We start from the raw sequence: 72,089 nt of genomic DNA on the forward strand, positions 1-72,089 counted from the left end.
ATGTTATATAGTTGTCATGACTCATTTCACAAAAACACTTAAATTATGTGTTTTAAGACAAAATGGTTTGATTAACTATGTATTAAAATGTTGTTTAGAAGATATATAATATGTTCAAACTTAAATTAGTCGAATATAACATCATAAATTTCAAAAATTTCATACAATAATAACACACGATTGTGTACCCGATCGTGGACGCGATGGTGTGATCGTTGCCATCGTGAACCACGATCGTGCCCTCCGTTTCTCTCGCCTGAACCCATCGCGGGCACGATGGGTGCCTCCCATCGTGATCACGATGGGAGGTTTCCATCGTGATCTCGGTAAATAGCATGGAATAAATCTCAATAAGTTTCAAAGTTGGGTAATGACGGGGAAGATACGACGCGAGGGCACGATCGTGCCCACGATGAGCTCCATCGTGAGGTGCCATTGTGGGCACGATCGTGTCCTTCGGTCGTGTCCACGATGGTAGACTCACGACCATGGGCACGATGGCTCTCACGAGTCATCGTGTGGTTATTAAAATTATTTAATTTCGAATTTAAATATAATTATTGACTTGTTTAATGTATTATATTATGTTTAAAACCATAATTTAGCAATCAAGTTTGATTTGTAATCAATATTAAACGAGTTGGAGTTATATACATCGAGATCTATGAATCTCTACTTGGAAAATACTTATAACATTTTATGGAATGTTATATAGTTGTCATGACTCATTTTACAAAATACTTAAATTATGTGTTTTAAGACTAAACGGTTTGATTAACTATGTATTAAAATGTTGTTTATAAGATATATAACATGTTCAAACTTAAATTGGTAGAACATAACATCATAAATTAAAAAAAAATTCAAACAATAATTACACACGATTGTGTACCTGGTCGTGGACACGATGGTGTGATCGTGGTCACAATTATGGCCATCGTGAACCACGATCGCGCCCTCCGTTTCACCCGCCCGAACCCATCGCGGGCACGATGGGTGCCTCCCATCGCGATCACGATGGGAGGTTTCCATCTTGATCTCGGCAAATAACATGGAATAAATCGAATATAATATCATAAATTTCAAAAAGTTCAAACAATAAGAAAAACATCCATTATTTATAACAAATCCTACCAAAAAATCAATTGCTAAAACAAAAATAGGATACGATGGTGTGATCGTGGCCATCGTGAACCACGAAAGTGCCTCCCATCGTCGTGTCCTCCGTCCCCTGTTCCCCCTCCCCCCACCCCCCGTCATGACCCCCGTTCCCCCCCTCGGCCCCATCGTGCCTTTGGCCCATCGATGGCCGCGATCGTGGAATGACCGTGCCCACGATGGACATCGACGATCGTGGCCACGACCGTGGCCCCCCTGTCCATCGTGCCTACGATGGACACGACGGTCGGGGGACGGTCTTATCGGCCGAGACATTGCCATCGTGGGCACGATCGTGCCCTCGCGTCGTGGCCTTCGCCCTCTTCCCCATCGTCCCCTCGCTTCTCGCCCCCCTTCCCCCGTCGTGTCCTCCCCTTCCCCCATCGTGGCCTTCGCCCCCTTCCCACCTCCCTTGCCCCTCGCCGGTCGCCCCCCCTCCCCCCGGCTTGTGCCATCGCCCTCTTCCCTATCGTGCGATCGTGGGCACGACGTGGGCGACGGTCGTTCCGTCGTCGTGCCCCCTTCACCTCGGTCGTGCCATTGTCGTTGCCCATCGTGGATGCGATGGGGGGCTCCCATCATGGACACGATGGCGCCGTCGTGGCCACGACTGTGGCCCACAATGGCTGCCATCGTGATCATGATGGCGTCGTCGTGTCCACGACCGTGGCCATCGTGTCGTCGATCGTGGACACGGGTTTGACTTTGTCTTTAAGTGGTGGGGACCGTAAGGGCTATTTTAGTCTTTTCGCAGATTTTGGTATACAAAAGAGTTAGTTTTAAAGAGAAGCTAAAAAACATATGACTTTTAAAAGTTGGTATTTTTTTTTAACTTTCCTCTTGAATAAATTGCATTTCTTTCTAAAATATGAATGCATGCGTGTTGATTAAATTATGTACATATAACATTTTGGAGGATATTTTATTAATTGTGTGATAGAGTTGTGATAATGCGAAACTCTAATTGCTTTTTACTTGAATTGATAAACAAATTCTCATTCTAAAATTTGCATCTAATTCCATAATAGGAAATAAATAAGATAAAAAAAAAATCTTGTAGTTATAATTTGTAACAAAAAATTTAAACTAACATATATATATGCTCTTTTTTTAAAACAGATGTTTTAGGGGTGTATTAGTAAATTTGCACTTAGCACTATATAATTAATGTTGCAAACCAAACATGTGTTCAATTATATGAGAGTTAATCATCCAACCAATTCCAAACATCTTTTTTTGGCCAAGATTCAAGCATGACTTATCCCATATTATATCTCCCTATTATTTTGTTTAAGTAACCGAACACCACCTATATTGAAAATGGTGAAAAAGTGTTTTAATTTGTATTGAGAGTTGTGAAAAAATAAAAAATAAAAATAAATGAGATATTTATAAGTGGCGTGATATAGTCCAAAAATAAGTAGGAATTTCTTTTGTGGATGTCCCTAAAAGGAAAAATAGGAGGTTCTTTCGTGGATGGAGGGAGTATATCTCAATTTTCTTTTGTATTATCATCTCTTTAGCAAAATACAATCGAAAACTTAATTGATATATTTGAGTAGGACTAGGACTCGGTCATGTAGATGTCATAGATAAAACTTAGTTTTGCGTTGTGGCAGATAATTAGTATTAGGTAAATATCACTTTATATCCCAACGTATTAGTGTTTTAACGAATAAGTCTCATCGTTTGGATAAGTGTAAAAAAGTACCCAACGTATGAAAATTTTATCATTTTTGTCCCGTAAAAATTTTCCGTCGACGGATGAGTAACGTGGATAGACGGAACAATGACATGGCTTTTATGACCCGAAAAATTTAAAAATAAAATAAAAATAAAATTTGGGTAAATATCACTTTATATCCCAACGTATTAGCGTTTTAACGAATATGTCCCATCGTTTGGATAAGTGCAAAAAAGTACCCGACATATGAAAATTTATGGATTTTAAGTTAAGAACTTGAATCATCATTTTTTTTGGCATTTAACATGGAACAGTTCTAAAACAAGGATAAGTGGAATTTACAATTCAAATTTCTAAGTAAAAACAACTACAATCCAATTACTCATAAATTCACCATAATATGCATCATAAATCATAAGTCCATTGTCTGGCCAAAGGTACTGGTTAGCTGTTGCCGAATTTATGAGTAATTGGATTGTATTGTTTTTTACTTATAAATTTGAATTGTAAATTTCACTTATCCATGTTTTAGAATTGTTCAATGTTAAATGACGAAAATTTGATGATTCAAGTCCTTAACTTAAAATCCATAAATTTTCATACGTTAGGTACTTTTTTACACTTATCCAAACGATGTGACATATTCGTTAAAAAGCTAATACGTTGGAATATAAAGTGATAATTACCCAAATTTTATTTTTATTTTATTTTTTAATTTTTTGGGCCATAAAAGCCATGTCACTGTTCCGTCTATCCACGTCACTCATCCGTCGATGGAAAATTTTTACAAGACAAAAATAATAAAATTTTTATACGTTGGGTACTTTTTTTGCGTTTATCCAAACGATGAGACATATTCGTTAAAATGCTAATACGTTGGGATATAAAATGATATTTACCCTTAGTATTACGCTCAATATATCAATCACGATCACGAGTGGAATTGTGAATATTTGTGAAGAACACTTCTTTGGTTTCCGCTCGAGTGGGCGGCGCTCTTGTACGCAGCCTACGCCCTACTATTATTGCTCCTCCATATGCATATACACACTGCAATCATGTCTTGTGTTGCCGCCGCCCCTCCCACGCCCACTGTCGATGCCGCCCCCACCTCCTGATCAACCATCCCTAGTATAATTCCATCAAATTATAATTTTATATATATATATATATTTCATGAACATGGAATTTGAATTGAAGTGATGCATTCAACCAGTGAAATGATGTATTTAGCATAAATCTTAATGATTGAATGGCCGAAAATAGTTCTCCATCTTCATAATAATTAAAGATTGTCGTCTAAACCCGTTCCTTTGTATATAAAATCAAGTCGAACATGTTTCATAAGACACGCCTCTCATCATCACAAAATCACAAAACATATAACTCTTCTATCACTTTCCCCTGAAAATCAACTTATCTAATTTTCCTCACATAATTGATTGATAGAAAAGGTATGTGTATTGCCAAAAGGGCCCTAACATACTCATCTTTTACCAAGGATGTGAGTACCACTTTATGATCATGATCCATTACATCTTATAAAGAATTGGGCCCTCTCTTATCTTTTAGTATTTGATTGGAAATGAGACTCTTGTTTTTAATTTAATTTCTAGATGTACCCATCTCACCTAACGTCTCAGACTCACAAATGTGGGGTAGTTTACATTACATACATATATTGCATTTGGAAATTTAATTTTTAAATTGTTCAAAAAATAACGCACGAATGTAGAACTTGAATCACAAAAAGCTAGCACTATACAAGAGATATGTAAAAGCCAACAACCAGACATTATTAGTCAACACAAAACTCATTGTCTTTGCCACTCAAAAGCAAAATATCAACACATTCCTCGTATATTATGGAATCGACTAGCAATTAAAGTGATGAAAATTGAAATACATAGTAAAAAAAAAAAAAAAAAAAAGGTTGTCTTGCACATGTATAATACATTATACGCTTACTATTTTACATAATTTTTCACAAAAAGAACACTAAAAACATGTGCCAACATATTTTCCAATTATTTGGAAATATTACTCTTCCATTTTGTGACCAACTCGTTCAAGAATTTTGTGGATGCACCATTTTCACAAAGTGCTTTGGCAGCGGCATCCTTGAGGTCCCTCATTCGACTCCTAATTCCTTTCCCTTCTTCTCCCTCCATCAAACCCTTGACGAGGTTCGCGATTTGAACCCTATCGACGATGCCGTTCTCCCCCGGGCGCGCCCGTAGGGCCACCTTCGCGTCCTCCTCCACGATCACGGCATTCATCTTCTGTTCCGCGTACAACGGCCAAGCGATCATCGGCACCCCGTTGGTGACGCTCTCGAGAACGGAGTTCCATCCGCAGTGCGTCAGGAACGCCCCCGTCGACCCGTGGGCCAGGATCTGGGCCTGTGGGGCCCAAAAGGGGACCACGAGGCCCCGACCCTTGGTCCGCTCTAGGAAGCCTTCTGGCAAATAAGCCAGAGGGTCGCCATTATTGGAAACATTAAAATACGTGGCATTGGACATTGCGTGGTTAGGCAGTCTAAGCACCCATAAAAATCTTTGTTCGCTCATTTCTAGCCCTGATGCCAATTCAACGTTCTGGTCATGGGAGAGCGTCCCGCCGCTCCCGAACGAGACGAACAACACCGAGCCGCTCGGCTGGTCGTCGAGCCAGTTCGAGCAAGGGCACGGGCCGTCGTCTTCGGGCTTCGAGTCCATGTTGATGACCGGCCCGATCGGGTAGACGCGGGGTTTCCCTTCTTCCTCCCGGAGCAAATACTCGATCGGGCCGGGCTCCAATTCTTTGAAGCTATTGAGCACGATTCCGTCGGCCAATCTATACCTCTTCATGTGATGAATCGCCCATTTGTAGGCCTCGTTGTTCCTATCCTGGGCCGGGTCGAACAGGTCGCCGCCGTGAAGCGGCGTGCAGCCGGGAAACTTGATCTTCTCCGGCAGGTCGCGGTACTCGCCGGAGAAGGCGTTGTGGAGGTCCGGGAGGTTGAGGAACATGGAGAGGGCCATGGAGGTGGAGGGGTAGAAGATGTAGGAGGGGATGTGGAGGTCACGCGCGGCGTCGAAGGCGTCGGTGCCGAAGAGGTCGACGACGAGGGCGGCGAGGCGGCGGGAGCCGTGCAGGGCGGCGAGGGAGCGGCGGATTTCGGGGAGGGAGCGGGTGATGGTGAGGGAGATGCGGGTCTCGATCTTGACGTCGGGGGGGAGGTCGTGGAAGGAGACGGGGGGGAGGAGGAGGTGGTCGACGGCGGGGGGGAGGGCGGCGAAGAAGGCGGACTGGGCGGAGGAGAGGGGGCCGTCGGTGGGGAGGATGAAGGTGGCGGTGAGGCCGTGGAGGCGGTGGAGCTTCTTGGCGAACTCGCCGAGGGGGATGAGGTGGCCCATGCCGGGGGTGGGGAGGATGGCGATGTGGGAAGGGGTGGTGGAATCCATGGATGGATGGAGGTGAGAGAGAGAGAGAGAAGATTGGGTAATTATGGAGGGATAACTTTTTGATGACCAGTTGAGGGGTGTGTGTATTGTAATTGTGTATATATAGAGATAGATACGTGGGGATGGGCTGTTTTTCTTCAACTGCTCGAATAAATCGTACTACTTCTCACTCATTAAACTAATCATCTCTTAATTGATCCAATCTAATTCTTTCTTTTTTCAAATAATAAATACATGATTATATGTAAGAATATAGTAAGCTTCTTTATTTTTTCGGAGAAAGAAAATAAAAATCAATGATGGTTCTTAATTAGTTTCCTATTGGGTGAGCCAAATTCTCAACCTATTATGGTAACTTTTGTCTGAAATTTTACTAAATTACTCATTTTGTTCGATTAGAATAGACTCGTTTTTCATTTTGACATGCCCCAGTGAAATATGCTCGTTTTTCATTTTGAGTAAAATAATATACTTAACGCCAATTATTGGGTGCGACCGTCGCACAGGTGTGCGACGGGTCGACCCGGCTCCAAACCCGCCCTCCTGACCCGGAACCCTGACCCGCGTGGGTTAATTTGACCCATACTCCTAATTATTACATTTGTTTATAATAATTGTTACTTTTAATAAATATAATATATACATTTGTTCATATAAATGTATATTGATATGTATAATGTTTTATATTGAATGAAGGTAAATATTTATATTAATATAAGTATATATTTGTGCGACCAAATGTATATCTTATGCTTATTAAAAGTAAATACTCCTATTAGGGTTTAGTGTTCAGGCTTAGGGTTTAGTTTACAGGGTTTAGGGTTTAGTGTTCAAGCTTAGGGTTTAGTTTACAGGGTTTAGGGTTTAGTGTTCAAGCTTAGGGTTTAGTTTACAGGGTTTAGGGTTTAGTTTATAGAATTTAGGGTTTACAAAATATAATACTTTATATTAAATGAAGGTAAATACCTATATTTATATAAGTATACATTTGTGCGAACAAATGTATATTTCATGCTTATTAAAAGTAATAATTATTATAAACAAATGTAATAATTTAGGATTCAGGATTTCGGGTCTGGGCACGAGTCGGGTCGGGCGCGGGTCGGGGCGGACCCGTCGCACTGGAGTGCGACCGCCGCATGCAAGACCGACCCTATACTTAATTGGCGTGGATTACACCACTTTTCCCTTCAAAAGTAAGTTTCTTAATCACCTTGCCCAAAAAAATTAAATCTACTCTAGTGGGACGTAGAAAGTACTACAGGAAATTTGAGTTCAACGAAAGACTTAGTTTACCGTTGAGAATATAAGGTAACATAAGAATACTTTTTGGTAATGTTTACTTTGCATGATCGAATATTTTGATTCTTAAAATTAAGATTTGTTTAGTCACACTCTTTCAGTGGGATATGAATCAAATAATACTAACTCAAATAATTTGAATTATTAAAGGTTTTTATATATTCTAAAGTTGCAATTAATCTTAATAAACAAAAAATTAGATTTATTATTATTTTTATCTATCAAAATCAATCTTTAAAATTAAACACTACTTGAAAGACGTGTGCATTAGAAAACTTTGTTAAAGTTGGATATTTTGATGTATACTCCCTCCATCCCACAATTTAGTATCTATATTTCTATTTTAGTATGTCCCTCTATTTAGCATTTATTTCTATTTTAAATAAAAGTACTTCATATAATCCTATAAAATATGAGCCATTTACTCCACTTTAACACTCTCATGAAGGTGAGACCATTAGTTCACTCACAACACACTCAATCACTTTATAACAATTCGTGTCATTCTCAAATGAATACTAAATTAGGGGACGGAGTGAGTATCTTGTATGCCTAAATTTTGTGAAATATAGATGTATTTTCTTAAAGGGGATCTATTATACAGGATACCACACATGTGTGGATCGAAGCTCCACAAGCCAATCGGGTTCGGCTAGTCGTGATTCAGTTGTCCTGCCTATCCAATTATATCAAGTAAATATTTTCTTCGTCTTAATTTAATAGGCAATATTTTTTATTTGGACGTCCTATTTTAATAGGTCACTTCATAAAATGAAAAATCAATAAATAATAAATATTCTCACATAACTCATTATTTATATCATACTATGTTATTGTGGTTCACACATAATTATCTCTCTTACTTTTTGGATAAATATATCCTCAAAAAAAGTTAATTTCTCTCTATTTTTTTTTATTATAAACGATTTGTTTCTTAATATATGTGCTCAACCCTTGTGGCCTATTAAATTGAGACGGAGATAGTGATATTTTAACTAATAAAAATGATACTTTTATCAATAATAAATGATAATTTTATTGATAACAAATGAAATTATGTTCATATGCACATAAAGCATGATATACTTTAAAATAATATTTATCTTAATAACAAATTATATTTTTTTCAAATGCAAATAAAACATGACAAATGATAGTTTCTATAAAAGCAAATGATATATTGTTATACTTTTAATACATAGATATCATATAATAATAGTATGATACTTTTAATTTGTAATGCGATTTTACCGTCAGATTATCTGTCTTGATATTCTCTTATTCCACTAAACTTATTGTTTTAATTACATTTATTATAAAAATAAAAATTTATCATACATAATACTCCCACCGTCTCATTAGTAATGTCTCAATTATATTGGGACATCTCACATAATATCTCATACTCTTTTTAGTAAAAAAATTAACCATTTAAAATATTCATGATATCACTTTATACACAAACTCACTTAAAATAATCATCAAATATCTTCCATCAACTCACTTTCACTAACTATGCTTTTCTTAATCTATGTGCCCAAAAATAATGAGACGTTATTAACGAGAGCGAGGGAGTATTAGAGGTACGTGCATTCGATTTTTGATTTGGTTTAATTTTTTTTTAAAACTAAAAAACAAATTGGTTTGATTTGAATTTAGCTAAAAATCAAACCGAATTAATCAAAAAAATTAGAATTAAAATCGAACCAAATCGAAAAACTGAAATAATTAAAAAAAAAATCGAAAAAACTAAAACCCCCAAAAAATTAAAAAACAATAAAAAAGTAAAATTTGTATTTAATATCAATATATATAATATGTATATATATATATTAATATATTACTATTATATAAATTTAATTCTATTTTTCAATTTTGTTTGGTTTTTACAGAATGAAACCGAATCAAAACGAAAAATCAAATTCTTTTAAAAAATAAATTCGAACTAAATCCATAAATCGAAAAAATCGAACTATATTATAATATTTCGGTTTAGATCGGTTCGATTATCAAGTTTCAGTTATTTTGCTCACCCGAGTGTATTATTATTAAACATTATTGAGATTAGTTATTCTATAATTTGAAATTTTTACACAATTAAGTATGCTAAATTGTTAATTGATGGTGGCACTACATTTAACGACTTAACTACACTTTATATAATAGCAAAAGTCCTATTTTTGTGTGCGTGTGTTGGCCAAGCGGTAAAGGATTAATGCATAAGACTAAAGGTCTTGATTTCGAGTCCCATGTGGTGCGGTCTTTTAATTTCTTTATTTAATGTTGTAAATTTATCAAAAAAAAAAGTCATATTCTTCTTAAAACGTATTGTGTTGTATGAAATACAAAATTAAATGCCCATTAAATATTGAATTAAATGATAGTACTAAAAAAACGTAAACAGAGATGACTTTTCCCCCTCAATATTGCCTGGTTATGGTTTGTACATTTACGACTACATATACCCACATCCACATGCTATGATATCAATAAATCTCAATGACGTTTATGCATTGAAAGTATCGAAAATAGACGAGAAAAATTTGGTCTTTTATAGTTATATTTTATTTGATGGGATGATGAAATTATTTACCTTGTACAATTATCTTTGTCGATCGAGAGTGGTTGGTGCTTATTTGGAGTGGTTATGGAAATTAACGAAAGGAATATTATAGGGATTAATGATGATTACGTAAGTATTGCATCATTATTTCGTATGCTATGTTAATATGTTACACTTATCGTACGGGAAGAGGACTATTATTGACTATAGGTAGTAGAAATTTCAATTTTTGAAATCAATCACATCAACACATTTAAAGCTTTCAATATGTTTTGCAAAATGTATAATATTAACAAAAAAACATAAAGTTGAACGTAAAATTGTAAAAATTGCCATGATATGTGAAAAATATATCATCGTTATTGTACATTGAATAGAAGTAGTTGGTAAGATATAAATGTGAGGTATTTAAAAACGGGGTTAACTGCATATAAATTATTGAACTTTCAAACAAATTTTTATTTTACATATAAATTTTAAAATTTTTATTAAAATTACTCAATTATTAATTTTTTTTCTCATTTTGCATATTTGACATGGCATAAATATACTCGCTTTACATGAATATACTTGTGTAGCATAAATATGACTGTGTGAAAAAATAGAACTGACATTATAATGTATAGTTGGATGAAAACAACGTCATTTCAGGTCCAAAGTTTGGTCGGAAAATGGACAAATATGCAAAATGAGAAGAAATTATTAATTGAGTAATGTTAATAAAGATTTTAAAGTTCATGTGCAAAATGAGAATTTGTTGAAAATTCGGTAATTTATATGTAATTAACCCTTAAATTTTTTAGCGTGACACCCTGAAATTTTACCTAACCAATATTCATATGTCTCCCACCACACAGAAAGTTAGAACTTGTGGAGACACTGAAACAAAAACTCGTGCAGAAAAATAAAGAACACTAGAACATCAAAGATGGTTACTCAATTCGGTGATAACACACCTACCTTTGGGGGGCCACGCCCAGGGTAAATTATTCACTAGTGATGATAAGATATACAAAGGACTTGCACGCGAAGACTCGTTCTTCCTTAGGGGTGTGCAGCGGGTTGGACCCGGACCGACCCGCCGGGTCTGCTGGACCGAAAATTTTGAGAGAACAGACCAATCCGGACCAAACCCGAGCAACGGGTTCGGTTCGGTCCGGATCCAACCCGCTGAAGCCGATTTTTTTTTCTGTTTCGTACTTAATTTTCATACATAAAACATAATAAATACGATACCAACACATATCAATATCAGAGTTCCACCATTCGCAATCCACAACTCAATCTTTAGGGTTAGAAATCTGAATTTTAAATTTTATTAATATTATTTTAAATATTACATATATAAAAAAATAATTAATTTATAAATATATGGGTCGGTCCGGGTTCGATGAGTTCGACCGGATTTCGACCCGGACCGACCCGACAAAAGTTCGGTCCAAGAAAATTGACCCGGACCGGACCGAACATAGGTCTTGGGTCGGTCTGATCCGGGTGGGTTCGACGGGTTCGGGTTGGGTCTGCACGTACACCCCTATTCTTCCTAGCCTCTATATCTTCCCAAACCGCTACCTATGTGAACAATTGAGAGCAAGCTAACAACTCACCCCCTAAGCTTGAATGCTACACATTCAACGCTCAAACCCAATCAATAATATTAGTACAATAGGCTGGAGCAATTGAAACATGCACAAAAGAACAAACTCATGACCCAAGCTTACAAAAGAAATAAGCAACAAACAAGAACACACTCAACACAAACTGTATGCTCTCTGCTCTTGTACAAAATTTCTCTCAATATGAAGTAGAGTATCAGTAAAAGCAGCAGCAAAAACGAATCCTCTTCATCTTCAATATATAGCCAAACCCTAGATAAGTCCAAGCACGAATAGGACTCTTAGAGATCAGGGTTGCACGTCTGCTGAAGGATATTTGTAAGCACCAACCGAAAGATCCCATCTCAATCTGAATATTCGGTTTAATATATATCTCTAAGAAAGATATAGTATATCTCCAACTCTATCTAAAAACCCGCAAGGAAGGCTGCTTAGATGTCTTCATACAACTTTGAACTTTGGAAGCAATTCATGGAGCGATAGTTCAAATATGCCAATTAGAATATCGGAAAACACTCATATTGGGTACACAATGACAATCATAAAGAGTACGAAAATATTCTAACACACCCTATATATAATTAATATGTGGAGACATTATATCGTTATTCAAATAATTATTTTGAACATGCATATTTTTTATATTTTGAAAAGTGGAATATAATTATATAAACAATACTTATCTATCTATATATATACGATTTTCTCTTTTCTTCTACCATGTATTTTCTTACATTTTCTGTAACACCCCGATTTTTATAAACTTTGCAATCCAAAATTTTAAGAACTAATTGATAAAATAAAATTTCTTGACTATTAAAATTTAACTAATTTAAAAATCAATTTGCCAAAACTAAAGTAGTATCATAAAAATAAAATAAAACTTAATAAGTTCAACTAAAATGTTCAATGAAAAATCCTTATCCCTAGTCATTCTCCACTTCCATGGCCACTTCGACTCTGAAACTGCAAAACTGAAAAGATAAGGGGTGAGCATATTGAAAATATACTCAGTGAGAAACATAACAAAATATTCATATAAGTCACATATATAATCAAATCACGTTATCATAATTTGAGTCGATGGCTTAAGTCCCATGACCAAACACATACATAAGATCAATGGCTTAGGTCCCATGATCAACTTATCAACATAGATCAATGGCTTAGCTCCCATGATCGCACATAACATAGATCAATGGCTTAGGTCCCATGATCGCACATAACAACATAGATCAATGGCTTAGGTCCCATGATCGCACATAACATCATAGATCAATGGCTTAGGTCCCATGATCGCACATAACAACATAGTCATAAGATGCACGTAAACAAGTAATCAACGCGATAATAAAAACATATATAACCATATGAATAAGCGTAAAATCCCTCACCTTAAAGTCGAAGGCAATTAACTAAAATCCGGAATGAAGGTCTTCATAGCGCCGCACCTGAAGAATTCAGAAGAATTCGTCAAAATCGCAGCTGAACAGACCAGTCAGCTTCAAGCCTTCGTTTGAAGCCTCAAACGTCCTCAAATCGTATTTTTCCCAGAAATACGACTTCTTCGTCTTCGAGAGAGATTTCCGTGGCCGCCTGTTTCGCTTGAATCGGAGTTCTGTGGAGGAAGTTATGGCCGTTCTCCCGAAACTGCCAGAACTTAATTTCCTGCGAAAATCTGACTCCAGCTCAGATCTTCTGAACTGTATCCCGCTCAGCTTTCACCGTTGGATGGACAACGTTCTATGAAAGTCCCAAGGGAGAAACTGCCTACACGTTTCTGGCCCTCTCTGCTCTCTCTAAATAGATCCCATATTTATACTAGTTTTTAAAGAGTTCTAGTTCTAATAGGAAACAAAAATAATACTCCCCCCGTCCGCTAAAAGTATTCCACAATTACTATATTTGGCGTCCGCAAAAAGTATTCCACTTTCCTTTTTAAGTCATGGTCCCACCATCCACCTTTATATTTTATCCTTACAAACACTCTTTATTTACAAAAAACCCACCTCAAATTCAATCTCAACCACACATCTCATAAAGTAGTGGGATCCTTTCTCCACTACATCAATATCATCACACATTTTATTAAACTCCGTGCCCGGCCAAAGTGGAATACTTTTGGCGGACGGAGGGAGTACTAATAATAATAATAATAATAATAATAATAATAATAATAATAATAATAATAATAATAATAATAATAATAGTCTAGATAAAATTAATGGTGCATATCTATATGTATCATGTAATTATTTAAAAAAATAAGCTATACAAGAAAATACTATTAATTAAACTTATAAAATAAATCTAAATTATCGGGGTGTTACATTTTCTCTCTCCTCTCCGTGTCACACGTTTTTCACAATTTTCTTATATAATTTCTCTCTCTTCTGTTCTTCTCTGTTTCGTATTTTAGTAATTTTATAAAAATAATTAAAATTGATATATGGAAAGATATTTTATATGCATCTTAAATTAAAGATAATGACAAGATTTTTAATTTGGTCTAAAAATCATAAAGTATGAATTTGAAACAAATAAGTTATTGTAATTCATTTTATGGTAGTTATTTTTCTATCTCCTCTTTCTTTTTCTCTATTCTTTTATATTTTTATCACTTCCTCTTTTACAATATTATTATTGTTGTTATTATATTTTTTTTTCTCTCTCTCTACTACAAAATTAATCACTTATCTTTCCTCTTTTGATAAAAAATTAATTTATAATGAATAAGTTATGATAATTTAAAATTTTAAAATATATTTTGTTCTTTCCCCTCTACTCTAATGAGTGTTAATTTTTCTCTTTAATAACATGTTTACTTTTTTTATTACATTATTTTTTTTTTGTATTTTTAGATAAAAAAAATAAGTAAATATCATGTGTTTGTGTATTAAATGTAGTAGAGGTGAAGGAACATATATTGGTTCATTTTATTACTCTTTTTTAAAAATAAAGTTTTTGTATTAATTTAAATATAACTTTGTAGATGAAATTAGTATATATATATATTAAAAAAATATAATTTCAAATATTATTTTTTTATTTATATTTGTGAATTATTTATTTATTTATTATGATGCATCATACTTTATAATTATAATAATGTATAATGCTAATTTTCATTATCAAATAATTTTTAATTATTTAATAACTATAATCATTACACTTTATACAAAATTGAAAATTTACGTTTTCAAATCCATGATTTTATTGAGTAATTGATACGAATTATTTTATTATTTTTAAAATATATTTTGTAATTACTTATATTTTAACTGTTTAGTAGTTATACTTATTTATTTAAATATGTCATTTAATTTCGATACTCGTCGTGCATCAGTGAAATTGTACTAGTAGTATAGGGTAATTTAGATATAAATTTAGTAAAAATTAGCACTAAATTCAAATAATATTATAAATATATATGTATGCCACGATCAATCGTTGATAATTTTCAACAATATAGATAATAGATAGATAGGTGTACACGATTGCCTAATTGATCGCTTATTGATATAATAAAGATTTAGACTATTTTAAATATTATCCATAATACATATGAGTGCGGTATCATACTAATTGATGATTGGGATAGTTCCAAATAATAGTTTCCAAGAATGCTAACTTTGACTATCAAGCCGTAATTAATTATTTGGGGACCCATTGCCATGGAAATTACTGTATTTATTATGGTACACGAAATTTATTGAGGCATCTCACGTGTGATGATTGATGATAAAGTTTGTAATTTGATAGTAGTAAAATAACATTGTACGTCGTAATAGCTTTTCCAACAATTGTTTTTTATGTTTAAACGAATATTGTACTTCGTAATATGACAATGAAATTACTCAACCAAATTAATATTCAATTGTTGCTCATTCAACTTTAATATTTATAGAGAGCGATTTCAGTATATTTATATGCTTGGCAAATTTATACTACTATTTCAACACAATGCATTTTAATTTTAAAGAAACTAAAATATACGGAGGTGTGGGACCTGTGGACTTGGACAGACCACGAGATAGTACACGTGGCGAAATCTCGTTGATTTGCAGCTAAACCTTCTAGAAGAAAAAAAAAACGCATCAAAATGCAATTAATTATTCAGCATTTAGTGATGTCAGCGATCATGCTAGCGTTACGTCATGCTCGACCCTTCGAAACTAAAATAGGTCACCTTAATTGCAGACATTGGATTTATCAATAAAATAACGCAAAATATTTTCAAGAAAATTAACTCGAAATAGATTATTCAACTTTTACATTTAACTTTTAAAGAATAAATATGTACATGGTCTCAAAAGTATCTTCAAGTATTTGATAATATCGATCAAATGTCGGAATTATTAGACCATAACAAAATTAGAGTAGTGTTATTTGGATAAAATTTGTCCGGACAAAAATAAGGTTAAATTTTTTTAAAAATCAACTTATTTATAAATTTTGATTCAAGTTTAAAAGGATTTAGTTAGTTTTATTGTTTTCTCCATATTGTAGTTTTTTTCGTAATTTTTTAACATTTTTTTTATTTTTTGTTATTTTATTTGTAGTTTGTGTACTTTAAAAATAATAATAATTAAAAATGTTATTAAAAAATTACAAAAAAATTACAAATATAAAGAAAACAATAAAACTAGTTAAATCCTATTTTATTTTGAACCAAATTTTTTAAATAAATTTATTTTATAAAATATTTAACTATATTTTGTCCGGACAAATTTTGTCCAAATAGCATTATTGACAAAATTATCATAATCTACCGATTATGTCAATAAATGGCTCAAACTATTTAGATTGTAATAAAAATGTCATGAATAACGATTTCTGCTTATACAACGCTAACATCGTTTTTAAAATAAATGAGAATGTAATAAATACAAGTCCAAAAAATTAAAAAGAGCTACTACTAAATAACGATTGCAATTTATGAACGATTGGAGAACCCTAATTTTTTTTTGATAAGAAAAGTAAATATAATAGAACGAAAAGGCACCAGTAGTACCAAGAAGATTACAAACTCAGCAGGGATTCATCATTCGACATCCACCTATGAATCTCAACTCCATCATTAACAAAACCAAAAATTCTACCCCAACTCCACACTCTAGCTTTGAATTCTCCTAGCAAGTTTGCACTCTCCCATCTTTTGTTCTCAAATCTACTCTCATTACGCATTTTCCAAATAAGCCAAGTAGTACAACACCAAAGAGCCATCAAGAGCTTCTTATTTCTTTTCCGGCCACTCAAACTAGTAAAGAACTGGAAGTGCGATGGTACGTCATGTGGCTGCGCCACACTAACTCCGAGCCATTGAAAGATTGCTTCCCATACCTTTGAGGTCTTTGGACAGTGGATCAACACGTGGTTCGTGGATTCCTGACGATGAAAACAGGCGTTACATCCCACCTCGACTTCACACAGCATCACGTTTCTTCTCAAGAGATTGTCACACGTTGGAATTCTGTTCTTCAAAATTCTCCATGCAGTAAGCTTGACTTTGTTTGGTATAGGAATCTTCCACACCTTCGTACTCGTATCAGTTTCCTCCACCGCCTCCGTAGTCTCATTTGCTTGATCTTTAATAGCTTCATAAGCGGACTTGGTTGTAAAGCCTCTCCCGGTGTCGCCACTCCAAGTCCATCCGTCCTTGTTACCTGCACACAGATTAGTACCAGAAACAAGGCTAAGCAACTCCGAAACTCCTTCCCTCTCTCTCTCAAACAACTCTCTTCTCCACCTTAAATCCCAACACCATCCTGTATCAGTCCATTTCCCAACTTCACAGATTGCAGCTTCTTTATTCGCACTCAACTGAAAAAGTCTAGGAAAAGTAAACTTCAAAGGCTTTTGACCAACCCACCACTGGCTCCAGAATTTAAAGATCTTCCCATCCCCCACCTTTGGCTTCAAATTTTGAACAAACCAAAAATTGCTCGCCCCTCCCGCCGCAGAAACGATCTTCGGCCACCACCCATCTCTAAATCTACCTTTCCCCACGTTTTCCAGACCTGTCTCTCCCCACTCAACCTCACCATAAATAGACCTAACAATTTTAGCCCAAAGAAGGTCCCTTCCAGTAAGGTACCGCCACAACCATTTAACGACTAGTGCCTGATTAAACCACTCAATATTTTTAAGCCCCAAGCCTCCTTCATCTTTTGAAGCACAAAGCACCTTCCACTTCACCCAAGCAATCGCACTTTTACTAGCACCCCCTCCCCACAGAAAATTACCAAGTAAAGCATTTAAAGAACTCACAATTGATTTTGGTAAACAGGTAAAAGAGAGCTGGTAAATCGGTATGGATTGAAGCACAGCCTTCACCAAGGTCACACGGCCCGCGAGAGAGAACTTCCCATTTTTCCACGAATCGATTTTCTTTCTCACCTTCTCAACCAAGTAATTCCAATCAGCAACCTTTTTGCCCTTGCTGCCCACTTTAATACCGAGGTAATTGAAAGGTAAGGAGCCTACATCACATCCCAAAACAGCCGCCATCCTCTCGATCTTACCATCCTCGACCCCAACTCCGAAGAGACAACATTTTTTGAAATTCACGGCAAGCCCTGACAGTAGCTGGAACACTCGGAGAATCCTTTTAACTGCCGCTGCATTTCTTTCATCATCCTCCATCAAGAAGACCGTGTCATCGGCGTATTGGAGGTGCGAAATTGAAATGTAATCGTTTCCCACCTTTACCGGCTGAATCAGCTCCTTCTCAACAGCTCTCGTGATCAAAGAGTGGAGCCCCTCCGCTGCAATAAGGAAGAGAAACGGGGAAAGCGGATCCCCCTGCCATAATCCTCTTTCTAAACACACCTCACCAGATGGAGATCCATTCACCAGAATATTCGTCGTAATCCGAGGAGACACAACCTCGGATCCATTTTCTCCACAATGGCTCAAAACCCATTCTTTCAAGCATTAAATCCAAGAAATCCCACTCGACGGAGTCGTAGGCTTTCGCGAAATCCACCTTGAAGATAATCCTCCCATTTCTCTTCTTAGAAGCCTCCGCGATTGCTTCATTTAGAATCACTACCCCATCAAGGATGTAACGCCCGCCAATGAAGGCACTCTGATTATTCGAAATAACTGAATCCATAACCTGTTTCATCCTATTCGCCAAAACCTTCGCAATGACTTTGTAGAGGCTACAAATAAGTGAAATAGGCCTAAACTCCTCAAGCGAGCAAGCTCCTTCTTTTTTAGGGATGAGAACGATGAATGAAAAGTTACATCCCCGAGGGATTTTGCCATTGGAGTGAAATTCAGTCATCACCTTTAAAAAATCTTTCTTGATAATCTCCCATGACGCTTTCCAGAACTTGAAGTTAAAGCCATCCGGTCCCAGGCTCTTGTCGCCGTCACAGCTCCAAATGGCCTCTTTAATTTCTGATTCTGAAAATGGTTTGATCAGCTCCGCATTACTTGCTGCAGAAACTTTCCGAGCAGTGAAGTCTCTCGGTATCGTAGGTAGGACGCGCGGCGTCTTCTTGAAGTGATTCTCGAAGAAAGTTTTGACCTTCTCCTTAATGGTCTTTGGATCCTCGATCCAGCAACCCCCAACAGTAAGTCCTGCAATTTCATTCTTCTTTCTTCTCCCAACAATTGCTTTGTGATAAAAACTAGTATTCAGATCGCCCTCCTTGACCCATTTGACTTTCGCCTTTTGTTGGAGAAGACTACATTTTTCTTTGGATTTAAGGATAATCTTTGCACGTAATTCATTTCTCCTGATTGTCTCACTCTCCTCAAGACCAAAGGTGTCATCAAAAATGTCCAGCTCCTGAAGTTCATCCTTAAGCTTTATCAAGTCGTGCTCAATGTTGCCATAAATCCTCAGATTCCACTCTTTCAACGCACACTTCACCAATTTCAATTTCTCTTTGAACACAAAGCAGCTCCATCCTTCAATCTTAGCTTCATCCCAAGTTTTCCTAACCAACTCACAAAAATCTGGGTGGGAGAGCCAAGAGTTGAGGAACCTAAAAGGTTTGGGTCCCCAGTTCTTACTTTTTGTAGTCAGGAAGATCGGACAATGGTCAGACACTGATCTCTGAAGCCCCCTTCCGACTGTGTCCGGCCATTCCTGCATCCATTTCTCGTTGACCAAAAATCTGTCTAGTTTGCTCTTGCATCCTCCACCAGGTTGATACCACGTAAACTTTCTCCCCTGTGTTCTGATTTCCAGCAGATTACATTGCCGAATGAAAGCATCAAAAGACCTTGCATCTGCTTGGTTAAAGACAGCACCTTTCCCCACCCTTTCTCCCGGATCACGCACTGCATTGAAGTCGCCAAGAAAACACAGGCAAGAGTCTTTGTTTTGAAGAGCAATGAGCTGTAAAGAATCCCACAAAGACTCCTTCTCGGTGGTTCCCATGGGCGCATACACATTAACAAAACAACATTGCAGGCCTCCTTGTAGCCAAATCCCATTAACAATAACAGCCCCCGCCACATTCCATTTACTAGTTGCCACAAACTTATCCTTGTTCCAAACCGATAGGATTCCACCCGATCTGCCTTCTGACTCCCTCACAGCCCAATCAATATTACTCGCCCCCCACCACTTATCACACATCGAGGAACAGAAGATTTCCATTTTGGTTTCCTGAACAAAACATAAATCTAAAGCATTTTTCCTAACCAATTCTCCGATGTCACTCTGTTTAATGGAACTCCCCAAGCCTCTAATGTTGTAGGATAAAAGATTCATTAAAAACCTGTTTCGATGTCACCCACGACCTTCGGATCTCTTGCCTTCGCTCTTTGCTCCTTCAATTGCTCTATCATGACCGCGTCTTGATAATTGCTCGACAAACCCAACTTCTTGGCAAAGAGCCACGTTCTTGTATCTTCATCTCCCTCCGAAATCTCCCTATCCGCCTCAGTAGATCTCGTTCTTGCCCATCTCACCCTCTGATTCAATATCAGCAATGAAATTGCCCCAAACTTGATAGTGATTTTCGGTGTCTTTTGATTTCTGAGTTTTCTTCCTCGAACCTCCTCCTCGTCTGTTCGCCGTTCCCTTCTTAGAAAAAACCCCAGAAATGAGAGAATCTGGTACCCTCGAGGGATCGCACTCCTCTCCCTCAAGTTCATTTTGAAAATCCTTCTCTTTCTCGTTTCTACTCCCTTCGCTGATCTCTCTACCACAAATCTCAGTCTCAATGGAAGGCGATTTATCAATCCCTTCTTCGGAGGAAACCCGCTGAACTTGACTCCCTTTATCTGGGCCAGAGAAATGAGGGAACGGGCCATTTTTTTCCACAACCTTCCTTGGGCTTTCTTTAAGTTGGAAAGACTCCTCCAAGGCGCCATCCTTAGTTAGCGGCCCAACTTGATTTAGAGCCCAATAAAGGTTATCCTCTTCTGGGCCTCTCTTTCCGCACAACCTTCCCGATCCTGACCCCACGTCACCATTTCCTTGTGTCGACACCTCTACAAAATTCGAGAAAATGGGCGGTTCCATCGGGTACTGTAGCGTCGCTTTGTCATCATATTTCCTCTCGACATCAGTGAAACCGCCGCTCTTCCTCTCGAGTTCCGAGGCGCCGTTTTTTTTAGTAACCGAATCGTTTCCATCGCCGTCCTCTGTTTTCGACTCGACGATGGAAGCCTTCGCCGGAGACAGTGAGATATCTTGTAAAGAACATTCTGAGTCAGCATCTTCGTCCACAGACCACTCCTCCTCCTCCGGGGAAACGAAATTATCGGGCATTTCTGCCACCCGGATTTGGAACGAAGCACCATCGATCTTACATTTCAAAATGTTTCCGATGGAGTTGAACCCAGTAGACATCTGTATAAAAGCCACGTCCAGCCTCTCTTTCGTTCTTGTTTTTTCTTCAATTTTCAGAAGCAACCCGAACCTCGCACTTGCCGTACAGAAGAAACGGGAATTCCATGCATGTAGCGGGACTCCGGTCCATTTGGTCCAGACAACTCTTTGATAGTTGATATCAACAGATTTCCAAGGCCTCCACCACTGCAGCCAAAAGTCTCTCCATTCGTTGAGCTTATTGAGATTTTCCTCGGTCGTCTGCTCGTTGATGCTTTGGATTAGGACCATGTTGCCACCGAGGGAGTTCAGCTTAATACATCCTGCGCATTCACTATTTATTTCCTCTCGAACTTCCTCCCAGAGAAACTCAGATTTAATGAAACCTGTAAAAGCCCCATTAAGCCAAACCAAGTCTTCTTCCGTCGTCTGAAACTGTAAGGTTTCGTCATCAAGTTCTTTATCATCTTTAGCACCTGTCAGAGCTTCCTTAAACGAGACACCTGCGTGCCTGTTATTCCCCTTCATGGTGCATGGCTGTACCTGTTCCGACTTCTTTTCTTTGACGCTATTCTGCTCATTCCTTCTCTTCTCATCATCCCTTTCGAATTTAGGCTTATAAACTCTAACCTTATAACTGCCAATCCAAAGTTTGTTCAAGTCCTCCAGTAAAGTCTCAGACCTCTCCACCTTTTCAAATCGAACAAAGCCGAACGGTCTTCCCCATAGATCTCTCTTCCTTGGGCAGTATACATCCACCGTCTTCGCAACCGTCTCGAACTTCCGTCTGAGAAAATCAAGGCTGTAATCCTCTGGGATGTTGTTAAAGAAAAAGGTTGTAGTGCCTTCACATTCCTTCGGACTCCAATCTCTCCTCCCGTTCAAACTGCTCCGGTTCCAGCTTCTTGCCTCACCATACCAAAATCCAGCTCTCTTGCTATCTGGCTTAGTGTTTCTAAGGTTAGGGTTGTTGAAATGCCTCACCGGTTTCCTCTCGGCATGTTTGGGCCCTCTCCTTCTCACCTCTCTCTACTCTCTCTCGCTCTTTCTAGGCTCCATGGTTTTCTACTAAAAAGTAAATTTTTTTAATCTCTGTTGGAGTAATAACGCAAGAATCCCAAATTAAAAAAAAAAAATCTCATAAATATACAACAATTTAAATTCTTATACAACAATCTCATAAATATTCAATACGTATTTAAAATAAATAAGAATGTAATAAATACAAGTTCAAAAAATTAAAAAGAGCTACTAACAATTGCAATTTATGAACGGTTGGAGAATCCTAATTAATAACGCAAGAATCCCAAATTAAAAAAAAAATCTCATAAATATACAACAATTTAAATTCTAGTTTTATTACAATATTAATAGTTTGAAATATTTAAATTACAACCTTAAATATTTAGACATTTAATTGATATTATCAATAATTAAGGACATTTAAAGTTAACCATATATAGATTGAGCCTTGTGCCCTTCATAAAATTACTTTGGATTTTCTTTTCGTTTGTTTGGGTTTGTATGGTTTATTTGAATTGAACATCTAATTTTCTTATTATTAGCGGCCAGTTGAGAAAAATACAATTATACTCCATTCGTCCATAAAAAATAGAATAGTGCTATTTGGACAAAATTTGTCCGGACACTTTTATACTCATAATACATACAGTTATCTATATATCTATATATTATATAAAAGAGCAGTTTAACGGCTATTTTTTCCCGTCATATTTTAAAATTATAGTTATTTTTTAAATTTCAGTTATTAAAATATATATCCACTTACTTTGACTACATAGTCGGCAATTTTTTAGTTTCCAATTCAAACTTTTGTTATTCTTTTCTTTTCTTTTATCTTATACATTTTCCTTTCTTTCTTTTTGAAAATTACTAATATGAGTAATAATAAAATATTTAATATGCATATCAAATTAAAGACCATAAAATTAGCTTTAATTTGATATATAATAACTGTAAAATAGATTTAATAATAATAATAATAATAATAATAATAATAATAATAATAATAATAATAATAATAAAGACTAGAATAATACTAATACTAATAATAATAATTAATGCTAATTTTATCAAATAATTTTCAATTGTTTAATAACTATAATTATCATAACACTTTATATAAAGTTGAAAATTTAATGTTTTCAAATTTGATTTATTGGATTATTTTATTTTATTTTATTTTATTTTTGAAATATATTTAGTATTTGTTTATATATATATCTATATATATATATATATTTATATTTATTTATTTAAACATATCGTTTAATTTCGATGTTCGTCGTGCATCGCACAGATGGACATACTAGTACTCATAAAAAGTACAGTTATACTCATATAGTGGGCCACTTTTCTCTACTCATAATACAATTAATTATCATTATTAATAGTACTATTTTTTAAATGGGACCCTTCCTCCACTTACAATATACTAAACAATTTTTATTAAAATTCGTATCGTTATCTTTTAGGACTATTTTAAGTGGAAGGAATGAGTAATATAAGGTAAGTATTTATGTCGTTCACCTCTAATTCAAGAATCTAGAATTGTAAAAACTGCAGAAACTGAAATAGATTTATATCATGGTTATCATGTTATTTATGTATAGTAACCATCAACCAATAATGCCAAAATGCATGAATCAGAGACTGGTTTATTTGATTTTTGATATTCGGTAGCCTCTGCAGAATATTAATTGAATTCAATATTCATCAAATATAATAAAATAACGTTGAATGAGATGTAAAAATTTGACTTGTATTCGATTTTTGTTCTGGACTGATCGAAAGATCAACTCTATTTTAAGCTCAATCCAATCAACGATCCAACGTGTATAATATTTAAATAATATACGAAATCAAGATGATTTTTTGACATCAATATATGATTGATTCGAATAAATTCATTAACAGTAACCATTAATTATGTACGCATCTCAATTTTCTTAAATAATTAATTATGGGCCTAGAAGAAGAAGAAAAATGGATGGATGTTTGGTTAAAAACAACTTGCAATTTGACACTATCTTTAAAATGCCGTTAAATGTCACCATCTGTTAATTTGTTGTCTCATTACTCATTAGGGTCGGACATCGTAAAAATGTAGCCTCGATGTACGTATCAACTCCCCAATACTCGAAATAAAATTTAATGGTGTTAATTTTGCAACAAATTAAAAGGTGCAATTTCGTATATTAGTTGACAATCTAATCTATATATCTATATATAATAGGGTTAACTGTAGTTTATGGCCGAAACTTTTGAGCCATTTATAAATATAGTCCAAACTTTAAAAAATATAAAAAAATAGTCTGAACTTTGAATTTATTTGTAAAAATGACTCGAAGTTTAAAAATACAGAAAAATGACATGAACTTTGTAGTCATTTGTAAAAATGGCCTGAACTTTAAAGTCATTTGTAAAAATGATATGAACTTTAAAAAATACAAAAACTGACATGAACTTTGAAGTCATTTGTAAAAATAGCCAAACTTTAAAGTCATTTGTAAAAATAACACGAATTTAAAAAAAAATACAAAAATAATTTAAATTTTAAAAATTTGTAAAAATGGTCTGAATTTTAAAAAATCTAAAATGACTCGATCTTTCATAAATACAAAATCTAAAATGACCTGAAAAGTATGTGAAAAATTTTCTATATGTTGGGAACTTAATGGAATATCATAATCCTTGTTTTGATGATACCAAAATCCATAGACATTAATTGTAATAGACTAGAACTGTTCGAACTCACGTGTTAGAGTTCTTTTTTAGTTTAGTTGCTGTTCTGAAGACTGAAGATTGAAGACTGAAGAACGGAGGACTGAAGACTGAAGACTGAAGTTGCCAACTGAAGTATCAGTTGAAGAATCAGTCATGAACTCATTACTTAATGCGTGTCATGTGGAATCAGCAGACTGATACTAAAGTCAAGTATCAGTTAAACATTCTTCCTCGGACTGAACCTCCAACGTTCAAAGGAAGCCACGTACTCCAAAAGGTACAGCCGCATTAAATGCAGAGATATCAGGATCATCCTTTCTCTGTAGAGGTCATTCCTATTTGGTGACTACTTTATCAGAGACGTCGCATCTCCTGCTATTCAACATAGCCGTTCTCACCAAACAAGGAACCTCGAAGATTGAAGCCTCAGCCCAAATTCAAAATGCTCTCCAACGGAAGAAATCTTGAAGACGTTATCCGCCAACGGATCTATTCAAGACTTCTCCTATAAATAGCGCTCGAGGATCACTTCAATCTTCACCGATTCAACGACATAAGCTGAAACTCTGCCAAAGCTTAACCTCTCCAAAGCTTGAATCGAAGAAGAGAATCTCAAAGCCAAAAATCAGTCACTGCTGATTACATACATTCTCTTAGACCTTAGGCAAACCTCTGTTTATCCAGAGCCTAGGTCAAAACTAACTCCAAAGAACTTGTTCTTTGAAGTTTAGTTGGCAAGATTTCAAACCTCCCTTCGACCGATAGAATCGAGTGTTTGAGTTGAAAAGGAGTTCAGGAAGGTACTCTGACTCCGTGAGATCCTAGTGCCAGTTCGTGCTAGGAGTGAGAAATCCAACAAAGTGTGTTGGTACTGAAGATTGGATCTTCAGTTGATTCGGTTGTGTGCACCCGGCAAGCACACAGATTCGGTTTGCTGTGCACTCATAAGCACAAGCATCAGTTTGCAGTGCACCCGTAAGCACTTGCAGAGTGAAGTTGTTGGTCTGATCAACCGACCGTGGATGTAGGAAGTGTTTTCCGAACCACGTAAAAATCTATGTGTTATTTACAGCTTTCAGTTTTACTTTCCTACTTGTGTTCTTACCTTTGATAAACTAAATACTGATTAATTGCAAAGAGAAACTTAAGACTAACAACGTGCTCAACAAAGGTTATTGCAAAACAAAAGTATTTCCGCTGCGTATGTTATCAGTCTGACTGATCTATCCTCTGATAGTCAGGAAGATTTATAACATCTCTGTTTTTATCAAACTCGACTGAAGCCTTACGTGCATCAGTTAAGCACTTGTGACTTAACTGATAACTCATTACTGAAGAGTCTTTCAGTATCAGTCGTCAACCCTGTTTTGGTCAAAACTCTTTTCAATAAACAGGTGTCTGAGTTTGTGTGTAAAGTTTCGTTTTGATCTCTATCTTGAGATCCTTCTGATTTTAGAAAAATAGCCTATAGGTGTATTCCCCCCTCCCTCATACACCTATTCGAGACCCTCCGAACTTAACAATTGGTATCAGAGTGGGTTGTTCGCAAGAACAATTCTGTTTCTGATTAGGTTCTAATTGAACTAGATCCTTTTTATTAAAGGTCTCGAAAAACTTTCCTCTTTCTAAAAGTGCTTGCTATTTGCCCTATCTGTTGTTATATGTTCTCTCTTTTTGATGGAGACTACCACAGCAGATTATCCTCTCTACCTATGTTTAGTATTGAAAAATACGACATATGAAAGCTTCCTCACCGCACAGCATTGCCGAATGTGGGAAGTCATCACCAACGGACCAATCATCATCACCGAAATTGTCAAAAGAGTTCATGTTGACCCAGCTCGGGATCTATACGATGAGGTCCAGATCAAGTAGAAGGCAAACTTCACCACAGAAGAAAGGAAACAGGATGAGCTAGACAACCTCGCCAAAAGCATCATCTCCGGTATAGTTCCAGACAAGCATGTCACCAAGATCATCAAGTGCAAAGCTGCAAAGGAGATGTGGGACATTCTCGAAAGAATGTGCATCGGATTCGAGGAAATAAAGGAGAACAAGCTGTCCATAGCTTGTCAAAAATTCAACTCCTTCCTCATGCTCAAGAATGAATCTGTCGACGAGATGGAACTCAGATTCAACCAGATCCTGAACGAAGTTCAATCTATCTCGAAGGACAAGTACACTCAACGAGAAATCAACTTGAAGATTCTTCGAGCACTTTCACGAGGAGATTGGCAGATCTATTCAGTTGCTTATCAGAACAAGCCTGGATTCAGTCAGCTCCCGAAAAACAAACTCTTCTCTGATCTCTTGGCAAATAAGTTCGACACCCAGAGAAATCTTGGACTCTAGAAGACTGGAGGATTAGACGAAGATGGTCCATCAACCTCAAGATGAGCGGCACTAAAAGCTTCAGTAAAAGAAAGCAAGAAGCAGACAAAGGAACCAGCGGAACTCAAGCCAGAGGACTTCTTCAGTCAATATGCTTTGCTGACTGAAAGATTCAACAAGATGGAGTCCAAATTCCGCAAGTACAAGAGGTTCCACAAGCAGCACTACAAAGGGAAGGAAATAGAAAGCAACTCCAGATATTCCACTGATCGAAGAGGAGAAAGAAAGTCGGCCGCCTTCGACTTAAAAGATGTGGAATGCTTTAGATGCAAAAAGAAAGGGCACTTTCGAACTGAATGCCCTGAACTGACGCAGTCTGAGCGCAAAGAGCTGAAAGCCAAGAAAGATCGAAAATTTACGAAGAAGAAATCGATGGTTGCTGACGATGCAGGATCTTCCGAAGAAACATCAGAATCATCCGACTTCAATTCTACCAGCTCAGATGATGAGAGCCAAGCCCTGATGGCCAACGAAACCGAAAGCGTGGCCGACAACAACTACGGCAACGGAATGAACGGCTCAGAGGTCAAAAATAGGAAACACAAAAAGAAGGAAGAAGTTAAAGCTTCAATCAGAACATCGTGTCTGGATAGCGGCTGTTCGAAACACATGACGGGCTACAAAGAATATCTAACTCAATACATTGAGAAAGTTGGATCAAAAGTTACATTCGGTGACAACTCAATTAGAGAAACAAAAGGTTATGGTGTGCTCGACATGGGTAACGCCAGTATCAGTAATGTTAGCTTTGTTTCTGGTCTTAAACATAACTTATTGTCTGTGAGTCAATTTTGTGACAGCGGTTTCGCAGTGAAGAAAAAAAATGATGAATTCACTGTCAGAAACAGCCAAAGAAAGGTGGTTCTGAGAGGGATCAAACAAGGAAGTCTCTACGTCGTCTCATGGGAAGACAGCCCTCCTGAAACATGTCTCATCAGCAAAAGCAGCTCAGAGCTCAACTGGCTGTGGCACAGGAGACTCAACCACCTCAACTTCAAAACGATCAACAAACTTGCTAAACATCAATTGGTATAAGGTTTACCTACTATTGTGTTCCAGAAGAAGCAAGAATGTGAAGCATGTCAAAGAGGAAAGCAGACCAGGACGTCATTCAAGTCAAAGGCAGGACACTCCTCTGGAAGAATTCTTCAACTACTTCACATGGATCTGTTTGGCCCAATCTCTCCCAGAAGTTACAACGGAAGGAAGTATACTTTAGTTGTCATGGATGACTACTCACGATATACTTGGGTTATCTTTCTCTACACCAAGAGAGAGACACTGCTGGAATTGCCAAAGCTGCTGAGAAGACTAAGCGTTGAAAAGAAAGTCAACATCATCAGCATCAGATCAGATCGTGGAACTGAATTCCTCAATACCATCATTCGTGACTATTGTGAGGAATAAGGAATCAGTCATCAAACTTCTGCAGCAAGGACTCCTCAACAAAATGGAGTAGCAGAAAGAAGAAACAGGTCTTTGAAGGAAGCAGCAAGGACGATGCTAGCCGAATCAACACTCCATTTGAAGTTTTGGGCCGAAGCAGTCAACAACGCATGTTACACACAAAATCGCTCCTTCTTCACTCAAAGACGTGGAAAAACTCCATACGAGCTATGGAAGAACAGGAAGCCTTCAATCTCATATTTTCATGCTTTCGGTTCTAAGTGTTTCATCCACAACAATGATAAGAGGAGATTAAACACATTTGATAGCAAGGCTGATCCAGGAATTTTTCTTGGATACTCTGGAACTGAACGATCTAGCAAAGTCTATCGAGTGTTTAACTCTCAAACTCTTTGTGTTGAAGAAACACCACATGTTGTTTTTTATGAGTCTACTGATGATTTCAGGAAACAGGAAACTGAAAGAAGTGTTGAGAACACTGAAGTTTCTAGAGCTGAAATAAACGACACCGAACCTTCTACAGTCTTGGTGTGAGGACCAGGAAAAGACAAAGATACTGAAAAGCTTCAGTATCAGAAGATCAGTTAAAGGTATGAAGATCAGACTGGAGTCACAACAGATGGCATCAGTCAAGGGAGAACTCCAGTTGCCGAAGCACGAGTTGAACATACCGAAGCAGCTCCAGTTCAACTCTCCCCTGCTCCAGAGGATGCTCAACGCTTCAGAACCATTCTGACTGAAGAACCTCCACCATCACCAGAAGAGATCAAGAAGTATCGAAGATGGTTTGAACTCCATTCAAATGAGAACATCATTGGAGAACCATCAGACGGTGTAAAGACTCGAAGATCAATGTGCAATCTCGTCTTTGATATCAACCATAATTGCATCAACGAAGATAAGAACTTCAGCTGCTTCTTATCATCAACAGAGCCCAAGGACGTCGAAGAAGCTCTGAAGTCCACTCAATGGGTCATCGCAATGCAAGAAGAACTCAATGAATTCAATCGGAATTCAGTTTGGGAGCTTGTAGATCGACCAGAAGATGCAAAAGTGATTGGTTTGAAATGAATTTTCAAAAACAAGAAAGACGAAGAAGGAAATGTTGTGAGAAACAAGGCAAGGCTTGTAGCAAAAGGTTACAGTCAAGAAGAAGGAATCGACTACGATGAGACTTTTGCCCCAGTTGCCAGATTGGAAGCAGTCAGGCTCTTCTTAGCCTTCGCAGCTCACAAAGGATTCAATGTACACCAAATGGATGTGAAATGCGCATTTCTTAATGGAGTACTCACCGATGAAGTCTACGTGGAACAACCTCCAGGTTTTGAGGTTGCAGGACCAGAAAAGGTGTACAAGCTGAAAAAAGCGCTCTATGGCTGGAAACAAGCTCCAAGAGCATGGTATAATACTCTCTCTAAGTATCTTGTTGAACAAGGATTCAAGAAAGGATCTGTGGACAGAACTTTGTTCACTCTCAAAGAAGGAGAAGATCTTCTACTTGTTCAAATTTATGTCGATGACATAATTTTCGGATCCAAATCCGAACGCATGTGCAAGAAGTTTGCTGATATCATCACTAACAAGTTTCAGATGTCCATGATGGGAGAAATGAATTTCTTTTTGGGACTACAAGTCAAGCAGACCAGCGAAGAAATACTGATCAATCAGTCAAAGTATGCCAAAGAACTGATCGCCAAGTTCGGTATTCAGCACATGAAATCAGTCAAGATCCCAATGAAGACAAACTGGAAAGTTGATCCAGGATCAGAAGGAAAATCTGTATCTTTAACCAAATACAGAGAAATCATTGGATTATTGCTGTATTTGACTGCGAGCAGACCAGACATCGCATATGCAGTCGGGGTTTGTGCAAAATATCAGTCAGATCCAAAGGAAGCTCATATGGATGCTGCAAAACGAATTTTGCGATATCTCAAAGGCACACCCAACTTAGGATTGTGGTACCCAACTGACGATGACTTCAAGCTCACCGGATATTCAGACTCAGATTTTGCAGGATGCAAAATTGATCGCAAATCAACGTCGAGAACTTGTCAATTTCTAGGCAACAAACTCATCTCATGGTTTTCAAAGAAGCAGACTTCAGTCGCCACCTCCACAACTAAAGCTGAATATGTTGCTGCGAGAAGCTGCTGTTCACAACTCCTATGGCTAGTCCAACAACTGAAGGACTATGGGATCGAAGAAAAGGAAGACCCAATCTATTGCGACAGCTCCAGTGCTATTGCAATCTCGCATAATCCAGTTCATCACACCAGAGTCAAGCATACTGCTATTCGACATCACTTCATTCGTGATCATGTTGAAAAGAAGGATATCTCTGTTGAATGGATTTCGACCACAGTTCAGAGAGCAGACTTGCTAACCAAAGCTCTTCCTGAAGAAAGGTTCAACGATCTATGTGGAAGGATCGGCCTCATCAACCCAGAAGAGTGATGCTGTGTTTGAAGATCTCCTCGAACAGTCATGATGACTGGTGGTCAACCAACTGATGCTCTACGACTGCTGACGTGGAAAGAAATGAAGATAAGTCTTCATCTGAAGGAAACTCATCCTGATAAGTCAACCAGTATCAGTGGTATCGACTGACTACAATGATCGGTCGATCAGTAAGTATTTTCAAACTTACTATTTAAAATCAGTTATTTCAGTTATGAGTCTTTTGTCTGTTTTTAAAAGTTTTCTCTAACTGATCAGTTTGTTTCAAAATCTTTAACTGATTGTTGGAAAATGGAATATCCGAGAAGGAAAAGTACTTTTTAAAAGGGAAATCTGTATTTGATTTAACTTGTCCTGATCATTTCTTAAAAATCTTTCCAACCTTTTGCCTCTGAAATAAAAATCTTGAGAATCTCATTGATTTGACAAAATGCAATGATCTTTCTCAACTTTTGAAGCCTCCGTCCTCTGTAGTGACGGCGGACGTGAAATTTTACTTCAAAAACATTTTTAGGCACAGTTTTCGAAAAACTTTTTATCTTCCTTCTTGGTAAAATTTGTCTATTTATACTTTGAAGTCTTCACTTATTTTCTGCATCAACTAACTAATCTCCACAGCTTTCACTATGAGAAAAATTTTTAATCTTTCAAAGTTGCAGAGAAAATTTTATTCCGACAAAGGAGAAATTCAATGACTGCAAAGTTATGGAGTGGGAGAATGACGCTCACATACTTGGTCTTCACCGAACCCTTCCACTGGATCTCAACATCTCTCTGACGCCAAAGCTTGCTCTATTCTCACTTGTATCCAGCGACGATAGTGTCTTCTATCCTCATGCCCAGCCCATACGGTTTGAAGTATCTGTTTCAAGAAGACGGACTTCACCTGGTTCTCAGGCAAGCATCACACCTTTTTGTGAAGCTTCCATATGGTGCAACAACAATGAGCAGGAGCTCGTTGTCAGCCGGCGCAATATCGACAGTGCTAGTTCTCACGACTATCACTGATTCAATTTTCCTTCCCCACATCCATTTCCTACCAAAGAAAGAACGCTACCTACTTTCAATTTAGGGAGGACGAAGATTGAGGACCTAAGCTCAAATTTGAATCTGAGTCACAACGGCAGAAAACTGAAGATGGACCTCCTCCAACGAATCTTTCTCAGGACGCTGCCTATAAATAAAGCTCAAGGATCAACCCCATTCATCACCGATTCAACGCACAAGTTGAAACTTTGTCGAACTCAAGAGCCAACAACTTCACTACAATCAGTTTGAATAGAAGAAGAGAATACTCACAGTTATAACTATCAGTCTAACTGATAACGTACGTTCTCTAAGTTTTCTTAGGCATATACTTTCAAAATCATTAGCCTAGAAACTGATTACTAAAAGTCTGTTCTCAGTAATCCTAATATCTAATCCACTTTAGTTTTTGACAACGTATTATCTATATATACCTAATATTTAAATAATTTTCACTACTCCACTTTATTTATTAATTACACATTTTTTAATCTCCGTATCAAAAAATAATGTGACATTTATAATGGGATAACTTCCCAGTAGAAAACAACACGAATTTTAAGAAAAAATTGTTAAGTGTGTTGATAGTAAAGAAAAAATATTATAATTAGTATTAACAGTGGTGAAAATATGTTATAATTAGTATTGAAAATGGTGAAATATTGAAAAGTAAAAATAAATAAAATGAGTATTATTAGCGATTGAGTAATATCCCAAAATGGATATGAAGTTATTTGCGGGACGTTCTAAAAAGAAAATATAGAAAATTATTTGGGTGGCAGAGGGAGTAATTTTTTTTAGACTAAACTATGTCTTTTATCATCTTGACCAATTGAAGGCCCGTATCCATTCGTTTATATTAGGCCCAATTTAGAGTTATAAAATGCCCACTAGAATCCATAAAATATATCAACAACGAGAAGCTTTCCACTATACACAGCTCGAGGGCTAGAGAGAAAACTAGAGTGAGAAAAATGATCTACAGGAAGTGGAGTCTGCTAACCGGCCCGACCTCGATCATCGCCGGAGTAATCGGCACTGTGGTGGTTGCCGATCTCCTCTTCGTTGATAACGTAAGATTTTTCTTTCTCTTAGGGTTTCGATATTTGAATCGTAATGATATGTATTTGCCCATTGCTCGTTAAAAATGGACTGAATTTATGTGCTCCTGTATATTCATCTAATTAAATCATTTATTTTTCTGTTCTGAATGAACATTTTTGGATCCGAAGAGATTAATCGAGTAATTTATCTTCGTGTATGATTTATCTGCTGGATTTGTAGCTGATCGAATTTTTACTGGATGTGCCAATGATGAATCTTTAACGTGGTGACTCTTTTAGGCCTAAATATACAGAACGATTTTGGTTTATCAATATATTGGAATTGGCCTTGTAGTAAAGCTGTGAGCAATTTTTCGAGTAGATTTTTAGGATACATGTAGCTAGTGTGCTGAAATGGAGAGATGATTATATACTTGTATTAGGTGTTTCTTTTTATTTATAAACGTTTCATCAACTGCATCCCTTTTTCCATTTTAGTTTCGGAGTATTGTGTAGAATGTTGTGTTCAATAAATTTGTGGAGTTTTTGAAGATTTGCACTTGTTTTCAACACCCAAATCTAGAAATTCTAATATATATAGTTTGAGTTGATTCGTTGCGCTCGCTGCTACCTGATTTCCGAACCTACTGTAGGAAGTTCGATTGGTTCTTGGGGGGGGGGGGGGGGGGGGGGGGGGGGGGGCGGAGGTGGGATTATTTTCAAGTAGCTCTCCACCTTTTGAGATTATTGATGAGCATCTACATCTGTTGAATTACTTGATTGTCTTTTGATTGTAATATATGTGAAGAATAATTGGTTCAATCTTTGAAAGGTTCAATGCAAGATCAGTGATGAGAAGGGGAACATTTCAACTAATTTTAAGTTGATGCATGACCTGTACTCTAGGTTGTGAACTTTTTAATCGTAAAACACTGGCACAAACACATGCTACTCTGATACTATTTGCTGTAGTGTAATCAGTTTCTATCGAAGTTGAGAAATGGCTTTCTTAGACAATGTCACAAGAACATCTTTCACTTTCTAGTTTGACTGTGTTCTAGTTTGGTTAATGTTATCTTCGTTCAACGTATTCTTTTGTAAACTGAGGTCCCTTCATCTTCCCTTACTAGAAATCTGGTTAAGTAGTGATTCTTTATAGCTTACAGTTCTCCCATGGTTATGCATTGATATTGTGCCCCTGACTTCATCGAGCTCTTTACTCACTGAACAACTCTTGATATTTTACGAATGATCTGGCATCAGTTTTATGCTCCATCTCGTCATGCAGGGTTGGTTGCGCAAGGGAGATGAAAAAAAGCAAGAACCAGCAACTTCATCCAAGTAGAAGCAGATAGGATGCATTGTCTTCTTCTCTTTTGTCAAAAACGTGTTGTTGAATAAATTTATGTTGTTCGTTGTAAAACTCAGTTTTTGTGTTTAAATCTTTTGAGTTTTCATCAACAGCCTCAGTTCCAAAAATGGGAAATATGTGAGGTTATCTGGATAGCAAGAAAATCAAGAAGTTGAGGTAAATTTTTTTTGAGACGAAGTTGAGGTAATTAGTAATTCTATTTTCATTTAGTTTTCATATACAAATGTTATACTCCCATCTAAAGGAAGGGGATCAAATATGATCTACTTCCTATATCTGTTTTCCAAATGATTTATTTGCCTCTTGAGTTGAAAATATAAATTATTTATATATCGTGCAATGCACAATAGCAAAACTAGCACGCAAGTAATTACAAAACTGACTTATTGCAAAAATTATCTTTGGTTTCTAAGCAGCATTTCCATGATCAAATCATTCCAAGAATCTATAGGCCCAGGTAAGCACCAATGCAAACAGTCATTCTGAATCTTTGCATCCTTGTCCTTCCCCTGGTATGGTTGGAACTGCCTGTACACGCCCGGATGCCCATCCGGCCTGAGGAGCGAAAGCATGGTAGTGTCGAGCAGCTTCAAACTGCCTGCCCCGTTTCTTGAAACTGCCCACTCGAACTCCTCAAGCTCAACATTTCTCATCATCTCATCTACGTCTCTCGTTTCAACCTCGCCTGCTTTGAATGGCTCCGTCCTGTTGCAGTAACCCCCGCTGTCCCATTCCCCGTTCTCAAAGTGATCCGGAGTCATGGTTCGGAAGAGGATATACGGCTTTTGCTTCGCCTCGGATACGAATTTGAGCGTGGAGTTGAGTGCTTTTCTATAAGCATGCTCGAACCCTACTTCTGTTATGTTGCTACCATGGCAGCCGTGGCAGCCCAAAATGGTGTTGTTCTCGTAGTAGATTGCATACTTGAGAAACCATTGCCCTCCACCAATCACCACGTGGTCGAAATCCTCGTACTGATCAGTCCAGATGGTGTCGGGCTCGTCTATATGTAGCTGGATTATGCCGGAGGAGACACCATCGTCGTTCTCAAAAGTGGAGGCTTTCGTTAGGAATGGGGCCCATACGACGAAGACCGTGAAGTTGTGAGAGGGAAACGACCATCTCCGGTTCTTGTAAGGCTCGTCGTGGTAGATGTCAACGGCTTCTTCGACCTATAACGTCAAGTTAGATCGTTCATAAATAAATGACAGCAAAATGAAATGAAAGTTAGATGATGTTTGACTAAACTTATAAGCTCTTTAAAACAACTTACAAATTGTTTAAGAGTTTTTAATTTTTTTCAAAATATTTGGCAAAATATGTTTTTAAATAATTTATAAGCTCTTCAAAAAATAGGTCTTCTACCCTAATTTCTTTTTTCATAATCTTATACAGTTATACTTCCTTCGTCCTCTACATTTATGCATACTTTTTTTTGACACGCATTTTAATAAAAAAAATATTTAGAGTATTGATAGTGTAGAAAATATCATATTTATGGCTCGAATATAATCTTAATACATCATACCAAACAATATACTCCTTCCGTCCTTATAAAATGTATCCAATTTATCATTTTGGTCTGTCCTCATGAAATGTATCCAGTCTATTTTTGGTAAGTTTTCCACTCACAATAAAGTGGGACCCTTACTCCACTCAGAGCATCCGCAATGGGGTTACATGATAGCTTACATGATAGTCTATTTTATGATGGGCGGACTACATGGTGTAAAAATGTTGCAGTGGGGTTACATGATAGCTTACATGATAGAATTAGTTTTGATAGCTTACATGATAGGCGCGTGCATCACACACGCCTTACACTATAGAGAAAATGGGCTACACGATAGAACGTGTAGCCCTCGTGTAAGGTGCTCCTGCAACGCTTACATGATAGTGCTATCGTGTAAAGGCTATCGTGTAGCCGTTGTGAATGCTCTCACAACACATTCAACTACTTTATTAAAACCCGTGCCATTTATAAATGAATAGTTTTTATAAGGACGAATAGAGTATTATATTTTACAGCTATTTTAATGTTTTCTACCAAACATGATATTAATATAACATATAGTAAAAGACATCCTAGTCAAACATATCTCACTTTATCCCATACCGCGTACCAAACGAACTCTAAAGATAATTGTTAAATAGATTGTAGATAAATAAATGTAAGTTATAAAGGTAAAATTATTTAAATTATGCGTAGGGTAGTCTCCAAAAATAAGGCGTACATAAATTTTGGGAATGTACTAAAAAGAATGTATGCATAAATATGAGATGATGGAGCATGCAACAATTATTTTACAAATATTATTAAACTCTAATTTATTATTTTTATCATATACATTTTCAAGTTCATCTCTCTTTGATTTTATCTTTTTAACAAAAATAATTTCGCTTTGACAAAAAACTCTTTCTCTAGCTTATAAGCTCAATTATTCAAATGCGTACTTTGACAACTTATAATTTTTTACAAAATTACATCTTATAAACTCTTGAAACATTTTATAAATTATTGCAGCTTATAGGCTTAATTATTCAAACTTTGACAACTTATAAATTCTTTAAAAATTATATTTTATAAACTCTCGAAACATCTTATAAATTATTACTACAACTTATAAACTCTTTAAAATAAGCTTAGCAAAACACCAGCCTAAGCCCACTATTGTAGATCCATTGATATGGGTGGTATGTCTAGTTGGTGAATGTATTAATGCATGTAAGTTCAATATAATCATCATGATTGCTTAGAAAATTGAGAAAACCAAAACTAGTGTGGGCAAGAGAAACTTAATTTCTAAACCCATTTGATCAAATCAACAGCTGCATTTGTGAGACAAATAGGACCCTCAAATCACATCATGGTCTCCTGAATCAACTTAGACACTAAGCAAATGCCAATCATACCTGTGATAGAACGCAGAGCAAAGACTGCACATGGTTACGCATGATTGAATCACCAACAAATGCTAGTGATTTATCCTTCATCATCTCAAGAAATCTCTTGGCATCAAGCTTAGGCAAAATGCAGTCTTTGGGCTTCCATCTCCAGTAAAGGTACCCCAAATCTGGCCTCCCATTTCTCATACAATTCTGTGGAGCTTCTATTGTTCTGCAACTGCTGTTGCTGTAGAATGGGCCATCAGAATCTGGGATCCAATCCCCATTGAATAAATCACAGCCTTCTGTAACATGTCACTACAGTGTCACATAAACTGCAAGATTCAATTTTTAGGTATATGGTGGTGTGTTTTCACATCATCAACTGACATATTCAAGAAACCCTTTTGGCCCTTTATTTGGAAATTCAGAAAGTTTCAATCTTTATTGTTTTTAAGATTGAGATCACCTTAGAACTAATGAATTGAAGAAAAAAAAATTTAAGTTTCACTCACCGTTGAGCAAGAGGTCGTCTACGAATTGGGGTGGCTCAACCGCCGCCGCCGCCGCAGCCTCATGATCTGAAACCTCAAGAGGAAACCGCACAAAACTTGAAGATAATAACCGGTAAGAAATGCATAGAAGCAGAAAACACACTGCAAATTTCACCAAAGCTGATGAGAATAAGTTGTTGCTTTTGATTTGTTTCATTCTCTCTCTCTCTCTCTCTCTCTCTCTCTCTCTCTCTCTCTCACACACACACACACACACACACACACACAGAGTTCAGCTTTAATGCAGAAATGAATAAAGATGAGGGTGGTTGATATAGTTATGCAAAATGGTGTTATCATCTACACATTCATTGCATTTCTTCCTTGAATTGGCATGTCGCTATCTGAAAAAAAAAAAAAGAATTAAAAACTACTTATATTATTATAATTATGATTTAGGAAAAAAATAAAAATAGTTACTAAAATATTATAATTATGATTTCCCCACTATATAATTCGTTTGGAAGCTTTGCTTACACCTGAAGGTTTGGATTTTTTTTTTTCATTTTCTTAAACCTTTTTGGTACAAAAATGTTGCAGGCTTGCAGCAATGCTTTTAGTTTTAGTAATAATTAAAGAATATACAAATAATCAAGAATCAAATTTTATGTCCTGCTCATTCTAAAAAAAAAATTATGTCTTGTTCGTTAAATCTTGAAAATTAGATCTAATTAGAGGATAAGCCGTTAATATCTTCACCAAACAAATAGTATTCAATAAACAACAAATTCTGAAAACCCCTTTGAAGCTCATCAGAGAATGACAGACTATTATGTTAAATTTAAATATGACAATAAATAATAAAGCTATTTGCGTGTAAATACATCAATTTTCGACTAATTTTAATTATTAATCTAGTGGCATTAATTGACTGAGGTGTAATCTACATGGCAAACAATTAGAGATGTAGTAATAGATAATTTATTGGCATACAAATATATCGATTTTGATTTTTAACGTCAAAAAGGGTTAAAAAATATATATATAAATTTAATTACTGATAAAGTAATTTTTGTTTATAAACTTAATATTTTGAACTTGTAACTTTTTGTTGTTTAATACTCATCTTAGATTTTTAAACAGCTAGGTTTGTATTAGTCATTTGGAAAAAGATTGTGTTGATATACCATTTGTTATTGACGAGTGGGATCGATTACCTTTTTAATTTTCTTTTTCTCCTTTTTTTTATTATTTCTTATTTTTTTTCGAATCTCTTTTAAAGTATAAATAGGGAAACATTGACTGAGATTCAAAGCTCAGCATCACAACAGCTGGAAATAATCACTGCTTTAAATTAAAGAATTTAATTGAATTAAATTAAAGTTTGGAAATCGACCACACATTCTCTTCTCTTTCTTTTCTCTCTCATTTTTATTTTGGAGGTTGTCTCGTAAGCTTTCAATTAGCTTTTTCAATACAAAGTATAGCGTCATCTTCCATTCCTACAACAAAATTGTAGTTTTATTAATGGTTAAAGTATCAAATAAGTCCCTATCATAGTGATCATTATCACGTTTGGCTCTCTATAGTCAAGTTGATTTAATTAAACCCTCATACTATCTAAAATCAAATAATTGGGCCCTCTGCCCAAACAGCGACTTAACAGCCGTTATCTATTTTAATATTTTTTTTAAGTTTAACACAGTTAATTTTTCGTCGAAAACACACCGTGGGTTTTGACCGGATGAAGCCAAAGCAACCCGCCTGAATTTTGACCGTAAAATTGGCCGGAAACACACCAGATGCAACCAAAGCAATCACCGCCTAGGGTTTCGCGCCGCCACTGAGCGGCACCGCTGCCTGCACAGCCTCCGTCCGCTTGTCGCTGACTACCTTCTGAATTCGCTACCGGACAAATACGCAACGAGGAGGAGGCGCGATTAAAATCGCGGGCATCTCCCCGTCTGAAAAATGACAAGCCCACGTCTGAAATCACGCTGCCCACGCTGCGATTCAGAACTTCGCGCCGCCTCACAGCAACCCTAGCAACGACAACTCCGTTGGGAATCGTTCACGGCGGTTGGGCTGGCAAGATTTGCCGGAGCAAAACCCAGCCCCCAATCGCCGTCAACTCCCAGACGAACGCCAAGAAGCCACAAAACCTGCTAGGGATTGGACGTGGTGGGGGAGGTGAGAGAGGGGGTTGCGGCGTCGATGAGAGAAGCGGAGGTGGGGAAAGAAGAGCAGAGGAAGAGGGAGAAGACGTAGTGCAGGAGAGAGGAAGAGGGAAAAGAAATGGAGGGGTGAAGGTTGTGGAAGATTTTCCGCCGAGTTTCCAGACCACCAATGAAATTAAAAGAAAAAAAAATTGAAAATAGTTAACGGCTGTTAAGTCGCTGTTAGGGCAGATGGTCCAATTGTTCGATTTTAGGTAGTATGAGGGTTTAATTGGACCAACTTCGACTATAGGGAGCCAAACGTGATAAGGGTCACTATGATACGGGCTTATTTGATACTTAACCATTTATTAATTAATAAAAATCATAACTTTTTTCTTAAACTATATCAATATTTTTTTTTGCATTGTTCCAATTAAATTGATCAATTTCACTTTATTACTAAACACATTTAAAACACTAATTTTTTAAATTTCGTGCCGAAAAGAAAATTGATCAACTTAATTGAGATAGAGAGAGTATTTAGGAGTGAGTAAAATATTTAAAATTGAATAATCAAATCGATTCAAACCAAAATATTAAAATATGATTCAATTTTTTTGATTTAATTCTATTTTATTTTTGAAAAAATAAATTTTCATTTCTATTCGATTTAACTTTTTTAAAATTAAACAAAATCAAAATTTGAATTATATTTATCTAATAATATAATAATATAATATTTGTATACATCTGTATATATGGTTGAGTTAATATACTCCCTCCGTCCCGGCCAAGACGCTACATTTGCTTTTCGGCACGGGATTTAAGGAGTTGTAGATTAATGTTTTAAGTGTGTAATAATAAAGTGATAAAGTAAGAGAGAGAAAGTAATAAAGTAAGAAAGAGAAGGTAATAAAGTGATAAAGTAAGAGAGAGAATGTAATAAAGAAATACTTAATTAGTGTTAATTAAGTGTTTAAAATTCTTTATTTTTGCCAAATATAGAAATGTAGCATCTTCGTTGGGACGGCCCGAAAAGGAATATGTAGCATTTTGAGCGGGACGGAGATAGTATAAATCAAAGTCATTATGAAAAATAAGAACCAAATTTCGCAAATGCTTTTTACAACAATTGTATTTGTATTTTTACATTTCTCGTCCTCTTATATTATATAAATTCCTATATTATACTCCATAAAAACTAAGTTGTTGAAATTGTACATATATAATACAATATGATAATGATTAGAAACACAATTTAATTTGTTTTTTTTTCATTTTTGGCTTGGTTTAAATTTTAATTTTTTTTATTAATTCGATTTATTTGGTTTCGATTTGATTTTTTTAAACCCTTGATTTGATTTTAGCAAAAAATCTAACCAAAAATCAAATATACAGTCTACTTATATTTTAAAATTTATTCAAATTTAATATTTACAAAAAGAAATTTAATCATTTAACCTATTAATTTTCGTGGGTATTTTTTTATTCAATTTGATAAGTTTCTTTCTTCGTTCTATACAAAATTTTATGATTTCGTGAAGAGAGAGAATATTTTTTCTATTTTATATTTTTGGATGTCATAACTCATAAGTATATTTTTGACTTGTGATAATCCAAACATTGTTTCATTTCCCAATGCTTTTAAGGCCACTGCTGAGATTTGAGATGGGCCCATTAACTTTTCTTTACTGATTTATGTTTTGGGTATTATTTATCCTTGTTGGATAGCAATAATATTCTTTCATTTTTAACTTGGGGAATTGGGGGTATGAAACTTAGTTATAGTAATTAATTTAGAATTGTTTAGATGGGCTGAACTGATTGATGTATAAAGCTTCAAGGTTTATACGGGGTTCGAGGATAATAGCCTTTGAGCCAAAAAAAAAAAAAAAATTAAGCAATTCGTATAATTCAATTTTTAAGTTCAAAGTTGAGTTTTAATGGACTTAATATTAGGCTATGATAGTCGTGTCTATGTCACGGCTGCTCGAAAGCTAACACCATCGTTGACGGTCATGGTGGGAGAGATTATGGCTGTTATTCAAAGCATTTTAGTGAATTCAGAACATAGCATTGCACCTGTGGAGATCTTCACTGATTCTATTCTTGCTGCTCGTTTGATGGCCAACAAGGAAGAAGAAGAAGCACACCTGCTTCCGGATGATATTTCGCGTTACTACTAGAGAGAACTTCTTGGTTGGAGTTTCTCATGTTTTTAGAACAGCGAATAACCGCACATTATTTAGCTCAATTTTCTTGTTCTTGTGATAGATCTATTTATTGGACGATAGATTTTCCTTCTTGGCTGAGGGATATTGTTTTAAAGGATATCTCATGAATAATATTGCTTGGATTCCCTCTCAAAAAAGCCTCAATCACTTGCTATAATAAATAGTTATCCATGTTCATTGATTCAAAAACAACTATATTAAAAGCGCATAAAGAGCCATCTCTATACGATTTTTTAGAAAATTGCTCCATCTTCTACAAAAATAAACTATTTTTATTATTTCAACTAGATATAGTTCATATATTATAAACAATTAACCCTTACATATACGATTGACATAAACATTAGAAAGTTTTAAGTGTTGTTTTTTACGGTGAAGTTAAGGGCCCACTACTGTTTGTTGCTAGAAAAGAGGGGTAAAGTAAATCAAATGGTGATTAATATCAACTGATATTGCACTTTGTGCATTGTTTGCTTCACAAGTAAGTTTAATAAATGGACATAGAGATTTGATTCTCGTTGGCACAATCCTCAAAACAAATTAAAAGTATTTGCAACAGTATTCTAATTATGTTTATTGTTTATTAGGGAAATCAATGAGAAGTGAATTTATGATTGAGAGAGCTCGAATCTCACCAATATTATTACCCTTAATTTGAGAATAATTAAATTAAACGGAGAAAAAAAAATCTCTTTTCGACTCCACTCTCTCATCACTGTTTGTTTTGTTCCTTAAAATATATGGCCACCTCCCAGCAGAAATCCCAAAATTATGCTCCTATATTTCTCTCCCTATTTAATTTTAGGATCTCGATTTTATAAATGCATACAGCAGAGCTCCTATTTTCTACATAAAAACAATAATTATGTGTGGGCCCTACTAATTATAAGCTTAAAATAAATTTAGGGTGGGTGTAAATTTAAGATTGAATTTAGGTAGGTGTAAAATTTTTTGTGGGCCCCATTCAATTTAGGGGATCTGCTGGATGCATGTTTTATCTCATTTTCAATTGTTTTAGCCTAAATTTAGAGTTAGTGATGCATTTAAGTGATCTGCTTTATTTTAGTTTTTGCTAAATTTTTCACCAAACTAGTGGCATACCAAAGAGAATATAGTTTACATAGAGAAAGAAGAGAGTAGCACACAATTTTCCTGCTATTTTTCATATTATTGGAGTAATACTCAATAATTCCCAACCAGTAAAAATAAACATAAAAAATCAATCACTTTCATACAATTTCTTGTTCCTTTATCAAAACAATTCTTATGCCCTGAATCAATTTCCAAAAAAAAAAAAAAAACATGAAATTAATCTTTTACATGTACAAAATCAAAATGAGAAGGCAAAAGGGAAGGGGATTTCACAAGATCAAAAAACTTTCTGCAAAACTGCCAAAATACACATATTTCTTACATTTGAACCAATCACTCAAACATGAAACATGAAACAACAAGAGCAGCACCACTATGCATAGCATCAATCATTCTTCTTAATCTTAACCTTTTTTGCAATGGACAAAAAAAGACAACGGTAGGTATAGTACCAGACGTGATCGAGCATTTGAGTCGAAAAATGATCATGCCGCGGCTTGTGGAATTTTCATGCCAAATCCGCGCTTCACCCTCTCCATGCTGTCCAAGATATCGCGTTAGTTAAGATAGAATGCACCTCAACAATATGAGCATCAACAAATTGAGTGACATTTAGAGGGTTTTTGGTTGAAAAAAAAAATGTGACAAAATTGAAATGAGACTGTTTCTAAGATGCCTAAAACATATTGAAGGACCATTAAGTGATATAATAAACGCGAGGAGAAGATTGAATATACTCACGTTGGAGCAAGTTTTCCGAGGCTTTCCAACTCCTCGCCAGTGTCCTCGTCTAGGACTCTGCCGGAGATCTCGACAATGTATGATCTGTCTCTTTCCCTCGGGAGACCTCTGCCTACGAGCAGATTCAGATCTTTGTGGTTCAGCTCTCTACCATTAACAAATATGTGTGTGTTTCCACCTGCACAATGCTCTGGCATAGGGTAGTTGAACTCCTCTATAAACGGCTGCAACGACACAACACACAAGTTGGTTAAACGAGCGAGAATTAGGTGCCTTTCCCACAAAAAGAAATGGTGAAAAGATCTTACAGGAATTATGCCAAGACAAGGCCCTCCAATAGCACCCCAGAATCCAGCTCTAAAATCATACCTAGTGAACGAAGATCATCGTAAAAACTTCAATGCAATATAATATGTAGAAAATTTACCACAGAATCATCATATCAAGTACTCCATGAAAGAGAATGCATACCAATAATGGCCAGGTTGGATCGGTCCAGCTATTTTTTCAGCTTTCTTGATCAACCGGTCGGATATTAGATGGCCGTTGACAGTCACATTAGCAGCAGCAGCTTCTTCGGATCTGTGTGAATCCTTGAAGCTCCCCATAATGCCAGCAAAGAACGAGCCAGCTCCTCTACCGCCTCTGCTAGCTTCACTCGACTCAAAGGTGGACCCCGTGTTGGAGAACTCGTTGGACGATATATCTATCTCGGTAGCTGTGGACTCTTTCCTCAAAATCTGCTTAGCTACTGTCTTGCTTGGCAACGGTCTGTCAGTAATATCAGAGCGCCCGCTTCTGTTTCCTTCGCCAGAATCCTTCACCACACGAAACTTATTCGAATGCTCGAAGTAATCTTGAAGAGACGAGCCGGTAGGAGGCTGAACCCCTTTATCCTCTCTCGAAACGTCAGCAGCTGAGGTGGGATCTTTGGTTTCTTCTTCGGCTTCAGAGGCATACGCGGATGTGGACTGACGGATTCTTGTCTCGATAGGCTTGCTATCTCTTCCTGGACGAGCCATTTGCGCCACTTCCTTGTCCATGGAGTGGAAATCATAACCAGAACTATCATAATCCTCGGATGAAAAGGTTGTCCTAGCTTGGCTCGGATGAGCCTCGCCTTGCCTTGATGGCATATCACGCTCGTTGTCAACTTTTATAGGGGCGCTCTTAGCCTCCACGTCGAGTGAAACGACCAATTTCTTGCCTAAAACTACGAAAGCAATGAGAGACGAGCACGCCCCACACCTGAGCTTCTTCCTGCTGCCATTCTTGCTCACAACTTTCTTAGGCAGCATCAGCAGCTCGAAACAACTGTTGCAGGTCAAGAACGGAGCACCACCGGCTACAGGGCTGCAGTGTTTTCCACCGCCAACCAAATGGGCTCTAGCAGGCCGACGACGTACGAAACCATCCACCTCGGAATTCACATCACTGGGCCATCTCGCATGACTTTGGGAAGTACGAGGCCTCAACGGAGGCTGATCATGAACTCTACGGTTGTAACCACCAAACGAGCCGTGACTCTCCTGGTAATTCGAAACCATATCATCCGAGACATTCGAGTACTTACCACTATGCGCAGCTTGCATCATCGGGTTAGAAACTTGTCTCTTGGCACGACAATGGTAGCACGAGCAAGACGGATGATGCCGGCCAAAATTAGGAGCATCCATATAACCACCCATTCCATCATCCACGTAAGGTCCAGACACATATCCCCGAGCAGGGGGCATCTGAAACGCGCCTTGAGCTTCAGACGGGCGCAAGTGAGGATTCCCATACCCTTGAACATGACTTGGACCATACCTTGGAGGATAAAAACCATTCTCCCCCATTTCTTGCCTACGCATCATATGAGGTGGCTCGGTGTACTGACTCTGAAAAGGTGGCCTTTTCAACGAGCTCTGCATCATCATCGCCTCATTCTCAGACGCGTAAGGATCTTGAGGATGCATCCTCCTATCGAGGGGAGCCTTATCCTTACCCTTGTCATCCAAATTGCCCGAACGGCTCAGCTTATACTTGAGCTCGTCTAACTGCCTCAAAAGCTCGGCCCGATCATCCCCAACTCCCAATCCCCTAGATGGATCATCCGAATCATAACTAGACGCAACCCGGCCCCCCGGCCTCCTCAATCCACCCTCATTGTCATGAAACATCACCAAATCCTCAGCCATTTTGGGGCGTTGGATTTGATTCAACCTTGTATCCTCCACACTCCAATTCTCCTCCTCAACTAAACCATTCCTACCAATTCTCCTCCGACTCGAAGAACTAACGTTGGACCTCACATCAGATTCGGAGCCATCACTCATCTCCATCACTCTCCTCTCAGAAACATTCATCATTGTCTCATATCTATCGGAAAGCTTGTCTAGATTACTACCGATCCTGCCCTCATCAGACTTCTCAGAGAATGTGTCCAAGTCAACACCCTTGTTCTTGGCTGATTAAAGTCAACCACACAACGAGATTAATCAATATGAAAATCAACCTAAAATTTCTCCACCCATTAGCTACAATCTACTTATTGAAAATTTTCTAACTCAAGCCATGTATATTAAACAAATTAATCGCAATGAGCATTTCATAAAACACAAATCTTGCCCCACAAAACATGCTATAAACAAGAGAGAGAGAGAGAGTTACATCTTAAGACAGCACCACAACCGCCACATTGATAAACGGAGAAATCGGTGACCTCCGGCAGCAAATTCTCACACTTGGGACAACGAACTAAACGAACGTTAGCAGTTTCAGACATTTCTCTCTCTCTCTCTCTAGAACAATCCCTCGAGCATGCAAAATGCGGGAAACGAACAATTTCTGGTCATGGAGTAAATCTTGGAGAGAAATGGGAGAATTTTGTGGTGGGATTTCTCACAGCTCGAAAAGCAGCAGACATGCGTTGGTGAAAGATGCAAACTTGAAAGAGAAATGAGGGAAGAATTGCAGCAAATAATTCAGTGAGTGAATCAAGGATAGTGTTAAACACGGAAAGCAGAGAAATTCCTTTCTCTTTTCTGAGATTCTGAGGAAAAATCTAAGGTTTCTGCAACATCATGAGTGGAAAGCGAGCATCAACTGATTGTGCTTTGGTTTTCTTTTGGCTCGATATGTTTGTACGGTTTTGATTTTTCAAGAGAGAGAGACTACTGTGAATTTTACTCTTCCCCAAACGTGAGAGGTAAAAACAAAGACTGAAGACCAGAATAAAGAATTTTTGAAGCCTCCAATGAAATTACTTAAGATTTTAAAGAATAAAATATTCCATAAAATTAAGCTTACAGCGTTTCTATTTGACTCTTCTTGTTTGGACAGAAATCAAGAAGGGTAATTCATATCAAAATTTGCCGAGAAAAAAGAAACACGAAAATCGGAATTTGAAAAAATGTAACGAAATTATTTGAAAGAATTAAGGGAGAATCTCTCTCTCTCTAAGACTTTGTAGAGAGAGAGGATGACGATGAAAGAAAAAGAGTGATTTGGGCTTTGTACAAAGGAGTGATGCTTGTAACTTTTGTGAGTTGTAATGCAGCGTGAAATTGTCAATACTCTGACAATTTTTGCATCTATAGTTTGCCGACTTTGACTCTCTCTTTCTCTCTCCACATAAATACGTATAGAGAGAGAAAGAGAGGAAGTATTTCCATCACACACCTACTGCCCTGCAAACTTTTTTTTCTTATTACTATTATTCAACTTTGTCGGACATTCTATAATTATTTTGGTGGAATGTTAGTTGCTACATGATTTTTTATTCTTATTATTACATTTTATTTGTATATACTCCAAATGTCCTATTTTCTATAATGGGTGTCCCACTCCAAATGTCTCGTACCTTTTTTTGACAATGCACTCTTTCTCTATACTTAATATTTAAACAATTTCCACCAACCCACTTTATTTACTTTATACCCATTTCTTAATCTCCGTGCCCAAAAGTAAGGGGACATTTAGAACGGGACGGAGGGAGTACTATATAAGATCATTAATATAATCTTTTGTTTTGGAGAATATATAAATTAAATTATTACTATCTCCATCTATTAAAAAAAATACTCCATTTTACCATTTTGACTCATTCACAAATATACCTAATAATCATTTTATATTTCTATTTTTAATAAATGTACTTTACTGTTTATAATTTTTAATATTATATTTTATTTATTAGTATTCTCATTGTTGGACTTACCACTCAAGTAAATTAATCAATTTACAATTACAATCAGAATATGACTTTTATTCCACTCACTTAATTATAATCTTCAATGAAACTTTTTATTTGCCACTATTGTCATTATTGGATCATTTTAAAAATGATCAATTTACCACTACTCAACCAAAGTAATCATTTAAAAACTATAATAAATGAAATACTCTCTTCATCTTATTAGTAATGTCTCATTTACTATATTGGAACGATTCATTAGTAATGTCTTATACATTTTTTAATGTACTCCCTCCGTGCCAAACGAAATGTCCTGTTTCTTTTTTGGAAAAAAATAAGGGATAATAAGTGTCTAATTAAATTACTAATTTAGTCATAATTAAAACCTTAATCTCTTAAACCTTAATTAAGTTACTTTATTGTAGGACCCACTAAATTTTATCTTTATACAACACCACTTAATACTCTAATTAACTTGCTCCTTAATAACCGTGCCCAAAAGAAACAGGACATTTCGTTTGGGACGGAGAGAGTATTTTTTAAAAATATATTAATGGTGAGCTTAACTCACTTTATACTTCAATTAACTTAAAATAATCCTTACTTCCACTAACTCACTTTATATTTTAACTGCACTTTTTTTAATTTTTATGTCTTAAAATAATGAGACATTACTTAGAGCATCCGCAATGCTCTACTCGATGGCTTACTCGAGTAGAGCATTGCGCTTGTGTAGGGGTATTGCGGGGGGGAGGGGGGGCAGTGGCGGATCCAAGATAATCTTATAAACACTGGTGGAGCTAGGTTTTTTTGAGGGAGTTGAACTTCTACGGGGGTTCGGGGGCGGTAGCCCCCGTTTGTTTTTTTTTTGAGGCCTTCAATACATTTCAGACATTTTTTTTTTTACTAAAATACAAATATAATAGTAATAACTTTGTATTCCAAATGCAAAATATATACTTTCAACTTTTTTGTTTAATTAAGAATTGAGGTAATTGATTGATTAAATGATGGGTTTGATCAAAAGAATGAAAAAGAAAGAGATGATGAGCTCTCTTTTTAGTTGGGCCAATGGAATTTAGGATTTTAAAAACTGAATTTCTCTTTTATTTTGGATTAAAACTTTTAATTGGGGGTGCAAAAACTAAATCTAAAATAATTTATATATGAATATTAATACTACAATTTTTTTTTTTTTTGGGGATGCAGCTGCACCCCCATGTTCCTAGCTGCATCCGCCAGTGGGGGGAGGGTTTACTCGAGTGCTCGGGTAGCACTCGAGTAGCGTGTGCTCTGCACGCGCTCAAATAAAAAAAAACAATTAAAAATTTAAAATAGCCAACGACTATTTGGCTGAAATAAATTTTTTTTAAGCCAACGACTATTTTAGCCGTTTGGCAAATTTTCCTTTTTTTTCTCTCTCTATAAATACTACTTCTACCTCCCTCATTCATCACACCCCACTCCTTCTACCTCCTTCTTCCTCCTTCAATTTTTCTTAAAAAAATCCCATCTTTGTTCTTCCAAAAATGTCGGAACCCCAACATGATTCTTCGTCTGATTCCGACGATGTGTCTGAAAGGTTCATGGAGTGGGAAGAGTTGCAGAAACAAGTGCTTGCTCCATACTGCTCCCAACCGGCGCCAAAGCCGGCGCGTGTGAAATGTCCCTGATCATACGTCCACCGTGATCGTGAGGAGGCTCATGTACGTCTTATGCAAGACTACTTCAGCGACAATCCAACGTACAGTCCTACTTTTTTTTCAGCGTCGTTTTCAAATGCAGAAGGAGCTGTTCTTGCGCATCGTCGATGCTGTTCAAGGTGAAAATACTTTCTTCCATATGAGTACTGATGCAATCGGTCGAGACTCTCTCTCCCCTTTGTAAAAATGCACATCGGCTATTCGCCAATTAGCCACCGGGGTTAGTGCGGATGTTTTCGACGAGTATCTCAAAGTCGCCTACTCCACCGGGCGTGTATGCCTCAAGAAGTTCTGCAAGGCGGTCATCCGGGCTTTCAGAGCCTATTACCTGCGTCGTCCAACGTCGGAGGACGTCCAACGCCTCATTCATATGCATGAGGCGCGACATAACTTTCCCGGGATGCTCGGGAGCTTAGATTGTATGCATTGGGCGTGGAAGAACTACCCAAAGGCGTGGCACGACGCCTACACACGCGGTGATCAGGGAGAGCCCACCTTGATATTGAAGGCCGTTGCATCCCACGATTTGTGGATTTGGCACGCCTTCTTCGGCGTCGCTGGTTCGAACAAAGACATCAATGTGCTAAATTAGTCGCCTCTCTTCTCCGATGTGTTAGGAGGAACGGCGGCGCCGATGGTCTTTCATGCCAACCAGTGCGAATACCGGATGGGCTACTACTTGTGTGACGGCATATATCCGGAGTGGCGTTGCTTCGTCAAAAGTCCACCAATGGCGACCAATCCAAAGGAGGCGATGTTTAAGAAGATGTAAGAATCGGCACGAAAGGATGTCGAACGCGCCTTCAGAGTCGTTCAGGCTCGGTGGGGAATCATTCGAAGTCCGGCGCGCAATTGGTACGTAGAGCACCTCAAGGACATCATGTTGTGTTGCATCATTCTCCACATCATGATTGTGGAGCACGAAGATGAAGCGTCTCTCAATTGGAGAGATGACGACGGAGCGTCAAGCAGTACTTCGACGGAGAGTGCTCGACAAACACCGGTGTCCTTCGAGGAATACGTGCGAAGAGATTCAATTCTTCAAGATAGACATCTACATGCTCAGCTCCGAAATGATTTGGTGGAGCACATTTGGGCACGTTTCGGACATCTAGGGCTGGAGTAGTTAATTTTTATGAATTGTTTTTATTTTATTAAAGTTTTATGTAATATTTAGGATTTTATAATTAATGCAATTTAAATTTGAAATAAATTGTGTTATTTTAATTTGAGCAGTTAAATTTAAATGAAAAGTATAAAAATCAAAACTAAAAAAATCAAGTAGGCTATCAAGTAACCCCAATGCAGCACTACTTACTCAATGTGGTCCCCCACTATCAAGTAGGCTATCAAGTAAGCCCATTGCGGATGCTCTTATAAGAATGATGGAATATTACACAAACCATTTTTATTTATATTGGAATAACAAAACGTAATTACCTAAATAGAATATTACCAAAATATATTAGATAGATCTGAATTAGTAAAACTTAAAGATTGAAATGGATATAAAATTAGGCGAAGACCATGCGATTCACCAAAATAATGGTGATTAAGAAAAAATAACGAGTAAAAACAAAGTACATCTTTTTATAACTCGGTTGTATAAAAATGATCTTCCATAAATTTTTATTTCTTAATACATACGATCATTTTGTTGCACAATTTGTTGGGCATTGATAACAATTATGTTTTTTTTAATCACAAGAGATATTTGAATATTGTTGCGCAATCTACTCAAGAATACACAAGAAGCTCACAGAAGCACTTAAACGAAATGAAAATTTGCAGAGAGACAACAACACAATTACGTGGTTCGATCCTTTCGGATCTACATCCACGGGCCAAAGGAGAAGAATGTTTATTGATCAGAAACCAGACTTTGATTACAATCTCACACGCTCAAGAGTTGACTAACTTTGAAACACTCGAGCTCACAGATTACAAAACCCTCTCTGCAACTCTCTCAAAACTCAACGAAGAAGAAGATTAAATTCAGCTGCTTCCGTTATAACTAACTCCTGAGATTTAATCTCAGCCGTAGAGAGAAATGAACGAACGAGATTAGATCCTCCAACTGTTACAACTTTGCAACTAAATCGTCCCGTGTAAACTAATTTGCACCAAGACCCCTCCTCTTAAAGAGTTCTCATAAGTTGCCTTTTATCTACTGATATTGCTTAAGGCAATAAGCAACAAATCTCCACCTTGCCTTATGCACATCATCCCATAAACCACAAACAAAACTCCTTCACTCCGACTGACACACACCTTAGAACAAACATACCAACTAGCAGCAGCTTCAATCCTCAGAAACCAGCTTAATCAAATCAAGGCAGTAGCAAAACTTTGAAGTTGGAAGAGCCTTGGTAAGCATATCAGCTGCATTCTCCTCGGTTGAAACTTTCTCCATGTTTACCTGACCATTTTCTACAATGTCACGAACAAAATGAAGCCTAATGTCGATATGTTTCGACCTTTCATGAAAGGTCTGGTGCTTCACTAAACACAAAGCACTTTGACTATCAGAATTTATATCAACACAATCTTGATATATACCAAAATCTGACCGCAAACCTTTAAGCTAAATGGCTTCTTTAACAGCTTCAGTTATGGCCATATATTCAGCCTCCGTGGTGGACAAAGCAACCACACTTTGAAGAGATGATTTCCAGCTGATTGCCGAACCAAACAGAGTGAAAACATAGCCGGATTGAGACCTCATGTTGTCCAAATTAGCTGCATAATCTGAATTACAATATCCCATCAGAGGAGACTTCTCGAAACCTTTACCTCTTTCAAACAGAATACTCCTCTGAGCACTACCCTTTAGATATCTAAGAACCTTCTTCAGAGCCTCCCAATGATCTCTACCAGGATCTGCCATGTACCTACTTGTGACACTAATGGCATGAGCAATGTCAGGCCGAGTACACACCATTGTGTACATCAAACTCCCAACAAGCTTAGAGTAAGGAATACTCATCATTTCCTTTCTTTCTGCAGAAGACTTAGGCTTTTGAGTATCAGAAAGCTTAATATGAGTAGCCAAGGGAACACTCATAACTTTTGACTGATGCATATTAAATTTTCTGAGAACTTTATGCACATAATCTTCCTGACATAACCTCAGAATACTAGCTGATCTGTCCCTCTTAATATCCATCCCAAGAATCCTTTTTCCTTCTCCAAGATCTTTCATATCAAAATAACTTCTCAAATCAGCCTTAACCTTGTTTATTTCTGACTTCTCTTTACTAGCAATCAACATGTCATCAACATAAAGTAAAAGATAAGCCACAGTAACTCCCTTTCTTTTCTTCAAATAAACACAGCTATCATATTCAGACTTTGTAAACCCAACTCTCTCCATGTGCTCATCAAACTTTTTATGCCATTGCCTTGGACTTTGCTTTAAGCCATATAAAGACTTCTTCAACAAACACACCTTGTCCTTGTCAGCATGATGTGAGAACCCTTCAGGCTGACTTATAACAATATTCTCCTCCAATTCACCATGGAGAAATGCGGTCTTTACATCCATTTGTTCTAGCTCTAAGTCAAAATGAGCAACCACAGCAAGCATAATCCTGATTGATGTGTGTTTAACCATAGGAGAAAAAACTTCAGTGTAGTCTATACCCTCTTTCTGAGTGAATCCCCGGGCTACAAGTTTAGCCTTGTATCTCACTTGTTCTTTTTCAAAACACTCCACCTTTCTCTTAAAAATCCACTTACAAGTGACTAGCGTTTTGCCAGCAGGCTTTGTTATAAGTATCCAAGTTCCATTCCTTTCTAGCGATTCCATTTCTTTCTAGTGATTCCATTTCTTCCTTCATGGCTAACAACCACTTCTCTCTCTCTGGACCTTGAATGGCTTCACTATATGTTTTTGGCTCCTGATATTCCAACTCTTCAGCTACAGACATAGCATAGTACACCATATCAGCATGAGCATATCTTTGAGGAGGTGTAATATGTCTTCTTTCTCTATCACGAGCTAACATATAATTTCTCAGAGGACTCTCACTAGAAACTTCTTCACTTTCATGAACATCTTCAATTCTGGACTCGGTATCTTCTTCTGCTAAATCTGACAGCTGCTCCACTTGAACCATATTTTCTATGTGGCTTGTATCTTTTACTTTATTCTGTTCTTCTTTGTTACTCTGTAAGTAAGGCATGTTAGATTCATCAAAGGTAACATCCCTGCTTATCAAAACTTTGCTGCTTCCTGCCTCAGTACACCACAGTTTATAACCTTTAACACCTTTAGGATAACCTATCAGAATACACTTCAATGCTCTAGGTTTCAACTTATCCTGTTTAATGTGAGCATAAGCTCTACATCCAAACACCCTTAAGTGAGCATAGCTTGGTGTATTTCCATACCAAACTTCATCTGGAATTCTGAAGCCTATTGCAGATGAAGGTGAGTAGTTGATTAAGTGACTAGCTGTCATAGCTGCTTCTTCCCAAAATCTCTTGGATAACCCGGCCTCAAACAACATACATCTGACTTTCTCAAGAATGGTTCTGTTCATTCTTTCTATTACCCCGTTTTGCTAGGGATTCCCTGGCACTGTTTTGTGCCTTTTAATTCCTCTTTCAACACAAAAACTTGCAAATTCAGATGAGATAAACTTCAGGCCATTATCTATCCTAAGACACTTAAGCTTGACCCCTTTCTCATTCTCAACTTCATTGTACCATAGTCTGAATTTATCAATAGCTTCAGTCTTATCCTTCAAGATATAAATCCATAATTTCCTAGAGAAATCATCCATTATAGACATGAAATACTTTCCATTTCCTAAACTTTCTGTCCTTGAAGGCCCCCACAGATCTGAGTAAACATAATCAAGTGGAGCTTTAGATACATGTTTACCAGCCTGATAAGATAGCTTCTTGCTCTTACCAAGAATGCACTGTTCACAGGTTTTTAGCTGAAAAGGGAATGGATTATTGATTGCTGACTTCTTCAATAACTCATTTAAACCTCTCTCACCAATATGCCCGAGCCTTTTATGCCATAGAGTTGAGTTATCTACTTTCACACTACTAGATTCTCCAGTAACTGTATCAGCTAAAATATAGTATAATCCATTTTGCCTTATTCCTTTCATTATCACCACTGAATCTTTAAGAATATCCATTCCAGCTTTAGAAGACTTCCATTCATATCCTTTATTTTCAAGGAGGCCTAAGGATATTAGATTTCTTCTAAGAGATGGAATGTACCTCACTTGTTGGAGTGTTCTCACTGATCCATCATGAAGCTTCAGTCTTACACTGCCAATACCCTTGATAGCACAAGCATGCTCATTTCCTAGCAGCACAGTCCCTCCATCTTGATGTTCTATCTCAGTGAACCAACCTTCATAAGGGCACATATGGAATGAGTAGCCCGAGTCAAGAACCTATTGATCTTCTATGGGCTTTGAAGCCACATTTAAGGCTTCTGCTAAATCACATTGGTCAGGATTGACTTTAGCAGCTTGTTTAGGTTGGCCTCCCTGAGCATTCTTCTTTTTCCAAGCAGGGCAATCCCTCTTCCAATGCCCTGGTTTTTTATAGTGATAACGCGTATTCCCATTTTCCTCCTCAGATTATTTCTCCTTTTTCTGCCAAGGTTTCTTGGGGTCTTTCTTAGCCTTCTTAGAATTTCATTTCCCCGTTTCTTGCCAAGGCTTCTTGTGCTGAGCAGTTAATCCTTCTCCAACTGCTTCTTGCTTTGTGGATGAAGACTTCTGGAGCTCTTTGGCCTTTAAAGCAGATTGCACTTCCTCCACAGAGATGTCCTTCTCTCTACCATATAACATTGCATCTTTCAAGTGATCAAAAGATTTAGGCAATGCATTAAGTAGAATAATAGCCTGATCTTCATCACTCACTTTGACATCCACATTTTCAAGATCATCTATTATCTTATTGAATAGCTCCAGTTGATCTTCCATGGATTTATCCTCCATAACCTTGGATGAGTAGAGTCTCTGTTTCATATATAGCCTATTTGCCAAGGATTTGGCCATATACGGAGACTCTAACTTTGCCCAGACAGCACCTGCAGTCTTTTCTTTTGCTATCTCTCTAAGAACTTTGTCTCCCAGACACAAGATGATAAGACTGTGTGCCTTTTCTTGTATCTCCAATTTCTTGTTCTTGAGGGCTGCTTTTGTTGTTTTTCCATCCACCTTATCATCATCATCAATTGACTTCGATGATGATCCAGCTCCTTCTTCCTTGAGCGCTGATGCTAACCCTTGCTGGGTTAGTAGTGCCTTCATCTTGATTCTCCATAGACCGAAGTCATTTTTTTCAGTAAATTTCTCAGTTTCAAGCTTTGTAGATCCCATCGCCTCCACCGCACTCGAAACTCGAATCAACCTTTGAGAGATATCGATGCCTTTGAAGAACCGTTTCCCACAGACGGCGCCACTTGTTGCGCAATCTACTCAAGAATACACAAGAAGCTCACAGAAGCACTTAAACGAAATGAAAATTTGCAGAGAGACAACAACACAATCACATGGTTCGATCCTTTCGGATCTACATCCATGGGCCAAAGGAGAAGAATGTTTATTGATCAGAAACCAGACTTTGATTACAAGCTCTCACGCTCAAGAGTTGACTAACTTTGAAACACTCGAGCTCACAGATTACAAAACCCTCTCTGCAACTCTCTCAAAACTCAACGAAGAAGAAGATTAAATTCAGTTGCTTCTGTTATAACTAACGCCTGAGATTTAATCTCAGCCATAGAGAGAAATGAATGAACGAGATTAGATCCTCCAACTGTTACAACTTTGCAACTAAACCCTCTCGTGTAAACTAATTTGCACCAAGACCCCTTCTCTTCAATAGTTCTCATAAGCTGCCTTTTATCTACTGATATTGCTTAAGGCAATAAGCAACAAATATAATCATTTATGCAACAAGCACGCATACGTGACCTCACCATCACCCAAACGGTGGGTAAACATCACCGTACGTAGGCGAGAAACGCCCTGCGTGTGGGACCTCAACACCAAATAATACAACACCGTATTCAGGCGGGAATAGAATACCACCTAAAGTGGAAAAACATCATCACACGTAGGCGGAATTGAACCCAAGACCTCTCACAAAGGAGAGTCTTTGGGTGCCTCAACTTTGTCACTAAAGAAATGCCTCATTGGCGTTTACGATTATGTTGAACTGTTGATTTTCCTAATTAGTTTAAAGAGATTATATTACAAACATTTCATGATTAATTGACTATATAAATTGTTGAACTTTCATCAAATTTTAATATTGCATACAAACTTTAAAGTTTGACGTGGTAATTATTGAACTATTAATTTAATTTAATTATGCTATTAATTATGATTCCGATCAAACTTAATAATTACTCACGCATAGTTAGCTGATAATTAACGTTGTTTCTGCCAAGATCACCACATGAGAAAGATTATGTATAAAGAAATAAGATGAAAGAGAAAACACAACACATTGTTTTAATATACTTCATTGTCGAAGCTATTAGGAAAGTCATTTCCTACTTTTCAATAATTTGATAGAAGAACTTGTCCTCATTTTATGAGTTTGTAGCATCCACGCTGATTGCTTAACGTTTTGTAATAATTTGTTACATTAGTGTATTAAATTTGTATCATTTTTGTCTCATTTCTTTCTCTTAGTTAATTTCAATGTTGAGTTTGAGCCAGTTCTCTAGTTAAAATAATATTGTGAACGTAGAGGTTACTCTTTTTATGTATCAATGTACCTATTATTGAATCAATAAAAAATAAAATAACTATTTATCATAACAACTAACAAGCCATTAAGCCTATTAACTTAGGACCAAAAATGAGTTGTATTCATTTTTAGATCCGCCACTAAGACTACCCACAGTCGTGACACTCACTCAATCCAACCTTACTCCACTTTTTAATAAAATATTCATTTCTCTCTCATCCATCTACACAACCCACAACCTAACATAATTTTTACTCCTAATGGTGACACCAACCCAGCCTACATATTTTTTATTTTCACTTTATTTTTAAATTATCTTAATATCTAAAATAAAATATAAATTAAAATTAAATATTTATTTATTATATTTAATAAATAAAATAAATATTTTTTAAAAAAATTATAATTATATTATAATTAAACATTATCATATATTATAATTGATATTTAACTCAATCACAAAGGAAGAAAAATTGGGCTCTATTTATAGAGCTAAAAATAAGAAAAATTTTAATATAATTTTAATATATTTTTTATATAAAAATATATTATAAAATTTTATTTATCAAAATATTTAATCCACCAATTATAATGTGACATGTAGCATGAGAAAGAAAAAAAGTGGAGATGGTGACTTGGGGCGGCAGGGCAGCCAGGTCATGGCTTTACCATGATTTTGTAATTTTTTTTATTTCCACTTTCTTTTGTCTTATGCGCATGACACTCCCCAAAAGTCACGGTTGGGAGTAGTCTAACCACATAATAATAAATTTGGCTAGAATCATATTTCAAAACAAAATCAGATTAAATTAATGATTCAATAACTATTATATCAAACTTTAAAATCTATTCGTAAAATCAATATTTAATAATTTATAGAGAACTAATTCTTAATATAAAATGTCTTTCTGCCCCCCCCCCCCCCCCCCCCCCACAAAAATAAACCTTTATAAAAAAGTATTTTTTTTTAAAAAAAATCGTCAGGTTAAGAATGTAATTGGGTAAACGAAATGAGCTGTAAGCTTCAAGTAAATCAGAATAATCAATGAGCATATGAAATATTCAAGAAATGACAAGTCGTATTTATTGAAGTGTATTAAATGTGGGTATTTCTGGCAAAAAGAGTGATGTTCTTAAATGATAACTGTACTTGCTTTCGTAAAATAATTTTTCTTTAGGGGAAAAGATTTAAATTGGACAAATTCATGTCATGGGGCCAGTTATTATTTTATCAAACATACTTGATATATTTTAAGATTGACATTTTTATTTGTATTCATAAAATGAGTTTCGTTTAAGATTAGTATTCAAGAATAATTTAATTTAGAATATCATTATTCATCATCATCATATCCACAGAATTCATGGGCGACCAATTAAATGCATTTGTTTTCTTTAATTTCTTACATCATTACACTATACCTCATCTCATTGCATTTGATGACATCTCTAACCGAACCCCAGATAAAAGTCCTATCATCCAAAATTTCAAACTCTGATTGAAATTATATATTATGAATTTAATCTTAAATTCACCTTCGGATCGAATATATATATATAGGAATGGGCTAAAATAAGAACACTTTCAAATGTATAAAATAGGAACAAATCATGTTCATATTGTGACTTGAAATTTGCCTAATCAGAACATAATTCGTAACAAAAGAATTTCAGATTCGTGCATAGAATGTAATTCGTAACAAAAGTACTTTCAATTCGTAATAAGAAAAACGTATGAATTGCAAGGGAAACAGTTATAATTAATTTCGGATCTAGATATAATTTGATCTGGGCCATTAATTCACTATGATCTAATGGATAAGATTTGTTCCTATTTTATACACTTAAAAGTGTTTTGATGGTAGCCCACCCATATATATATATATATATATATATATATATATATATATATAGGGGAGGGCTAGAATAAAAACACTCTTATATATATATATAGAGAGAGAGAGAGAAAGGTTAAACAGAGAATGATAAATATATAGAGAGTAGAGAATTAATCTGGAGCATCCAAATCTGCCAATCCAAGGGTCCGATTTTCTTTTAATTATTTTCCATAATTATAGCCGAAAAGGCTACATATGTAATTGAGCAATTCTATGCAGCCGGTAATTAAGATTTACAAATATTTAATTATCCTATTATTTTGGAAAGATTTTATTCATCCCATATCTTTTAAGTTTTTCTATCGGTGCAACCACGTCTGACATCTTTCACGCTAATCTCACGCTAATCTCTTAAAACTTAAGAAAATTATACACCATTGACAACTTCAAATTTATTACTCAGGTGTTCATAATTTTTTAATGCTTGTTCGAAATATTTTGATCCAAATTTTTTTCACGCTAGTCTCTTAAAACTTCAGAAAATTATACGCCATTGACAACTTCAAATATATTACTAAGGTGTTCGTAATTTTTGTACGCTTGTTCAAAATGCTTTATGTTAACTATTTTATGTTAGTAAGATAAATTCAAGTTTTTTTAGGTGTTCGTAATTATTTAAACCGTGTTCAAAATGTTTTATATTAAAAAAAATGAAAAAAAAAATCAGATTTCATAGCAGAAACGAAAATAAAAGCGATTCACCAAGAACATAAATGAACATAAAACAGTTTATAAATGAACAGAACATAATGTTTATGAACAGACCTTACAAATATTTGAACAGACTAACTAGCTTAAAGAACACAACAACACCTATGAAATGAAACTCCATTTGATAACAACATTAGTACATTTCAAATAGAAATCACAACTATTTGAACATACACATTTAAAAAAAGAACACAACAACTATAATCAGCAAAATTCCCCAGACGAAAAAATGCACACCAAAAGGATTCTCCCAAAATTCTCAAATTTCAGATCTAAAATTTCAGGGCTTGAGTTGATGGTGAAGAATCGAGGGAGTCAGGGATTGAGGGCGGCGGTTCGGCAGATTAGACTCAAAGAAGGAGGCGACGATGGTGTGGCTGGTTGGGGGCTTCAGCGAGTAGTCAGGCAAGACGTCTGGAACAGCGGCAATGCTTCAAGATCTGGGTCGTTTGGTCTATTCAGGGGAAGAAGAGAGGGCGACTCAGGGAGAATCAGATGTGGTGGTGATGATGGTGGTTCGTCGCGGCGACGATGATAGTTGATGGTCTCTACTGCTAGACCGAAGGAGAAGGAGGTGGCGGCGACTCTCACCGCTCGCCGTTGAAATAGAGAGGGAGATGAGGTTTTGGATGGTGAAAATCGTGATGACGTCGACGATCTTGCTGGATCTCCGATGGTTAGGGTGGAGGAAGAAATGAGGTGCAGTGGTGGCGGCTGTAGCGGTAGGGGGAGAGGAGATCTGAATTGATTTGTTTGGTGAATACCTAAATGTGGGAGATGATAGGATTGAAATGGGAGTAAATTTCGGACATGCCATTTTTACTAGTTTGTAAAGTTACTCAAATACCCTAATTCTAATTAAAATAGGGTTAATAGCCGAAAAATACATGAAGTTTGCCCGAATTTGCAAATTGCACATGACCTTCAAAAACTGGCCTCAGAATACATGACCTTTTGATTTTATCGTAAATTGCACACGGCGAGAATTCCGGCTGTAATTAAAGTTGACCGGAAACGACGTGGCAATACGCGTGGCATAAAGATTAAAAACATTGTAATTTTTTTGTTACATGTGGCATATGAGAGAGAGAGAAGTTGACAAAATCAAAACCCTAATTGATTCTCCTATTCTCCATCAGACCGAAGGCTTCGCCGGGCGTCTTTCGCTTATCCTGGTGGCACTTGTCAGAGGCCTCGCCGGTGACGATGAACTCCGCGCGCATGGGGAGAAGCCGCTCCAGCTCCCTCAGCCCGCCTTCGTCTTTGTCTTCCTCTGTATCTCAAGCGGCGGCGCCGCTTTCCCATTTTCCCTCACCACTCCTTCGATTTCATCTAGCTTGACTCTGATTCTGGAAGGTTGGAGGCGGAGAAGGATTGTGGCTTCAGATCTAGGGATTTCTTCCCCTCTATCTCGAACATTTTTGAAACACCAGAAAAAATCGACGATTGTGGGGGATTTGGGGATTTGGGGGTTTTGCAAATTTGGGGATTGTCGGCTCTTTGCTACTTAGAAGTTCATGGCGTGGTGTAGTGTTTGTGTCGCGTCGTTGTGTTGTGAGGCGGTCGTGGCGTAGCGTGGTGTGGTGTTTGTGTCGTAGCGTGGTGGTGGAAGACGAAGACTGGAGACGAGGCCGCGCTGTGCAGCGCGGCGGATCTGGGCTGCAATGGAAGTGAAGTTCCTTAATGTTCTAAAATTTCAATGAGAATGGACGGAATTCATGGAGGGGAAACGGGGATGATGCATGCCTTGAAAGATCAAAATCATCATGGCCTGCATCATCACCATATGAGTAATGGAAACACAATTGATCAAGACGAGCATGGCGGAGGTCGGCGTCCGACGATGGTGTGCAAGGTGCGGCGGCTGGGAGTGATAAGGGAGGCACCGGAGATGCCCTCTCTTTTTTTTTTCTTTTTTTTAATAATTAGACTCACTCATAACGACGTCGTTTTGAGTGTTAGAATATAACTACAAAATGACGTCATTTTATTTGAAAGCCGGAGCATCCACGTCGACAAATTCCGGGAGCCACGTCAACACCGATTAATGCGTTGGTCAACGCATGTGCAATTTACGATAAAATCAAAAGGTCATGTATTCTGATGCCATTTTTGAAGGTCATGTGCAATTTGCAAATTCGAACAAACTTCGTGTATTTTTTGGCTATTAACCTATTAAAATATATTTTTGAACACTAGTTATGCTAATTAAAATTTGCAAGCGGATTTGATTTGGGCCGCACGATTAAGCAGTTTTAAGGGATGAGATTTAATCTCTATTCTCTATACATAGGGTCATTCTTTGTTTAACTTGACCCTATATATATATATATATAGGGAAAAGTTCTATTGAGAAAACCAAATATTTAAAGAAGTGAGAAACAATCTCATCCATTGATCATGATCCATCAAACGGTCCAGAATTAAGAATAAATCTCGTGTCCAGATTTTGATGAACATGTGAATAATTGTGATGAACATGTCAGTAATTTTTTATGAACAGACGTATTTGTTGAAAAAATGTATTTGTTTAAAATTTCGCACTCCAAGATTCGATCCCCAAACGTTCAATAAAATTATTGCTATGTTCATAAAAAACTATTGACATGTTCAACGTCCCTAATTTTTTAGAAAAAAATTAATTTCTCCATATATATAAGGAAATGAACAACTGACTGAAATAAAATCTTATTGAGAAAAAAAAGCAAGAAGCCAACCAAAACACAAAGAAGAAAGCCGAGGGCTGGACCTCATTAAAATCTTTCCGGAAAGGAAAAAGAGCGTCCGTCTAAGAAGCACAAAAAGAAAAATTCCGGCGCATGAGAGAAGAAACACAAGTAGAGCTCTGACCTGACCATCACCCCGCCGTGAGACTAAGCCCCATGAACGTAAAAAGAAAGCAAGAAAGCAGCAAAAGAAAGCAACACAAAAAATCAAATGGCGAAGAGAGCTGCCAAATGTTCGAAGAAAGTCCCAGCCAAAACCTCACCTTTCCGCTCCCAAACTTCCTACCCACACGCACCAAACAACAACAGCTCCCAAGCCGCCAGCCCACGTGGATCAACCACCACAAACAGATCACCCCAGCCAGTCCGAAGTTCCAAACCATACCAAACGAGCAAAAGTTCGAAGCAAAGCATCATAAACAACCACCCAATCAATGAATCACCCTCACGAACGATGGTGTAAAAACATCCTCCAACACCAGAGAAACGATCTCGGGAATAGCTTCAGTCCAGAAACCAATATCATCATACGACGAAGCAAGAAAATTCGCTATCCGATTTTCTTCCCTATAAACATGTGTACAATAAATCTCCAAGTCCACCATGCTATCCAAAATATGTTACCAACGCCCTTTAAACCGCCAAGGCATTAAAAGAGAGCGAGCATTGAAAATGTTAACCATATACATCGAGTCTGATTCTATCCAGAGCTTATTCCACCCTCCAACAATGGCACGCTCAAGAGCAATGAAGAGAGCAAAGAGTTCCGCTTCAAACGGCCAGCCCACCCCACCAAGAAATGGAAGCAGCCAAGAACCTTATTGAGCACGTTACGGAAAACCCCTCTCGTATGCATATTCCCATCCCTAATAGCACCGTCAATATTCACTTTAATCCAGGGAATAGGGTGAAACAACCAGGAGACCAAAATAGTCATTGGGATTGATCTGGGGTTCGCGGGAAAATCCAAACGTCTAAGCACCAATAAAACCGAAATCGTGTTAGCCATATGCCCTAACTTGATGTTATCCACCATCTCAATGAGAACAAGTTTGATTTGCTTAATATAAGGAAATGAACAAATGTGATGAAAAATAAGAATGAATCTGAAATGTTAGATTTTAAATATTTTTGATTGATATTGCTCAGAGTGGACGAAATTTTACATGAATTTGAATCTTGTAGGGAGTGAAAATTTTATTAATCAAATGAATATCGCGTTATTCGACATTATAAGTTGTCTTATTTAAGTATCATATACTAACTTATTCATTACTCTCATTTCTAAAAAAATAGCATTCTCGCTATAACTTAACCATATATAGGGAATGATCCAATTACATCCCTCATATATGGTGAGATCTTAGATTGATTTGTAGGTGTTGATTTAATATATCTTATGACTGATATTTATCTGGAGGGGAAAAACTGGGTTTGAGTCCTGGATGTAGCGAAAATTTTACTAATTTTTTTAATATCGCTATTCAATTAATGCTATATACTACCTTATTCATCATTATATACTAATTTATTCATTAATCTTACAGCTCACGAAGAATAACAATCCCAGTATAACCTAACCCTAGATACAAATACGTATATATGTATATCAATATTTGACAATATTGTACGGTGTCGCATTTACATGTAATATTAATATCGATTTTTTCAAAAATATATATAAAAACATACTATTAATGAAGTCGCACGTCGTCGCATAATCTTGTGTTGGGAATTTTTTATCAAATTTGCATGTTGATCAAATTTACATTCCATGGCAGATTTTTTATTTAGTTGTAGCGTATTAACCTGGATCGGCTGACATAAATTTAAGCTATTAAAAATATACCACTAAGGGCATGTTTGTTTATCAAGAAAGTAATGTGAATTGAGATTGTTATTTCCAGAAAAATGATTCCGTGGAAAATGAATCCTAATAGATTCATTCTCCAATGTTTGGAAATACCAAAAATAATTGTTAGGATTCTGGATTTGTATCATTAAATAAATACAATCTATCATTATATATATAAGAATTAAATTGTAATTTAATCTTTATAATAAATTTATCTAATTAATTTTTTTAGTAACAACAAAGAACATTATTAAGGTAAATTATATATGATTTATAATTCTAAAATTAAATTCAAATTTTCTTACATAATAATAATAATAATAATAATAATAATAATAATAATAATAATAATAATAATAATAATAATAATAATAATAATAATAATAATAATAAAGTGTGATTCATAGCTCTAAAATTTAATCAAGATTTGTTAATAATAATAATAATAATAATAATAATAATAATACAAAACATTAAATACCTACTAAATAAAAATTATGATTTATATTTTATAAAATAGTACAAATAAATAAGAATCCTGAGAATGAGGAAAAACAATACCTAAGAAAAGCTAGGGAATAAGAATCCTGGAAAGTTGCACTACTTTCCTTGTTTTCAGGATTCTTATTTCTTTCCTTGACTAATAAAAATTTAATCAAACACATGAATTTAATATTTTGGAATCAGATTACTTTCCCAGGCCAGAATCCGTGTCAAACAGACGGGCCCTAAGGGTTTTGCGTAGAAATTCGCAAGAGATTTTCAAATGAATTTGTCTATTTCTAAAGCGAATTAATCTATTTTGTATTTTTTTTTTTGAGACGGAATCTATTTTGTAATACAACTATAGTATTTTATCTCGTGTTTATTTATTTACTTGAAAGATATTCTATCGTATTTATATGTACTAACGAAAGCATACACGACTTGTAGCTATTCCATCAACCTACATAATTAATTAAATAATGACAAGAATCAAGGGATTTGTTGTATGATCTAGTTTATAAATGCAATTTAATTTGAAAAAGTCCAAGTCAAATGGTGTGCATCAATATAATTATTGTGATGAAGAAGACATGGATGCCAAACAGTTTGGTTATGCCTTAGAAAATGTTTTTTAAGATAGACTTCCAAATGGTTCGTGGGAAATTATTAATTATGAAAAGTATAATTGGACGAATTTAATAAGTGATTATTTAAAATATAAGTTAATTCCATTATCAAAACAGTTGACTTGACCCAGCAAAAATAATTGTGTCCCAATCACGCCTTGCCTTCTACAAGCCTTGCTAGTGGAGAATTACTATGTTTTAGATGTTGTGACGATCTCATAATTCTAAAAGATTATAAAATGTGGTGCTAAGCGATTTGTATATTTTTTAAAGAAACAATACGACCGAATGACCCTATTCAACACACAACATCAAATTTTGTCCACCATTTGAAAAAAGATAAATTTTAACCATTTTTTGTATGTCATGACTATTCTACCCTTCTCTCTCTCTCCTCTCTCTTTCTCATCTCCCTCTCTCTCTCCAGCGGCTGCGCGGCAGCGGCGCCGAGCAGAAGTCACCGAAGCTCTCTCTCTTTCTAGTGACTGCGCGGCAGCGGCGTCGAGCACGTAGATCTCGCGGCTTGGGCAGAAGTCGTCAGAGCGGAGGATGAGGCGGCGGAGGAGGAGATCCGGCCCTCTGAAATCGGCGGCGTGGAGGAGGGACTGGTCAGGTGGTGGCCATCTCCCTCTTCCTACCCTTCGTCCTCGGTCTAAACACGGTGGCGGAGGATCCGGGCTCCAAATCGTCATCACGACGGACGTTACGCTGTCTCCTCCGACTTCAGATCATCGTTGCGCCGCCTCCTCCATCAGCAGATCTGGTCTACGCTGCAACAGTAGCCGTCACTTCCTTTGATTTCAGCCATCGGCAGATTTGATCTGATCTGTATTTGTGCTGCACATATAGCACTTATGGCACTAATAGTGGCATAAGCCCCCTAGGGTTTAGATATTCCATTTAGGGTTTAGATTATCCATTTGGGGTTTAGATTATCCATTTAGGGTTTAGATGTTTTATTTAGGGTTTAGATTATCCATTTAGGGTTTAAATGATGTTGTTGTTTCTGTATTTGTGCTGCACGTATGGCACTATTGGTGCCATAAGTGCCCAAATGACCATTTTACTTAGTTTTATTTTGAATTTTCGTTTACTTTGTTTTATTTTGAATTTTCGTTGGCACTTATGGCACTAATCGTTGGCACTTATGGCACTATTAGTGCCATAAGTGCCAACGAAAATTCAAAATAAAACAAAGTAAAATCTTGGCACTTACGGCACTAATAGTGCCATAAGTGCCTAACCAGACCCGACACGCGACACGCGTGTCTGATCCTACCCGATCTGCCTCATTAAGGGTAAAAACGTCCGAATTTATAAAATATGGCCAGAATTTAAGTTTTTTCAAAAAGTGGCCATAAATTGATTTCCATGATTCATTTTGACTATCTCAAAATTTTTCTCTTTTTTAAAAGAATTTGTCAATATTTTCAAATTTCAGGCATTATAACAATAAACACCAAGAATCTAGTGAGATTAACTTTTTTAATATGGAGATGAACAAATATGGAGTCAGCAACAACAACAAACATTTTCCAACTTTTTGTGTTGAACCAAAATTATTTTTTTAATTTATACTAATGTTTATTAATTAATTATATATTATTAGGATCTTAATCTTAAACCATTTGCAGATTTCAGTTGGGATTTATAATTACCCATATATGAAAATAATATATATACATCTACAATCTATAATGATCTATAATTTATAATATACTAAAAATGCAACTTTCAATTGGAAATCAATTTCAAATCAACTTCTAAATTGAGTGGCAATTTTGTAGTTATAATAAAATTAAAGATTATTTTTAAACTATATTTTTTTTCTTTTTATTTTCTTTTAGTTTATCTTCTTATTTTTTTTTGTTTTATTTCTTTTTAAAATTATGAAATTTGATTAATTATAAAATATTTAATATGCGCATCAAATTAATGATCACAATAAGAGCTTTAATTTGATATATGTAAATATTTTATTATTGTGAGTTTTTATTATTTTTTTTTATTTTTTCAATATTCAACTCAAATATATTAGTTAAAATTAATATTTTTATTATATTTATAAATATGATAATCAAATTGATCTCAATTTTATATAAATATAGAATATACAAATATTTTCGGTGCATTACACGGAACATAAATGCTAGTGTGTGTATGTATATATATGCAGGACCAAATCTTTCAATTATATTGGGCTAATATTTTATAGTCCATACACTTTTAACCCTAAATAGGCCTTTTGGGCCCAATGCCCCAGTAAACCACTAAAATTTGAATTATCCTCAATTGAAATATTCCAGAAAAATTAAGATGAACAAATACGAGCTTACTTGAAACAGTGACGATCTTTGAGAATTCATATATTCGAATACCTTATACTACAAATTAAGACTATTTAAGATTACCATGATATTATTATTATTATTATTAATCACAAAATATTGTCCATTGCACTGAATTCAAATATTGTCGATAGCGATGTCAATAAAGCTGGAAACCGACGGATCAACCCGAATAGAAAAAAAGAAGGTTAGCACTTAGCACCGGAAAATTTTAGTTCGAAAAAAATTCATCCTAAATTATCCGAACCGAAAATAATCGCTCAATAAGATTGCCTTAAAAATCGAGTGGGTTGGCCTAATTCACCAAACTTTTTCTTAATATTTGCTTTTCAAACTTTATTCTTTATTTTTTTTAGTTCCATAATAAGATTTTGATGTTTGTGGAATGTGGTTTGGTTTTCTCCAATATTTTTTTTGAATTATGTTTTTTTCAATAATTAATAACAAACATTTATAACATAAAATCAAATAAAAATAGTTATTGATGTCATCGGTAATGAAATTACATATAGGGTATTATGTAAATTTATGTTGAAATAACACTAATTTTTATATCTAAAACGAGGCGAAGTGTCTTGATTAAAAAAAGGGCCTATTTTTTCTTATAAAAATATAATTATCAATAAAAAATTATGTGTAAAAAAATCATAAACTTATGAGTCCGATAAGCTAGCCCAATATCAAGTGCATTAGAATTAAGGTCAAAATATTTTAAAATCGAGTGAACCGACCCAATTGACATCACTAATAATCCATTTCAAGAAGGGCCCTCCACTTTAAAACCCACTATAAAATGGCGCACCTAGAGTCCTAGATTGTGCAATATGTGCTTCAAATCACTATTATTGGCTATTATTGGAAATATCACAATCATTTTGTTTTAAATTTCACATTAATTTTTTTTCTTTCATTTGAAAATTAAGTGGAGCCTTTTCTTATACAAGTACTCCGTATTTTATTTTTATCGAGAGAATATGACTAATTAAAAATACGCAATAAGATACTAATACATAAAAAAATAGCCGACGTGGACTAAGATGATAGGAGCAATCCCACTTAACTAAATCGTCACCACTACACTAATAATTAATTATGCAATTAGTGGCTAATGACAACTAGATTAGCATTGCGCACCTTCACTTTGGCTAAGCATATGATTAGAGAGAGAGATAACTCCAAACGAAATTATCCAAACTCTCGATGAATCAAAAACATCAATTTTCAAGAACCAATAGCATCAAATAATCCATGTTCTTGCAAACACGATTCATCAATCAAAATAAATAATAAAAAATTTAAAAAAAAATCATAAGGATGGTGCTATTTTCTCCATGCAAAAATCTTAGAAATCCCACTAATTTTGTGCCTCTTAACCTTGTGATCTCTCTCTCCATCTCTCTTCCTCTTCCACACGTTCCTGCAGAAGAAACCCATCACCGACGGCCTCTCCGACGTCGTCTCGACCGCCTTCTCCGACGAGCACGAATCCGCCACGTCATCGTTTCTCGATCCACTGAGATAAGGCAGAATCATGCAGTTCCTCTCGACAACATGGCTCACTGCAACCAATTCATATGCATCATATAAAGGGCTCCCACAATCCCAAATCTTCAACCATTTCTCATCGTCTTCTTCCTCTTTATTTCTATTCATCTCTCTCTTTTTTCACTATAGTTTGAAATTTTTTTGAGCTGCCTACAAAATTATATGAGTCTAAATAAAACCATTGCATTTAATAAAAAATTGTGGGACAAGAGCAAGTGACAGATCAGATGCGTTTAATATTGTTTTTGGAGTTTTGTCATAAAACATGTGAGTATGATTGGTGATGAAAATGTGATGCCTCATGCCGCCTATGAAGCAACCACAAGATTTGAACTTAAATTGTAATAATAGTAGTATTATTTTTGTGATAATATATAGTTTGTTTTGAAATGGGATGACATTAGTTTCGACGTTAATCAAACTGGATATATAAATATAATGTTGTGGCGACATAAAAAAAAGCTTGTTAGATCAACTGCATCATTTTGGTCCACAATTAATAGATCCATTTAATTTGTTCGATAGCAACTTGTTTCCAACTTCGTGTTTTATTTTGTGAGTACAATTCCACGTGTTTATAGTGCCCGGTTCGCGGATGGAATCATCTGTCTCATAATTTATTATACACCATCGTATCGCACTCTTAATTTCTTATATTTTTTAATTATTTCTTCTTTAATTTTAATTTATTGTGTTTTAATACTCCCATTAAGAGTATACTTTTAAGATAATTAATTAGGGTGATCATTCAACCCATTCATAATTATTATTTGAATTAGTAATGAATTATTTGGATTAATTCATTCAAAGTTATGATATAATACTAGTATTTATTATTTTTATAAAAAATACTTATAAAATAGAGAAATTAAGAGTGAGGCAATCTGATAAACTGTGAATTTTGGGACAGAAGATTCTAACTAAGTCAAGTAATGTATAATTGAATTACATAAGAGCATCAACAACGCGGGGTGCGAAGGCCAGATCGAACCCGGCCTATTGCACCCGTCGGCATTGCTGCACCCGGGTGCAATGGGGGTGGGGCGATGGAACGTACCAGCAGCGAACGGGAGCGAAGGAGGGGGCGTGTTTACACGCGCCCCTTTTCAAACCAAAAAAAAAAAAGAAAAAAAAGGAAAATTGGAAAAAAAATTGCAATTTAAATAAATCGGCAGTAGCCGTTTTTTTTTACCGTTTTTTTCTATCCGTTGCCTTTTGTTTTGTTTTGTTTTTTTTTAATTCTTAGCACCTATATATATATCAACAAATAACAAAAACATTCATCATTCTCCTCATTTTCTTCTTCATCTTCTACTTACATTATTTCAACAAATAGCAATAGAAAACGATTGGAGCAACTATTGGCGTGAACACCCTCAAAATCCATCCCCCGGCGAATCAAATGCTTCCAGGCAAGGATTCTCGCCGTTCACGCAAGAATCGAATGCCTTTCAAGCGGCGGCCACCAATTTGAACCCCCGCTTTGCCGCCGTTGCCGACCCCGAGCCCGACGTGGAGGAGATTGCTTCTATGCCGGCGGCCACCAAACGTAGCAACTATTATCCGCCAGAAACGGTGCTAATTTGCCGTTTGCATCTCAAGCACACCCACGACTCTGTGGTGGGTGTCGACCAAAAAGGGGCGAAGTTTTGGGGCT

The 72,089-nt window shown here is 36.4% G+C and overlaps 4 protein-coding genes and 3 long non-coding RNA genes across 9 annotated transcripts; 1 reads left to right on the forward strand and 6 right to left on the reverse strand.

The window, feature by feature from the left end:
* Positions 1-4,640: 4,640 nt before the first annotated feature.
* On the reverse strand, positions 4,641-6,483 carry LOC130998908 (hydroquinone glucosyltransferase-like). Its single transcript, XM_057924345.1, has one exon. The coding sequence runs from the start codon at positions 6,286-6,288 to the stop codon at positions 4,870-4,872; it is 1,419 nt and encodes a 472-aa protein (XP_057780328.1). The 5' UTR covers positions 6,289-6,483; the 3' UTR covers positions 4,641-4,869.
* A 4,963-nt stretch (positions 6,484-11,446) lies between these two features.
* On the reverse strand, positions 11,447-15,925 carry LOC130998909 (uncharacterized). The gene is made up of 2 exons (XR_009093326.1): positions 13,164-15,925; positions 11,447-12,743 (listed from the first exon to the last, which is right to left on the reverse strand). It is a non-coding gene; the product is annotated as an uncharacterized LOC130998909 (long non-coding RNA).
* A 17,557-nt stretch (positions 15,926-33,482) lies between these two features.
* Positions 33,483-36,384, forward strand: LOC130998912 (uncharacterized). Of its 2 annotated transcripts, XR_009093328.1 has the most exons (3): positions 33,490-33,672; positions 34,931-35,170; positions 35,431-36,384. It is a non-coding gene; the product is annotated as an uncharacterized LOC130998912 (long non-coding RNA). The 2 variants fall into 2 exon arrangements; XR_009093327.1 differs by lacking the exon at positions 35,431-36,384 and having other exon boundaries at positions 33,483-33,672; positions 34,931-35,191.
* Positions 35,318-38,870, reverse strand: LOC130998910 (protein trichome birefringence-like 25). Of its 2 annotated transcripts, none has more exons than XM_057924346.1 (3): positions 38,416-38,870; positions 37,928-38,205; positions 35,318-36,186 (listed from the first exon to the last, which is right to left on the reverse strand). In XM_057924346.1, the coding sequence occupies exons 1-3, from the start codon at positions 38,609-38,611 to the stop codon at positions 35,410-35,412; spliced, it is 1,251 nt and encodes a 416-aa protein (XP_057780329.1). In that variant the 5' UTR covers positions 38,612-38,870; the 3' UTR covers positions 35,318-35,409. The 2 variants fall into 2 exon arrangements, with proteins under 2 accessions (XP_057780329.1, XP_057780330.1); XM_057924347.1 differs by having other exon boundaries at positions 37,928-38,202; positions 38,416-38,841.
* Positions 38,871-39,607: 737 nt separating this feature from the next.
* On the reverse strand, positions 39,608-40,659 carry LOC130998913 (uncharacterized). The gene is made up of 2 exons (XR_009093329.1): positions 40,123-40,659; positions 39,608-39,896 (listed from the first exon to the last, which is right to left on the reverse strand). It is a non-coding gene; the product is annotated as an uncharacterized LOC130998913 (long non-coding RNA).
* A 3,334-nt stretch (positions 40,660-43,993) lies between these two features.
* LOC130998914 (protein ENHANCED DISEASE RESISTANCE 4-like) lies at positions 43,994-48,287 on the reverse strand. The gene is made up of 5 exons (XM_057924349.1): positions 47,273-48,287; positions 45,092-47,069; positions 44,929-44,989; positions 44,621-44,844; positions 43,994-44,419 (listed from the first exon to the last, which is right to left on the reverse strand). Exons 1-5 carry the CDS (start codon positions 47,385-47,387, stop codon positions 44,365-44,367), a joined length of 2,433 nt encoding a protein of 810 aa, XP_057780332.1. The 5' UTR covers positions 47,388-48,287; the 3' UTR covers positions 43,994-44,364.
* A 21,920-nt stretch (positions 48,288-70,207) lies between these two features.
* Positions 70,208-70,540, reverse strand: LOC130998632 (uncharacterized). Its single transcript, XM_057924045.1, has one exon. The coding sequence runs from the start codon at positions 70,538-70,540 to the stop codon at positions 70,208-70,210; it is 333 nt and encodes a 110-aa protein (XP_057780028.1).
* Between the last annotated feature and the right edge of the window lie 1,549 nt (positions 70,541-72,089).

Source organism: Salvia miltiorrhiza, chromosome 8 (assembly GCF_028751815.1).
Source record: "Salvia miltiorrhiza cultivar Shanhuang (shh) chromosome 8, IMPLAD_Smil_shh, whole genome shotgun sequence".
NCBI classification, from domain to species: domain Eukaryota; kingdom Viridiplantae; phylum Streptophyta; class Magnoliopsida; order Lamiales; family Lamiaceae; genus Salvia; species Salvia miltiorrhiza.

What these genes read in the sequence shown, in the direction of transcription:
- LOC130998910 (XM_057924346.1), bottom strand. Translation starts at nt 38,611, where the DNA reads ATGAAACAAATCAAAAGCAACAACTTATTCTCATCAGCTTTGGTGAAA. An exon ending in AGACGACCTCTTGCTCAACG is followed by an intron (nt 38,206 to 38,415) that starts GTGAGTGAAACT and finishes GACATGTTACAG; the next exon opens with AAGGCTGTGATTTATTCAAT. An exon ending in TGCTCTGCGTTCTATCACAG is followed by an intron (nt 36,187 to 37,927) that starts GTATGATTGGCA and finishes TTGACGTTATAG; the next exon opens with GTCGAAGAAGCCGTTGACAT.
- LOC130998914 (XM_057924349.1), bottom strand. Translation starts at nt 47,387, where the DNA reads ATGTCTGAAACTGCTAACGTTCGTTTAGTTCGTTGTCCCAAGTGTGAG. An exon ending in TTGTGGTGCTGTCTTAAGAT is followed by an intron (nt 47,070 to 47,272) that starts GTAACTCTCTCT and finishes GACTTTAATCAG; the next exon opens with CCAAGAACAAGGGTGTTGAC. An exon ending in ATCCAACCTGGCCATTATTG is followed by an intron (nt 44,990 to 45,091) that starts GTATGCATTCTC and finishes TTCGTTCACTAG; the next exon opens with GTATGATTTTAGAGCTGGAT.
- LOC130998632 (XM_057924045.1), bottom strand. Translation starts at nt 70,540, where the DNA reads ATGAATAGAAATAAAGAGGAAGAAGACGATGAGAAATGGTTGAAGATT.
- LOC130998908 (XM_057924345.1), bottom strand. Translation starts at nt 6,288, where the DNA reads ATGGATTCCACCACCCCTTCCCACATCGCCATCCTCCCCACCCCCGGC.